This window comes from Triticum dicoccoides, chromosome 5A (assembly GCF_002162155.2).
Source record: "Triticum dicoccoides isolate Atlit2015 ecotype Zavitan chromosome 5A, WEW_v2.0, whole genome shotgun sequence".
Taxonomy (NCBI): domain Eukaryota; kingdom Viridiplantae; phylum Streptophyta; class Magnoliopsida; order Poales; family Poaceae; genus Triticum; species Triticum dicoccoides.
The window spans coordinates 438261970-438334058 of record NC_041388.1 but is presented as its reverse complement, the minus strand read 5'-3'; the positions used below and the strand labels follow the sequence as shown (position 1 = coordinate 438334058).

The 72089-nt window shown below is 43.0% G+C and overlaps 2 protein-coding genes and 1 long non-coding RNA gene across 7 annotated transcripts; 1 reads left to right on the top strand and 2 right to left on the bottom strand.

The window, feature by feature from the left end:
- Positions 1-20359: 20359 nt before the first annotated feature.
- On the top strand, positions 20360-25642 carry LOC119302162. Of its 2 annotated transcripts, XM_037579188.1 has the most exons (5): positions 20360-20549; positions 20990-21087; positions 23828-24715; positions 24807-24974; positions 25069-25642. In XM_037579188.1, the coding sequence occupies exons 1-5, from the start codon at positions 20501-20503 to the stop codon at positions 25432-25434; spliced, it is 1569 nt and encodes a 522-aa protein (XP_037435085.1). In that variant the 5' UTR covers positions 20360-20500; the 3' UTR covers positions 25435-25642. The 2 variants fall into 2 exon arrangements, with proteins under 2 accessions (XP_037435085.1, XP_037435086.1); XM_037579189.1 differs by lacking the exons at positions 20360-20549; positions 20990-21087 and adding an exon at positions 21116-23226.
- A 3935-nt stretch (positions 25643-29577) lies between these two features.
- Positions 29578-33133, bottom strand: LOC119302160 (fasciclin-like arabinogalactan protein 2). The gene is made up of 2 exons (XM_037579187.1): positions 32629-33133; positions 29578-30743 (listed from the first exon to the last, which is right to left on the bottom strand). Exons 1-2 carry the CDS (start codon positions 32971-32973, stop codon positions 29835-29837), a joined length of 1254 nt encoding a protein of 417 aa, XP_037435084.1. The 5' UTR covers positions 32974-33133; the 3' UTR covers positions 29578-29834.
- Positions 33134-33968: 835 nt separating this feature from the next.
- LOC119302159 lies at positions 33969-36044 on the bottom strand. 4 transcript variants are annotated; one of them, XR_005147382.1, is made up of 6 exons: positions 35591-36036; positions 35408-35508; positions 34651-34794; positions 34503-34560; positions 34264-34410; positions 33969-34159 (listed from the first exon to the last, which is right to left on the bottom strand). It is a non-coding gene; the product is annotated as an uncharacterized LOC119302159 (long non-coding RNA). The 4 variants fall into 4 exon arrangements; XR_005147380.1 differs by having other exon boundaries at positions 34651-35508; positions 35591-36044; XR_005147379.1 differs by lacking the exon at positions 35591-36036 and having other exon boundaries at positions 34651-35572.
- Positions 36045-72089: the final 36045 nt, after the last annotated feature.

Genomic DNA, 72089 nt, shown 5'->3' with positions numbered 1-72089 from the left:
CAAGTGGTATCAGAGCTTTGGTCTCCATTTGCCTTGATTTTCATAGCTTTTGGAAATCATAGCCTTGGTTTCACAACCTAGGAGAGTATGGCGTCTAGTGAGGGAAATTACCACCGTAGAGGTCCTTACTTTGATGGTACTAATTTTTCTAGTTGGAATCATAAGATGAAAATGCATATTCTTGGACATAACCCCGCCGTTTGGGCTATTGTGTGTGTTGTCTTGCAAGGTGAATTCTTTGATGGGAGAGAACCAAATCATGAAGCTACCGCGGAAGAGTTGAAGATGTTGCAATACAATGCTCAAGCTTGTGATATCCTCTTCAACGGGTTGTGCCCTGAAGAATTCAACAAAATCAACCGTCTTGAGAATTCAAAGGAAATTTGGGATACTTTGATTGATATGCACGAAGGTACCGACTCTGTCAAGGAATCCAAGTTGGATGTGCTTCAAAGTCAACTTGACAAGTTCAAAATGAAGGATGGTGAAGGTGTCACTGAAATGTACTCTAGGCTTGCTCTTATCACAAATGAGATTGCCGGCTTAGGAAGTGAAGAGATGACCGACACATTCATCATCAAGAAGATCCTAAGAGCCTTGGATGGAAAATACGATACCGTATGCACATTGATCCAAATGATGCCAAATTACAAAGATCTCAAGCTAACGAAAGTCATTGGAAGAATTGTTCCTCATGAGATGTCACTCAAGGATAAGGAGGAGCTCCATAACAAGTCAAGTGGTTCTTACAAAGCCTCATGTGAAGCTCCCACATCATCAAGTGAGAAACAAACCTTCAATGAAGAATTGAGCCTAATGGTGAACTTCAACAAGTTCTACAAGAATAGAAGCAAAGAGAGAAGTTCCAAGTCAAGGTCCTGCAATGACAAAAGATCTTCTAGTCGAGAGCGAAACTACTACAATTGTGGAAGACCCAGACACTACTCCAATGAGTGTACGGCTCCCCACGAGAGAAGAGAAGATTCTCCCAAAAGAAGAAGTAGAAGAGAAGAATCACCATCGAGGGAGAGAAGGAGTAGGGATGATCCTTATGAATGAAGACCCTCCCGGAGAAGCAAGGATTCGGAAAGGAAGGACAAGTCATCAAGGAGCTACACAAAACGAAGACATCAAGCTCATGTTGGTGAATGGGTATCCGGCTCCGACTCCGACAATGACTCCGAGAGAAGCTATCACTCTGACTCCGAATATACTCAAGATGAAGGTGTTGCCGGTCTAGCACTTGTGTCAACCAACTCCTATTACATATTTGATTCACCAAATGAAGGAATTGGAAGATGCTTCATGGCTAAAGGCCTAAAGGTATCACACCCCGAGTATGTTGATTTCAATAGTAATGAAGATGACTTGTTAGGTGATGATGATTTACTTTTTGACAACTCTAGTGATGAATACTATGATGAAACGTCAATTAATCATGCTAATCAAGATGAAACGAATGACAATGATAAGGAGAAGATTGAGTCTCTAACTAAAGAACTAAACACTCTTAAGTTAGCTCATGAAACTATCTTAGGAGATCATCGAGAACTTTTAAGGACTCATGAGAAATTACGATTTGAGAAGCTCAATCTTGAGCAAGAGCATGAGTTCTTAAAGGCAATCAATGATGATCTTCGCAAGAAAAGTTCTTCTTACATTGCCAAGCGTTTACTCTTATCCACTTACATGCCTCAAGTCAAGTCTAGTAACAAGAACAAGAAGGATTCTTCTTCTAGTAGTAACAATAATCATGCTAAATCCAATATTGTTGCTTCTAGTAGTTCTCTTGATTCCACTAATGATTCTCTTAGCCAAGTTACACTTGATCAAGAAAATAGCTTATTGAAGGGAATCATAGAGAAAGGTGTTTACAAGAGGAAATTGTACGCAAGCAAGGAAGGCACCGGAAGAATCAGGGTATTGGTTTTGAACGAAAGTTCAATGCCAATGGAGTTGAGTGGGAAGAAGATCAATACCCCAAGACAAAGTTTGTTCCTCAACAAGAGAAGTATGATCCTACTTCTTTCAAGGGGACACAAGCTCAAGATGATCTTCCACCACAAGACCACAAGGAAAAGGCAAGGACAAACTTCAAGAGGAAATTGATGCATTTGAAGAAGCTCCTAAGGCCTTGGTCAAGTGGGTTCCCAAGACTACATCAAGCTCCACTTCATCAAGTACAACTACAACTCCGAGGATTCCCATCAAGATGGTATGGATCCCGAAGAAGAAGAACTAGAGAGTTCTTGAGGGTGACTCCGCCAACATACTTCACTCTTATCATTTTGGCAAGAACAAGTGCAATCAACTTCCACATCTTGCACTAGTTCAAGGAGTCACAAACCCTCTTGTTGGTAAGACAAGGGACAAGGTAACCTAATGCTCTCATAGACATCATCTTGTGTGTGCATCACTCTATGTCTATGGATATCCTTGTTTGTTCCTTGTGAGACTAACTCGTGTAGGTATTGAAAGTGCAACTCACTCCAAAGGATAGCTCCGAATGATCTACGTCAACTTAGAGCATCCACATCTTCAACACCTACATGAAGTCATTGTAGGTGTCAAAACCGACGGATCTCGGGTAGGGGGTCCCGAACTGTGAGTCTAGGCCGGATGGTAACAGGAGGCAAGGGACACAATGTTTTACCCAGGTTCGGGCCCTCTTGATGAAGGTAAAACCCTACGTCCTGCTTGATTGATATTGATGATATGGGCAGTACAAGAGTAGATCTACCATGAGATCAGAGAGGCTAAACCCTAGAAGCTAGCCTATGGTATGATTCTTGTATGTGATCTATCGACTAGCCTGGCCCTAGTTTATATAATGCACCAGAGGCCTAGGATAACAAGAGTCCTAGCCGAATACGATGGTGGGGGAGGAGTCCTTGTCTTGATCACCAAGTCTTGTTGAATCTTCCTTGTATGCGGCAGCTGTCCGGACTGGCCCATGAGTATACGGCTATGGGGGTCCTCGGCCCAATCCAACTGATCGGGAGACGACGTGATGAGTACCCCCTAGTCCAGGACACCGTCAGTAGCCCCCTGAACCGGTCTTCAAGTTAGGGACGCTCCTCAATTCTTCCGAACTACTCTTCATCTTCGGTCGTCGGTCTTGAAAACTGGTTCAACAAATCTTCTCATCTTCGATCTTGAGGATCACCGAAATGCATTCGACGAGTTTATACGTCGGGTATCCGAGGAGCCCCTTTAGGTTTCCGGCCTTTATCAATGCCTTGTTATTTTTATGCCACACCTCGGGTTTGAAGTTGTTCCCGGGAGGCGGTGTCCTCTTGCGTCCGAGCTCCAACGCCGGACTGCATTCGAGGTATCTTTTGCAGACGAGCACCAACGTCGGACCGCTTCCGGGCTCCAACGCCGAAATGTATCCGAGCTCCAACGCCGGACTATATCCAAGCTCCAATGTCGGACTATGTCCAAGCTCCAACGCCGGACTGTCATAAATCACCTTGGTTCAAAAAAGTTGAAGGAATTTAGCCGAGCTTAATGCCGGAAATGCCCTCTATGGATCCAGCCATTAGCGCCCGAGCTTTATGCCGGACTGCTTCTGAGGTGGTGCACCACCCCGACTGTGGGTTGATTTTTTGTCAATATTTTTGATTGGTGCAATTTATTCTCTACCGAGATATATAGCCAGTAGCCCTCAAGGTGTGCATCGGTCTAAAACCCGAGATGCACCTGAAGGATGACGTAAGACCGCTGATCCCAGTAGCCGCTGAGACTCAGGTTGATTTGCAAAATCGGCCTGAGGATCAAGTCCTAGCTCGGCAGAATACTTCGGGACACAAAAAGCGGCGTGCTCAGTCCTCGAGACCCAGGTTGGGTGCGGTCGACCAACCTGAGGATCAAAATCTCCTCGGAAACTATATTGCACATAAAATTTTCTGCATTGGACAGGCAATGCAGTAGCCCCCGAGACACTGGTCGGGTGGCAACACCAGATCAGGGGATCGATGTGCCCCTTTAATATTTGTAAATAATAAGCCCGAAGCCCAGTAGCCCCCGAGCCTTAATGCGGGCACGGGTGGCCGAATTAAGGATCAATATCCATAGTAAAATCACAAATTGTGTGTAATGACTCTATGTATCCAAGTACTTTACGTCATTAATGCTCGGATCCGCATTGTACAAAACTTTGTTGACCGACCATCGGCTTCCACCTCCTCGGCCAGTAGCCGAGGAGTGTTTGTCCTACTTTATAAAGCCTTTATAAGGGCAAAGATTTACGACAAACAAGGCAATCTGGCCATACGGTTTTATAAACAAAGGTACGCAGAGAGATATGTTATATTACTGTTTAACATAAGAAATGTCTTTCAAAGAAAATAGTCCCGCTATCGGTTCCTTTCTTTGGGTTGTCATGCTAAGCATGATCATGCAGCCTCAGCTCTAGTGTAAGAGCAAAATATCGAGGATTTAGTTTGGGAGGCCAATTAATAGCCCCCGCTAGTGTTCGGCGATAGTCGAGGTCAAGCCGTAAACACTTCGGCCATTGTTATGAATGGCCCGTCATTTAACACAGTCATCGGATCGTGTGACAGTCAGTTTTCGGCTTTCTCCACTGAGGTGCTTAACCGTGTGAGCTGGAAGCACAATCGCAGTGGTTCTCCCTTTGCACGCCTAGCCGAACAAAGCGGAACGTAGGAAGCAGGTGCAGGAGCCGGGCAACTCAACTATTGACCGAAGACACAATTCGAAACTGATGCATATATAGCAATATCCGAGAATATTTTTGCCGAATCTCTAAAGGTGTTCGGCGTTGCACTGCGAGACTTGTGCTGAAAACACACAAATAGTTTAAAAGTGTCATAAGCTTGGAAAACCAAAAAACATCAGTAAAAACTTGACGTCCGAACAAGATCAAGTGTTCAGTGCCAATCCGAAAATTGGGGAAAAAACTGTGCTTCTGTCGTGCATTAATATTACACATCCGATCTCAAGACTTCAAGCGGGTTAGGCTACGGCTGCAGCCTCCTATCCTGAAGGTGGAGTGCTTCTCGTTAGACCAGTTTAGCGAACTAAACTCGAGCGGTCGCTAGAGAGAAAATGGGTTATCTGGCTATTGACCACAAACTCACGTCGAAAAAGGAGCGATAGAAAAAGACTTTGCAACGACCAAGAAGAAAACACATTTACTATAAAATAGCTCATATAAATTTTAAGATCCCCCAAGTGACTTGGGTAAAAGATTTTATGTATAATGATTGTATGTACCGAAGTACTTATATCATATCTTTGTTCAACCGAACTTTAAACGCGTCTTAACCAACCGTCGACTTCTCCCTCTTCGGTCAGGGACCGAAAAGTGTTATGTACTCCACCTGTCGAGAGTATCGACAGTGTTTCCGATAACCAGGAAACCGGGCCATAAGGCTGTAACAGACAAAGCGCGCTTAGGGAACTTATGCTATATTACAGACGAAGTGTAAGAAGCATCTTCGAAGAAAATAGTACCCCCACGATACCTTTCTTTGGTGCTCATTATTACTGTGAGACTTGTGCAATAGATTTTTTGTACTCATGAGTTCCGTTGTGTGCCGACCATGATTGAAAACAATAAGAGCGCTAGCTTTCGGCTTCACCCAGTCTAAGGTCAGAGCTCGGAGGACCCGGTCGTGACAATCGCAGAGGTGCTCCCTTTACTCCCTAGCCGAACAATCGGGAACGTAGGGGTAAGCACAGGAGCCAGGCAACCCAGCTTGCAAATCGCTTAAGTCAATATGGTGCATATTGTGGCGTAATACACGAACAAGGAACGAAGCCATACAAGTATAATCATATGCAAGAGGAAAAGCTTCATAAAGGAAGCCCCCAAATAAACGGGGTATTTTTTGACTGGGAATAAATGGGGTATTTGAATATGTGTGTCACAAACAAAGTTTGGACAAGGAAATTTTTTACAAGCAACTTTTTTCAAAAAAGTATAATGCTTGGTCGAACCGAACACAAGTTAAAAATTAAAACTTTGAGCATGAAAGCGACTTAGCTGGTTAATGTGTTCGGCATTGATGACGCGGTCCGAGCTTGATGCGGGACGAGGTTCCATCCCCCAAGCCGGTCCCAAGGTGGTGGAGCGGAGAGCTCGACACGCCGAAGTGGTGACATAGCACGGTCAATGCGGACCGGCAGAATGATGCCGAAGTCCCCGGATCATTTTCCTGTGCACAAAAAATAGTGCAAATCGGAGATAATAGTAATAATAATTAAAAAAATCGTTGCATAATAAATAATTTATGAAAAGTGAGTAATAAAAGAAATATGGCCTAGCGCCGAAGTCAATGTCGATGCAGGGCATCGGCGTGATGCGGTAAAGGCGTGGCAAAGCCTGAATTCACAGGTCGATTCGAGTTCCGGATGCGGCGTTCGCTGGACTATGTACGGAAACTGACCGAACCACCACGCGATCATCGTTAATGCGGCCATCATTTGATAGACCTGTGTACAGATGATGGACAAACCAGAGTAATAATTCCTTGGGAAAAATAAACCCAAACAAGCAAAAAAAATACTAGGATTAATAGCACCTGGTTTATTTATTGTAGCAATCCGAAGAAAGGTGATTCCCAAAATTGGGACTCGATCCGCACACCCATTGCCTGATGCGCGATAAAGCGACGGTATGGTGATGCCGGCCAAGGTTGGCTCGTAGAGGCAAAGCCCTCGGTCCAACTATCATGATGGAGCTAGTCGGCTAGTGACGCCGAAGTCTCCGGAGTAGGTTGATGAAGAGATGGCGAAGCCCCGGGTCCAGCCGAGATGTCGAAGCCTCGATGTCAGCCGATGAGTCGAAGTAGGTCGGCGTGATGGACACCAGCTTGAAGAAGCAATAGTGCGGCCCTGCCGATGCAGGTCGTGACGTGGTCGATGCCGGCTTGATGAAGTGACCGTGCGGCGATGCCGGTATGCCCGCTTCGTGTAATCCGTGGGGCGGCAATGTTGGTGATGATTTATCCTTCGCGATGTCGGACTCTTGTTCGGTTTGCCGAGATGATGATCCGAAGAAGTTGAGCTCGGCTCAATAAAGTGATGACGTGTCTAGCGCAGGTCGGCAGCCTTGGAGCAATATCGCCGGACTGGTTTGACACCAGCATGATGATGAAGGCGGCCTCACGGGAGGCTTAAAAATTTACGGGCGTGTGTTTAAAAACAACGCACAATACCCTAGAAGAGAATTCCTCTAAAAAGGTTGTCCAATGTCACGTTCATAAAGAAACATGAATTCGGGTCGGATCCGTATTCGCGCAGAAAATGGATCTGAAAATTGATCCACTCATCGGAAGGTTTCCGGAGTTTGGACCGTCGGATCGAGCTGAAATTTGGAGGGGTGGTAGATATGGGAATTCCGCAGTAGATGAACGGTTGGATCTTCCAAGGGACCTCCGAGCTAGGCTCTGGAGACCACGCCCTAAACTCATCCAGATTCCCGTCCAGATTTGATAGGGCTCCGGTATATCTTAGATTGTCGGAGATTCCTCCATCGGAACTCGACAAAATTTTGCATGGCTATTGTAAACTCAATTCCACACAATTCCACCAAAGGGATCATCAAAGCAATACTCTAAGAGGCCTAGGATAACAAGAGTCCTAGCCGAATACGCCGGTGGGGGAGGAGTCCTTGTCTTGATCACCAAGTCTTGTTGAATCTTCCTTGTACACGGCACCTGTCCGGACTGGCCCATGAGTATACGGCCATGGGAGTCCTCGGCCCAATCCAACCGATCGGGAGACGACGTGATGAGTACTCCCTAGTCCAGGACACCGTCAATCATCATCGACAAAACCCAAGGTTAGTTCATCCCATCTAGGGGGAGCTTTGCTCTAACAATTGAGTTAAAGCAACTCTAATGGTGTGAACACAACAACGCTTTATGTAAAAGTGGTAACCCCACTTGTGATTAAACAATGAGTATGACATATGATCAAATGTTCTCATTTGACTCCTAAGTCAATATACTCATATATAGGTGACCTAGTCATCGCTAATTGCTTGATAGATGCTAGAATTGTTTATGCATGCTTTGCCACATATTTCATTTGTCATTTTGTTGTGTGAGCATGTTGGTTGCATAATTTACTCATTCGAGGACATCCACTTGTTGTTTTGATTGATTGGTTTCCTTTTTTTGGCCAAGTGGATGGACAAGAATGCCTAAGAACCTTCTCTGGCTATCTATGCTTTTATCGTCTCAAACTCTATTCATGCTGCATCACAAAGTTTGATCAAGTTAGATTCGGACCACTATGTGTGAGGAGCACTCGGAGTCCCCGATTCGTCACAGACTTAAACTTCCAAAACTTCTTTGTGTGTTTCGGTCTGACCGGTTCATCCATTTTTGTCATACCGAGATCACTAAGTCGATCTAGGTTTTCAATCTCGATGCAACCGATTCGAACTTTTCGGTCACACCGAGTTTCAGTAACTGCTTGCAATTATGAATCTTGGTGCCACCGAGTTGTTCCACTCGGTCACACCGACAGGGTCAGGCTATATATATCCACGGGTCAAATTTTGGAAAACTCTCCGAACCTCCTCGCCCGCGCTTAGCCTGCTCTGCCTCCCTGGGTCTCTGGATCATCCTCCTCGTCGCCAGCCGCCTCTTGTCGCTGGTCTCCGCCGTTGTCAACGGGATCGTCTCCTCCGTTGCCGCCGTAGCAAGTTCATCGCCGAACTAGGGTATGGACTTGAACTTTGTGTTGTTCTAACTCCGATTCCCTAGCACATTGCTTTGCCATGTATCTTGCCACAATTGAGATCGTTCTATCCATCGAAAACACTTCGTAGTTTAGTCGTGAATTGAAAATTTAGGGTTAGATTTCCGCCGAAACCATCTCGGACCGACCGAGTTGATGAGATCGGTTCCACCGATTTTGCTCAGGTCATTGCACATGTGATTCTCATTCTAACCAAGAATTGCAAATCGATCTGACCGAATTCAGCACTTTGTGAAACCCTACCAGTCTCGGTGCCACTGAACTGTGACTCGGTCTGACCGACTTCACTAGTTTAGGTTCCAAAAGCTGCTTCGGTATCACCGAGTTTGCAAATCGGTAGATCCGAAATGCTTTCTATGGAAAACTAAAACTAAGTTTTTAATTCATTCTTTTGCAAAAACCTCTATACTTTGTGATGCTCATCCACTCTACCTCATCTATAATCTATTCACAGGGTCTGTTGTTAGTGTTTGCATCATGTCAGATCAGAGTGACAGTCAGAACAAGTCAGAGGAGCAGGTTCACTTGAGTGAGGGCACTAGTCCCTCTAGCAGCTCAGATGATGGCAGCAGGAGCACACCCAGCAATCTGCCAAAGGCTGCCACAAGGGCCAGCAAGAAAAGAACCTCGGAGTCAGAGGATGAGGACTATGTGCCTGAGGAGGAAGAAACCACCTCAAAGAGGAAAGTCGTGAAGAAGGAATATGGCACAGCTGCTGCCACCAAGTCAGGGATGAAGCAAAAGGTTCCTGCCAAGAGAGCTCCAATGTCTAAAGCCAGAGCATCCACTTAGGAGACTTTGGGATCTGCACCCAAAGAGCAGGTTGCGGCAGAAAAGAAAAGGAAAGAGAGGGTCAAGAAGACCACTGCCAGAGTGCTTTGGAGATCTTCAATCATGAAAGACTCTGAAGAAGAGGAAGAGGAAGAGGATGCTGCACCAGCATCCAAAGCTCAAAAGCTTATGGGAGATGTCATAAGATCAGGGGTTGCTCCATCTAAGCCCAAAGGAACTCCTAAGACAACTGCTCCAAAACCCAAAACTCCACCCAAGAGGATCACCAAGAACATCCCAGCAGCAGAGAAGAACAAGGCCCCAATGCCTGAAGCTGCAATGGAAGAAGAAGATGATTTTGTTGTCTTGAGGAAATTGAAGCCAAAATTCCAGACCACAATGATGCTCATCCAGTTGCATAGAACATGAAAGTCAGGAAGGACTTTGTTCTAAGGCTCTGGAGAGAGTCTGATCCATATGCCACCAGGAGAAGGACTGTTGTGGACTATGGGTTCCATACAAAGGAACAGCAGGACTTCTATGAGACCATCTTGCTTGACAAGAAGCCCATAGTGTGTGACATGATATGGGTCGATTGGTCATTCATTGAGGAAAACGAGGATCACTTCCCTGGTGTATATGACAGCTTCAAGGCTTGTGGAGTTGATGAGTTTGTGGCTCAGAAGCTCACAAAATGGAATGATGAGCTCATCATGAAGTTCTACTCCACAGCTCACTTCTACCCAGATGGAAGGATTGTCTGGATGTCTGAAGGTACTAGGTACCAGTCCACAGTTGCAGAATGGGCTAAGTTGATCAATGCCCCAGAAGAGAGTGAAGATGACTTGGATGTCTATGCTAACAAGAAGAAGGATCACAACACCATGGCACACATATACAAGGAGATCCCAGATGCTGCTCTTGAGACACACAAGTTTGGATCTGTACATTACCTTCTGTTAGGCTTGCCAACCATCAACTGGATCCCCAGGCACACTCTCTTGCCAAAGTCAGGTGATCACAAGATGATCAGAGGCCATGCAATTAACTTGCTTCACATCTTTGATGTTCCACAGAAGTTCAAAGTCACAAGCCTAATAGTGGAAACCATAAAGAGGACAGATGTAGATCAGAAGAGGAGTTGTGGGTATGCCCCACGGATCCAGGAGCTGATCAACTCCAAGATGGGTACTGGCACATATCTGTTGGACAAGGAGCACCTGCCCATCTACCCAGACTTTGAGGACAACACTGTGGTGATGGGTGAAAATGAACCATCTTCTGTGCATGCACAAGACAAGAAGGAGAAGGCAAAGGCTGAAAAGGCTGCAAGAATGCCAAATACTGAAGAAGCGTCTCAGTATCTTCTGAAGAGCAAGCAAGATCATCTTGGCTACTTGATTGCCTCCACTCTGAGGATTGAGAAGGGACTGGCCACCCTGACTCAAAACCAGGAGAGCTTGGAGAGGATCATGGAGCAGAAGTTCTATGACTTAGATGTGAAGGTCACTGATATCCAGTCAGTCGTTGAGAAACTTCAGGATGAAGTGGAGGAGAAGAAGGGAAAGACAACCACTAATGCTTTTGCTAGAGTGCCCAGAGGTCAGAGGTCTGCTGCAGTGCCTATTCCAGACACCAGAGCTACTTCATCTGCACCAGCTACAGCTTCAGTGCCACCGGCTCTAGCACCTACTCCACCAGCTCCATCTACATCGACTGATGCCTTCGTTCTTGGAGTTCTGTCTACACCACCACCTGAAGATCAAGCCTGAGTGTCGATCTAGCACTATGCATTTTTTATGAACTTTTTGGTAACTTGTTGTCAAAGGGGGAGAAAATGTATAGATCATAGGCTTTAAGAGAGAGTGTTGCTTTTTATTCTCTCTTCTTGTTTGGTGGTTAAACTTCGTTTATTTGCTTGGTTGAGATACTTTATACTTTGTGCTTGCTTGGATGATCATGTGTTTGATCATATGCTACCTTAATGCTTGTTGGATGACATTATACTTTTATATGATCATTCACTTTGCTTGGTGATGAGTGCATGTATTTTAATTATTATCATTTTGAGCGCTCCACCAAGATGTATGTGACATGGAAGAGTAACCCATGATCCTAACTCCTTGTGCATTTGCAGTCCAAAGAAAATCTTAAACTATGCACAAATTTAGGGAGAGCTCTTGCTTTTCACATACTTCTCAAAGTGACAATGTTTTTCACTCTTATTATGATTTGTCAAAACTTTGATCTATATGTTGTCATCAATTACTAAAAAGGGGGAGATTGAAAGTGCAACTATCCCTAGGTGGTTTTGGTAATTCCTAACAACATATAGCTCACTGAGCTAATGCTATTTCAAGATTAATATCTCAGGAAAGCTCAATGATTGGCATGGCATGGATGAGAAAAGTGGACCCCTCAAAATGCTAAGGACAAAGGATTGGCTCAAGCTCAAAATCTCAAGACTCTACATTTTCTATTTTAGTGATCCAAGATCACATTGATTCTATAGGAAAAGCCAATACTATCAAGGAGGGATGAGGTGTTGCCTAATGAGGTTCTTGCTTAAAATGCTTAGTGATATGCTCCAAAACCCTCAACTACTTTCTCACATCCACATATGACCTAAACCAAAAGTCAAACTCGGCCCCACCGATTCTTTCTATCCGGCGCCACCGAGTTTCAAATGTCATAGCCACTGCCACAAACCCTAGGCAAATCGGTCTCACTGATAGCGATCTCGGTATCACCGAGATGGGGTTGTAATCTCTCTGTTTCCCTTCATAACATTTCGGTCTCACCGAGATGAGCGATCGGTCCCACCGAGATTGCAATGTAAACTCCTATTTTCCCTTCATAACGTTTCGGTCTCACCGAAATGAGCAATCGGTCCCACCGAGTTTAGCTGACCAACTCTCTGGTTAGCTTATTACCAAAATCGGTCTCACCGAGTTTGTGTAATCGGTCTCACCGAGATTACGTTATGCCCTAACCCTAATCATATTTGTCCTACCGAGTTGCATGTCGGTCACACCGAAAACCCTAACGGTCACTAGCTTTGCTGAATCGGTCCGACCGAGTTTAACCATTCGGTCCCACCGAGTTTGGAAAGTTATGTGTAACGGTTAGATTTTGTGTGGAGGCTATATATACCCCTCCACCTCCTCTTCACCCATGGAGAGAGCCATCGGAACAAACCTACACTTCCCAACCTATATTTTCTGAGAGAGAACCACCTACACTTGTGTTGAGACCAAGATATTCCATTCCTACCATATGAATCTTGATCTCTAGACTTCCCCAAGTTGCTTTCCACTCAAATCTTCTTTCCACCAAATCCATATCCTGTGAGAGAGAGTTGAGTGTTGGGGAGACTACCATTTGAAGCACAAGAGCAAGGAGTTCATCATCAACACACCATTTGTTACTTCTTGGAGAGTGGTGTCTCCTAGATTGGCTAGGTGTCACTTGGGAGCCTCCAACAAGATTGTGGAGTTGAACCAAGGAGTTTGTAAGGGCAAGGAGATCGCCTACTTCGTGAAGATCTACCGCTAGTGAGGCAAGTCCTTCGTGGCCGATGGCCATGGTGGGATAGACAAGGTCGCTTCTTCGTGGACCCTTCGTGGGTGGAGCCCTCCGTGGACTCGCGCAACCGTTACCCTTCGTGGGTTGAAGTCTCCATCAACGTGGATGTACGATAGCACCACCTATTGGAACCACGACAAAACATCTGTGTCTCCAATTGCGTTTGAATCCTCCGAACCCTCCCCTTTACATTCTTGCAAGTTGCATGCTTTACTTTCCGTTGCTCATATACTCTTTGCATGCTTGCTTGAATTGTGTTAAGATTGCTTGACTTGTTCAAAGTTGCTAAAATCTGCCAAGAACTAAAATTGGGAAAAGACTAGATTTTTATTTGGTCAACTAGTCTAATCACCCCCCTCCCTCTAGACATACTTTCGATCCTACACTTTCTTTGGACATGTTATTTTGAGAAGACATGATTACTTGGTTAGTATGCTTGAAGTATTATTATTTTTATGTCAATATTAAACTTTTGTATTAAATCTTATGGATCTGAATATTCTTGCCACAATAAAGAGAACTACATGGATAAATATGTTAGGTAGCATTCCACATCAAAAATTTTGTTTTTATCATTTACCTACTCGAGGACGAGCAGGAATTAAGCTTGGGGATGCTGATACGTCTCCAACGTATCTATAATTTTTTATTGTTCCATGCTATTATATTATCAACCTTGGATGTTTTATATGCATTTATATGCTATTTTATATGATTTTTGGGACTAACCTATTAACCCAGAGCCTAGTGCCAGTTTCTGTTTTTCCCTTGTTTCGGTGTTTCGCGAAAAAGAAATATCAAACGGAGTCCAAACGGATTGAAACCTTCGGAAAAGTTATTTTTGGAAAGAAAGCAATACGGGAGACTTGGAGTGCACGTCAGCGGATCAACGAGGAGAGCACGAGGCAGGGGGCGCGCCCTCCATCCTCGTGGGCCCCTCGTGGCTCCCCTGATGTATTTCTTCCTCCTATATATATCCATATACCCTAAAAACTTCGGGGAGCACAATAGATCGGGAGTTCCGCCGCCAGAAGCCTCCGTAGCCACCGAAAACCAATCTAGACCCGTTCTGGCACCCTGTCGGAGGGGGAATCCCTCTTCGGTGGCCATCTTCATCATCCCGATGCACTCCATGACGAGGAGGGAGTAGTTCTCCCTCGGGGTTGAAGGTATGTACCAGTAGCTATGTGTTTGATCTCTCTCTCTCTCTCATGTTCTTGAGGTGGTACGATCTTGATGTATCGCGAGCTTTGCTATTATAGTTGGATCTTATGATGTTTCTCCCCCTCTACTCTCTTGTAATGGATTGAGTTTTCCCTTTGAAGTTATCTTATCGGATTGAGTATTTAAGGATTTGAGAACACTTGATGTATGTCTTGCATGGGATACCCGTGGTGACAATGGGGTATTCTATTGATCCACTTGATGTATGTTTTGGTGACCAACTTGCGGGTTCCGCCCATGAACCTATGCATAGGGGTTGGCACACGTTTTCATCTTGACTCTCCGGTAGAAACTTTGGGGCACTCTTTGAGGTTCTATGTGTTGGTTGAATAGATGAATCTGAGATTGTGTGATGCATATTGTATAATCATACCCACGGATAGTTGAGGTGACATTGGAGTATCTAGGTGACATTAGGGGTTTGGTTGATTTTTGTCTTAAGGTGTTATTCTAGTACGAACTCTAGGGCTGTTTGTGACACTTATAGGAATATCCCAACGGATTGATTGGAAAGAATAACTTTGGGGTGGTTTCGTACCCTACCATAATCTTTTCATTTGTTCTCCGCTATTAGTGACTTTGGAGTGACCCTTTGTTGCATGTTGAGGGACAGTTATGTGATCCAATTATGTTATTATTGTTGAGAGGACTTGCACTAGTGAAAGTATGAACCCTAGGCCTTGTTTCAACGCATTGCAATACCGTTTGTGCTCACTTTTATCATTAGTTACCTTGCTGTTTTTATATTTTCATATTACAAAAACTTATATCTACCATCCATATTGCACTTGTATCACCATCTGTTCGCCGAACTAGTGCACCTATACAATTTACCATTATATTGGGTGTGTTGGGGACACAAGAGACTCTTTATTATTTGGTTGCAGGGTTGCTTGAGAGAGACCATCTTCATCCTACGTCTCCTACGGATTGATAAACCTTAGGTCATCCACTTGAGGGAAATTTGCTACTGTCCTACAAACCTATGCACTTGGAGGCCCAACAACGTCTACAAGAAGAAGGTTGTATAGTAGACATCAATCTACTGTAGTTGGAATTGGTATTTTATCGCTCTCTTGTAAAAAATGAAAATTATTCTCGTGAGCGCATACTTTCTGGTTTTTTTCAGCAAGATCAAACAACAATCATCCAAGAAGATCCTAAAGGCTTTACTTGGCACAAACACTAATTAAAACATAAAAAACACAATCATAACAGAGGATAGATGATTTATTTATCACTAAACAGGAACAAAAAGCAAGAAACAAAAATAAAATTAGGTTGCCTCCCAACAAGCGCTGTCGTTTAACGCCCCTAGCTAGGCATAAAAACAAGAATAGATCTAGGTATTGCCATGATAATGATAGAGAAAATCGCGAAAGCTCATCTCATACTCCCTACGTTCAGCAGCAAGTTTTCTTTGTGGCAAGCAAAAGTAATCAAAAGGGCTAAATTTAATGGGACAAAAGTCTCGAAGATCAAGCTCGGGAGGTATTGGTTCCTCCTTTGGCCCCTCATATTGAACAACCAATTCATCATTATGAGCATTCTTTTGGCAAAAAGTCATGAGCCTTTGTTCAAGGGAAAAACCTAGCCCATTGTTCTAGATAGCAAAATTATCATTAAGTTCAGAAATCCTGTCAACTATAATATCGGTAGGAACCTTTTTTCTAAGGTTTTCATTAAAAGCAACATGATCTAATGATCATAAGCGCATTATGTCCTCTTGATAAAAAAGGATTGCTTCTGTGGGAGGACTGATGGCATCCACCCTATAGTGCGCAAAAAATTCATTGGCCTCTTTTATTATAAATCTGAACTCATGAGCTAAAAAGATGGTAGCTGCTCTCTTAACAGAAGAATACTCAATATTAGAAAATTCTAGAAAAATCCTCTATTTGCAAGGATGCATGTGAATAAATTGTTTTTCAAGTTCAACCACGAGCAAAGATATAGCATCCGCAGTACTACTAGTTTTATGAAGAATAGACCCGCTTATGGTGGGCAAAGCACCGGTACAAGTAAAGAAATCTTGAATAGCTCCTTTTCCAATAATATTACCACTACCAATCGAAACTTTTTAGTGTGTAAAATAGTAGGTTCTTCATGAAGATAATCAAAAGCATCAACGTCTCCCCCATCATTACTACTATCCTTTTCAATGATAACCTCCCCAGTTTCAGACATGATAGCAACAAAATGCACTAGCACAAACACAAAAAAGGCAAGTGGAAAGAAGCGGACAGAAAAAGGGCGAATGAAACGGCAAGGGTGAAGTGGGGGAGAGGAAAACAAGAGGCAAATGGAAAATAATGTAATGCGAGGGATAAGAGTTTGTGATGGGTACTTGGTATGTCTTAACTTGGCGTAGATCTCCCCAGCAACGGTGCCATAAATCCTTCTTGCTACCTCTTGAGCATGCATTGGTTTTCCCTTGAAGAGGAAAGGGTGATGCAGCAAAGTAGCGTAAGTATTTCCCTCGGTTTTTGAGAACCAAGGTATCAATCCAGTAGGAGACTACACACAAATCGCCTAGTACATGCACAAACAAATAAGAACATTGCAACCAACGCGACAAAGGGGTTGTCAATCCCTTCACGGACACTTGCAAAAGTGAGATCTGATAAAGATAATAAGATAAATATTTTTGGTATTTTTTATACTCATAGATTGGAAAGTAAAGATTGCAAAATAAACAGCGACGGAAATAGCTAGTTGACGGGACATTAATATGATGTAAAGTAGACCCGGGGGCCATAGGTTTCACTAGTGGCTTCTCTCAAGATAGCATATCTTAAGGTGGGTGAACAAATTACTGCCGAGCAATTGATAGAAAAGCGCATAGTTATGAGAATATCTAGGCATGATCATAAACATAGGCCTCACGTCCGTGTCAAGTAGACCGAAACGATTTTGCATCTACTACTATTACTCAGCATGCATCTAGAGTAAGTTCATAAGAATAGAGTAACGCATTAGGCAAGAAGACATGATGTAGAGGGATAAACTCAAGCAATATGATATAAACCCCATCTTGTTATCCTCGATGGCAACAAAACAATACGTGTCGGTTCCCTTTCTGTCACTGGGGTCAAGCACCGCAAGATTGAACCCAAAGCTAAGCACTTCTCCCATTGCAAGAAAGATCAATCTAGTAGGCCAAACCAAACTGATAATTCAAAGAGACTTGCAAATATATCAAATCATGCATATAAGAATTCAGAGAAGAATCAAATATTGTTCATAGATAAACTTGATCATAAACCCACAATTCATCGAATCTCAGCAAACACACCGCAAAAAGATTACATCGAATAGATCTCCAAGAACATCGAGGAGAACTTTGTATTAAAGATCAAAGAGAGAGAAGCCATCTAGCTAATAACTATGGACCCGAAGGTCTGTGGTAAACTACACACACATCATCGGAAAGGCTATGGTATTGATGTAGAAGCCCTCCGTGATCGAATCCCCCTCCGGCATGATCGCCGGAAAAGGTCCCCAGATGGGATCTCACGGGTACAAAAGGTTACGGCGGTGGAAAAGTGGTTTCGTGGCTCTCTTGGATGTTTTAAGGGTATAAGAGTATATATAGGCAAATGAAGTAGGTCGGTGGAGCTACGAGGGGCCCACGAGGGTGGGGGCGCGCCTACCCCCCTGGGCGCGCCCTCCTACCTCATGGCCGCCTCGTGGCTTCCTTGACCTCCACTCCAAGTCTCCTAGATTGCGTTTGTTCCAAAAAAGATCCTAGAGAAGGTTTCATTCCGTTTGGATTCTGTTTGATACTCCTTTTCTAGGAAACACTGAAATAGGCAAAAACAGCAATTTGCACTGGGCCTTCGGTTAATAGGTTAGTCCCAAAAATAATATAAAAGTGCATACTAAAGCCCATTAAACATCCAAAACAGATAATAAAATATCATGAAACAATAAAAAGTTATAAATACGTTCGAGACGTATCACTGACCCAACCGGACGTGGTCTGAGACGAGATACGCGCGGCTACTATCAGGGTGTCGGCACGCCGGAAGGTCTTGCTGGATTAGTTTTACCATTGTCAAAATGTCTTGTGCACCGGGATTCCGAGTCTGATCGGAAGGTCCCGCGATGGAGGATTGTCTCCACGGATCATGAGCTTGTCATGGGCTAAGTTGGGACACCCCTGCGGGGTTTAAACTCTCGAGAGTCGTGCCCGCGGTTATGTGGCAGATGGGAATTTGTTAATATCCGATTGTAGAGGACTTGAAGTAAACTCAATTAAAATACACCAACCGAGTTGCGTGACCATGACTGTCTCTTTTCGGGGAAGTTCGAGAAGAGAACACGGTTGGGTTGTGTTTGAACGTAAGTGGTTCAGGATCACTTTTTAGTCATTACTAGTTGGCGACCGTTTGCGTAGATTCTCATCTTACTCTTGTATTCGTAAGTTAGCCACCATGCAATGCTTAGTCGCTGTTGCAACCTCACCACTTACCCTTTCCTACCCATTAAGCTTTGCTAGTCTTGATACCCATGGTAATGGGATTGCTGAGTCCTCGTGGCTCATAGTTTACTACAACAACAATAGTGTGCAGGGATAGGTAATGCGATGATCATGATGTGAGAGCGATGTTTGCATGTTTTGGAGTTTTTCTTCTTCTTCGTCGATCTTGGGTTAGGTTCCTGGTCGGCAGCCTAGGCTAGCAGGGGTGAATGTCGTTTGATCTTCTGTTTTTGTTTCATCTGTAGTTGGATGTTGTTCTTATGTATGATGTATTGTTGTATTCTTGTGGCATTGTATGCCTTTTGTATGTATCCCGACTATTATGTCATGGTACGATGTAATGATGTGCACCTTGCAAAAGCGTGTCAATATGCGGTTTTATCCTTGGTGGGACCTTTGAGTCACTTTAGTATAGAGTCGCATATTGGGCGTGATAAGAAGACGAGGCAGATCGGCTGCGCCGCTGATGGGAGGCGGGAACCTTAGTCTCATGTTCGCTTTGGAGAAGGAGATGACATCCCGACTGTCTACTACAACAAAGTTGTCTGACTCCGATAAGAGAGGGGCGATGATAGCGGCGCGCCATTGGCTTGCTCCGGTGATTGTAGTCACGACGATCTATGGACATGGATATAATTTATCTTACTTATGATGATATTTTTTTGTGCTGTCATGATGTTTTAATTTTTTTTAGGGGTGTCATGATGTTTAAGGAAAAAGCTATCGTTCACTCGAGAACCTCCGCCATCTTGTACGTGAGACGCGTGTCCTATGTGGGCCCACTCAGCACTATATATCTCTACAATGATCGGCGGATATAACAAATCGATGTCGTTGCAGCCGGGTCTGGCGCGAGAGCCGCTGCTTCCGTGCTGGGCTGTCTGCGCTCGTGGTGCGCTCGAGCTCCGCACGGCCGCCGCCGACCTCCTCATCGGATCTGTCTGCCCCAGCTCCTACAGCAGTGCTCACCTCACTGGATCTGGTTGAACAAGCTCCTGCAACAATGCCCACAAAGTCGGTCGGCATGTCGCCAAGCTCCTCTAACGGAGGCGGCAAGGCATCACAGGCGGTTTTGTTTCTGCAGCAAAGGGCATGTTTCAATTGCAACAAGCCTCTTCGTTGCAAAAGGGCCCTGTTTCAGAAAAAAAACTCCCTAAATTATTATTTGCAACAAAGCCTTTATTATGAAAAATTTCTGTAACAAGACATATGTTGCATAATTTTTTTGCAACAAGATCTCTTGTTGTGGAAATTTTCTGCAACATCACCCTTGTTGCAAAAGTGGCGGTTGCTCACGTGGGCGCATCGGACGGCTATTTGACGTGTCCATCCAATGGTCAGCGAGGCGGCGGATATTTTTTCATTATCCGCCGGCCGACGCGTAGCGCTACCCGATGTTTAATGTGTTAAAAAAACATGATGAAATATGTTTTTTTCCTGAAGGGCAACTTAAAAAGAAAAAAACATCTCCTGGTAGGCCCATGCGAGAGAGTTTCTCAGGGTTTCGCTTTGCCTGCCCAGTCAGGGGACAGGAGGAGAGGCCCGGGGTCACACGCGGATTCCTTTTCCCAAGAAAAAATCCCGAACGAACTGGGTGCAAATAAACCCAAAAAATAGAGGGCTCAAGAGTCAGAAGAGGCAGGGCGGAAAAAGAGGGGATTTTCCGTGTCGACCCACCGGCTGCTATCACTCCGCCGTCTTATGATGTCGCCGGAGCAGGATCCTCGTCGCCGGCAAATCCAAGGCCGCCGTAAGCCACTGCTTCTTCGTCTCTGTTGTTTTATCTTCATATGCCCTGTCTGGCACATACTGTAGGTCTCAAATTCAGGCTACTAAGTATTACTCCACCGCCTTATGCAACAAATTAGCCCCCTTTATGTTCCAGTTGTTCATACAAAAAATATTGACTTGGTAGGAAGGCGTGCAAAGACAGTTTGCCCAAGCATATCCATCTCAGATCTCACTGTATTGTGTGTGTCGCTGTCTTGTTCTATTGGAAATTTTACAAGAAAGCTTTTCCTTCTTATAAAATTGGAACTAGTTTTTCTTTCTTACAATGTCATTGGTGTTCTTGCACAAAGCTGCACAACGGGTCATACTTATATTAGATCAATATATATGTGTGTTGATGTGCTTGCTGTGTTCCTTCGTTTGCCGTTGTCTACTTACCATAACGATGACCTGCTGCAGATGTATCAGTTGGTTCAGTTGCTAAACTAAAGCGCTCGCAAGTGGATGTTTCTCAAACTGGCAAAAGATTAACATATTCAGGCTCAAGCCTTCCGGAGGTATGTCAAGAAACGCTGATAACGGAATACTATAACGATATTAGATTTATATATCACTATGCTACCTGAATGTATGAGTGAACTGCAATCGGCTGCAATCCTTGGTAGCTGTGATTCTGTTCCAACTTACAATGGTTGCACTTTTAATTCTCCAGCACACAACTTTGTTTCTAGTATCTGATTCCTTTATATCTTTATTATGTGCATACTTTGTAAAACTATTTTTCCTGGAACCAGCAACATCTTGTGTCTCATTTACCCTGATTACTACGGTGAAAACACCTTTGAAGCCATTGCAGCTTGTCCTTAGCCTAGCTGCCTAGGGCTACTAGCACATCCAAGGAAAGTGGTTTGAACCTGGGTTGCTTGGTAGCACGGCCATGTGTTTTACCATTAAGCTACCCAGTGATTCCACCAGCTACTAAATATAATATAATTGATGTAATGTGTGTACTACATATAATATATATTTGATATATATTTGTGCTAACTGAAACAAGAAACTCGTCCTATACTCTGATATTACCAATTTATCATAGTTCTGGATCAAAAAAGCTGGGTAATGTTCAATATACTAGGATGAGCTAGAAGACAATGCTCAACATGAGTTATTGTAATAAACTTCAATCTAGGATAAGTATCTAAACTTCGCTGCAATGCAGCAACTAGTTCTACAATCTTAGTCTTCTCCAGCATCTGCAACTTCGCTTTGAAGATGCCAAACCTCGGATGTCTTATGCAAGTGTGCTTTAACCATGTGTTGTACTTGCATATGAATTGCACATTTCCTCCACTTCCTGTAGTTTTCTCTACAATGTCCCCATGACTCCTCAAAGGCTTCGTCTGTAGATCATTGGCTGCCACTTGCTAAAACAATATATGGAGCAGCTTCAGAGATGGCAAAAGGCCGGGCCAAGCAGATTTTATCTTTTCTTGTATCTCCGCCTTCTTCTCCCAAACCACCCTCTTCTCCGATGCACGCAAGATGTAGAGGAAGGTAACTGGAGGAATGAGAGGACAAGAGTCTTGGGTCATGCACTAGTGTCTGATGCAGATCTATGACAGACTTGTGACGTGCATTTTTTTCCTGTTCCTTTTTTCTCATTATCACCCCGAAGAAAGACGATGCCTCCTCTGCCCTGGATTTTAGGCCGGTAAGCCTAATGCGCAGTATCATGAATATTTTTGGTAAATTGCTCGCCTCTCGGCTCGCCCCAGAGTTGCATTCTTTAGTTTCGGCGGGGCGGAGTGCGTTCGTTAGAAGATCCATTCATGACAATTTTCTTTTCGTCAAGAGTGTTCTGAAAGAAGTCACACCAAGAAGAAACCTTTGCTTTCGCAAAGCTCGACTTTGCCGTGGCTTTAGACTTGGTCCGTTGGGATTATCCTATCGGAGTTCTCAATGCTTTTGGTTTTAGCTCCAAATTGAAGGACTTGATTTCCCTAGTTCTTGCCACCTCCTATTCTCGAGTACTGCTAAATGGTGATCCAAGAAGGCTTTTTATGCACAGGAAAGGTCTGAGACAGGGGATCCCTTAACCCCAATGCTTTTTATTCTTGCTCTGGAACCTCTTCAAAAGATCTTTTTTTTTCACTCTGCTATGGAAAATGGCCTTCTTTTCCCTGGTCATGCAAAGAGCTGCTAAGAGGAGGACCAGTTTTTATGCTGATGATGCAGCGCTGTTTATAAATCCTGTTGATGGTCTCAGGTCTTCTAAATTTCTATGGGGCTCTGTCTGGGCTGAAAGTGAATCTCGGCAAGTGTGTTGCTTATTATCCCATAAGATGTGAGAACCTTGATACCAGTGACATCTTATCTGCTTTTGGAGGACGGGTGGGCTCCCTGCCTTGCAAGTATTTGGTCCTCCCCCTACCTACCAGATTGCGTAGGCGAGTTGAATTAGAGCCCTAGTAGATAAGATTGCTGACAGGCTAAAGCCCTGGAAGGGAAAGCTCCTGGACAAAATGGGTCGCCTCACTCTGGTAGTCTGGTTAACTCGGTGCTTATTACTTCACCATTTTCACACCTTCCAAGTGGCATATCAAAAAGATTGACAAAATCCGTAGAAGCTTTCTTTGGTGCGGTGATGAGGAATTGAGGATGCTAAAGGAGGGAAGTGTTTGGTCAACTGGACTAAGGTATGCTCGCCTATAAGATGTGGATGTTTAGGTGCTGAAAAACCTGGTTTTCATCAGAAGGGGCGTTGCGCCTGCGATGGCTGTTTTTTTGCCTGTGAACGTTTAGTTTCCAAAGGCTTATGCTCTTAGTTTGCGTGTTCCACTGCACAAGGCCATGCATGCCAGATGACATGCTCCTACCCTGTCCCAGCCTTGTCTGAAGCTACAACTGTTCTTCTTACGTGAAAATGTTTAACCACGACCTGGACACGTATGCACACCATGCCTGATGCTGTGTCTGACACTGCACAAAGGTTTTGGTCTTATTACCTTGTACTTCCTCTGTTTCAAAATACTTGAGGTTTTTCCTTGTTCCAAGTCAAACATTTTTAAGTTTGACCAGGTTTTACTGAAAAATATACCAACATCTACAACACCAAGCTAATATTATATGTATTCGATGTAGTAAGATATTAATATATTTTTCTATATACATGATCAAACTTAATGAAGTGTGACTTAGCACAGTTCTAGAAAAAAGTATTTTGGAACGGATAGAGTACTTAATAATACTTTTTGCCTCTGCAATTCAAAATTTGAATTTGTGCACTTGTGCATGCAGGATATCTGGCGTCATATATGCTCCTTTTTGCCACTGAAAGATGCTGCGCGTGCTGCGAGCGTGTCTCACTCCTTTAAACGTTTCTGGAGGTGCCGGCCCAACCTCACCTTCAGTAAGAAAACAATGGGCTACAAGAAAAATGCACGTAGGCGGAGAATAACAACAAGAGATTACAACAGTAGAGTTGACCATATTCTGAGAAACCACTTAGGCACTGGTGTGAAGACACTCAGGCTTAAATTGTATGGTATTTACAATGCCAACACCAGAAATTGTCTTGATAGTTGGCTCCAGATTGCTGTTAAACCAGGCATAGAAGAACTCAGCCTCATACTTTCAAATATCGACCATTTATCAAACGAAGCAATCTACGAGTTTCCATGCTCACTTTTATCTAATGGCAGTGAAAACACCATTCGTGAGCTAGACCTTTTAGGTTGCGCCTTCCGCCCCACGGTAGGAATCGGTTGCACGGGAAGCCTGACGAGTCTATGTCTGTCTTGTGTGAATATTGAGAGTGATGAGTTGGGGTTCCTTCTTTCCAATTCTCTGGCTTTGGAGCGATTGGAACTCAATGATTGCAGTGAGATATTTTCTATAAAGATACCTTCCCTGCTGCAGCGCCTCAGCTACGTGATGGTGTCCGGTTGTTCCATGCTGCAAGTGATTGAAAGCGAGGCTCCAAATATCTCCAGTTTTCACTTTTTCCATGATGATGATGTTTTTCATGATGACGATGTTGATCAACAAGTACAGCTATTTCTTGGAGAATCACTGCAGATGAAGGAAATCTTCATATCACATTCCTGCGTTCTTCATTATGCTCTCGTCGTGCTCACATCCAGTATGCCGAATCTTGAAACTCTTACTATGCATTCGTATTACGAGGTACATACTCTAGAGCTTGAGGTGTCTATGGACATATGCGTATCTCATTATATAGCAAAGGGATTGATGTTAGATATTTTTATTTATGCAGATGGTCAGTACACCAACGCTAGCAAGCAAATTCCTCCACCTCAAGTATTTGAATATTTCTGTATTTGGATGGAAGTTTGCCTCGGCACCTCGGTATGCGGACTATGATCTTTTCTTGCTGGTTTCTTGTCTCGACGCATCTCCTTGCTTGGAGACTTTTAACCTAGATGTAAGTAACTATTGGCTTGCTGAGATATTTCTTAGTGACTGCTGTATTGTTTAGAGCAATAATAAATTCACGGGTGTTGGTTTTTCATCTGCAGGTACCAATGAGACGCCGGGAGCATGACTCAATTTTTGAAGACCCCCCCTCACAATTGGGGCGGATTCCAGGACAATGCTATGCCAATCTTAGGCATGTGAAGATCACTAAATTCCGCTCCACAAAGTTATTGGTTAAGCTCACATGTCATATTCTTGACAGCACACCCTCGTTCGAGTGCCTCACACTGGACATAACTGATGGTGGGCCGACTTGTTCCGAGATTGACAGATGCTTTGTGGGTAAAGAAACTTTTATGGAAGCCCCTAAAGCGCTTGCGGCTATCCAGACTTACGTCGAGGGAAAAGTTCCCTCCACGGCTAAGTTGAATGTCGTGGAGCCTTGCAGCCGATGCCCTGCCCTTTGACTTGCAAGGGAGCTAAGTTGGGGCGTTCCTGATGAAGAATGCAGCGATGAGTGACAACATGTCCCTTGTATAAGGTTGTGTTGAGACTAGTTGTGTCCTTGGTTTTAGGCTTTTTGTTATTATAGTATATAAGGTTGTGTTGAGACTAGTTGTACAGCTGAGATATGGTAGTTTTGCCCCTTGCGCTGGTTTGTTGTTATGGATGTTGAACATGGAACTTGTGTCTGGTTTGGTTTCGTTTTAAAATCCGCTGTTGATTGAAAAAACATACGCACGCACACAGATCAAGCATGTACCCTGAGTTTGGGGAGGAATGAGAATATGCAGCAGGCCAAACACTTAATGAAACCTCAGTCAAATAAATAAATGTTTCGCTCTGAACATAATTCCAGTGGTTATGGAGATACTTAATCATGCGGGGGTTTTAGTGGTTTAATTTGATTTCTGTAGTGTTCATGCATAGGCAAACTTAGGGCAACTCCAACAGGCCAACGCATTTCATCCGACTGCATCCGTGTTCTGTACGTGCGGACAAAAACCACGGCCTAGCGTAGTGCGCAAACGGACTAATGTCCATTTTGCTGTCCATACCCATTTCATAATTCAAATTTGGGCTGGGTTAGCCACGAGATGGGTCAGCCCACGCGCATAGGTGGCCACAGCCTCATTTTCTCTTTTTTTTTTCTTTTTATGTTTCCTATTTTCGTTTTTGCTTTATTTTCAGATTTTTTTATACTTTAAAATATTTTAAATATATATTAAAAAAACACTCTACAAAAAACATTTGAAAAATGTTGCCAATCATTTGAAAAATGTTAAATGTGCATAGGGAAAAAATTATAACATATATGAAAAATGTATACAAGTATTTGAAAAAGTGTTGAAAAAGTATTTAAAAAATGTTAATTAAGCATTTGAAAACTGTTAAATGTGTACAAAAAATGTTGACCATGTACTAGAAAATGATGATGTTTTTTACATTGTACATAAAAATGTCAATTAAGCATTTGGAAAATGTTAAATGTGTATATAAAAATGTTGACCATGTATTAAACAACTTTAATCTTTTATTTGAATTTTTTTAATAAAGCATTTTAAAAGAATGCTAAAAATGTATAAAAAATGCTGACAATGTATTCAAAAAATATTAACAAGCATTTGAAACATATTTAAAAAATGTTGACAATTCATTCAAGAAAATTTAAACTTTTATGTAAAAATGTTAAAATGTATTATATATATATACCAAAACATGTATAGAAAAAAAATAAAAAATGAGGGAAAACAAGAAGAAAAGCAGATGAAAATGAGAAAGAAATAAAACAAAATCAAAGAAAAATGAAGATAAAAGAAAGAAAAAACATTGAAAATCGAGAAAGAAACAAAGCAAACCGAAGCAAAACAAAGAAAAGGGAAAGAAAAAAAATGAAATGAGAATCGTGAAAAGTAATAAAGAAAACCGAAGAAAAAGAAAGAAAGAAAGGGAAAAAATGGTGAAATGGAGAAAGGAACGAAGAAAACCCGATGGAAAACAAGGGAAAACAAAGAAACAAAAAGACCCAGAAAACCCAATGGAAAACCCGCTCTTTCCCCTTAAGTAAGTCACGCCCTACAATTCTTCACTAACCCGATGCTAACACACTGACTGGCAACATTGCCTGTCATATCGTAGACCCATGACACACCATCTCCACTCTCCCAAATCTCACGTCCGCCCTTTCCTCTTCCAAACCCCATGCCCACCTTAGTCGTGGCCGACGCACCCACCCCTACCGAAGTCCTCGCCGTGTCTTCCCGTGTCGTGGCCGCCGTGAAGCGGAAGAAAGAGCTCACCTCGGAGCAGAGAGTGGCCGAGACGGCGAAGCAGAGGGTCAAGACAAAAGAAGATATTGTCGTCACCGCTCAGGCACGGGCCACCGTTGCGGACACTGAGGTCATCGTCGCTAAGGCTGAGCAAACCTCCTTCTTTATGCTAGGGATTGTCCACAAGCTAACCTTTCTCGCATCCGCCATTGTGGCGACCAGCACGGGCTCGGCGGCAGCCCGACCGCCCAGGCTTTCGGAGTCGCCCTCCATGTCAACATCACTGCCGACATATGGGTACCTTCCTGGACATGACCAAGCAACGTCCTGCTTCTCCACCTTACCTCGAGACCCCTTGTAAAAAATCTTTGATTTCGTGTCGATCATCCCCATGGTGCCTCCCCTTGATCTCAATGTCGCACATGTGGCCGGCGAGTCCACTTCGATGCAAAGGAAGCACTCATGGGTGGTCTTCCCGGCCAACTTTCCCGATGCCCGCGACCTATTTGATGGAATGCCGGCCCTGACGCCGGACGACCCGAGGTACTAAGATGATGTCATTGCGACATGATCAATGAGGGTGTCCAAGGGGATGGTGGCCAAGAGACCGAATGCCAATAGAGTGTCAGCATCGAGGAAGAACCATTGTTTGAGAATGAGCTAGCTCAAATAGCCCGGCCATAATTCATAAAAGAGGCGTCAAATTAAAGCATGAGGACCGGAGCATACACGGAGGATGAGGACAAGTTGCGTTGCGCGAGCCTTGGATGAAAATTGGACAGGACCCCAAAATTGACACCAGGCAAAAAAGGTGGAACATTTTCGAACAAGGGCCAGCAATTCTTCCATGAACATAGGAAGTTTGAGCCCTACAAATTTGAGAGTGCCTCGCTTCAGAAGAGGTGGAGCTTTACCCAAGCGGAGTGCAACAAATTTTGTGGCTCCTATGGTCATGTCGTTGCCCATCCCGTGAGTGGCATTGGCATCAAGGACTTGGTATATTTTTTGTTTCCTTGTTCATATGAGTATATATCATCCTTCCATACATATGAATGTACCTTGTTGGTTTCATCTATATATGTAGATGTTTCAAGCTTTGGATATCTTACCACATGGAATATGTGGTAAGCTATCAAAAAAACGAACACATCAAAGCTTTTTACCTTCAAGGCCGAACATGGGGCAGGCCATTTATCTTAACTCATTGTTGGATGACAAAGAAAGATTGTGGAAAGCGGTAAGACCAATATGCGTCCCAAAAAAGGTGGGGTGGTCATCGGTCATCGACCCAAGTGAGAGGAGACCGAGGGGGAAGACCAACTTCAAGTTAAATTCAAAGCATGATGATTCAACACCCGTCTTGCAAGAAATATTAAAAGGGTTCATAACTCAAAAGGAGGTGTCAAGTAGAAGAGGAAAGAGAGAGAAGAAAGGAAGCGTGGAAAGAGGAGGCAATGAAGAACTTCTTTGAAATACAAAAGAAGAAGCTCGAGTTCAATGATGCCAATGACCGGTCAAGAGCCAAGAAAGTGGAGGTCAAGCAAAAGGAGGTAGACCTCGCGCTAATTTCCAAAGAGCTCCAACACTTGTAGTCGTCGCTAGAAAGAGGAGGCATTCTCCAATGTCTGTAGACTACCTAGCGATGACTACAAGAATTGGAGCAAGTCGAAGACGTGCCGCTATCATTGTCCCTCCTCCCTCACGGAGTCGCACAAACTTTATTATAGTAGATAATAGGAAAGTCGTCATGCTAAGACCATATATGATCAATGCATCAGAACAACAACCGTCGTTGACGCTGACGAAGAGACACGTAGATCAAATGGGTCCAACCTGTAGACACACAGATAAAGACAAATGAAGATCGGATCCACGGAAGACAAACGCTGACCGATTCCCATAAGATTAGCCGAACCCATAAGATTAGCCGAAGACAAACTTTCGCAGACCCTCTGATGACGTTAGAAGCACCACTAAAATAGACGAGAAAAGCCTTATTTCATCTTCAGAGCCACTGTCACACAAACCCTAATAAAACTCAAAAAATCACCTAAAAACCGAAGCCCGCCCACGTCTCCGTGGCATGGCCCTAAACCATAAGAGATGAGGTAGACCGGCCGTGGTGCCAGCGTGAGGCGCCAGAAACCCTAAGGATGCCCTTGTAGAAGCAAAGGGGTACAACATCGTGCCCTTTATTACAAGCTGAACAAGCAAAGTTAAATCAATCGATCACATGGGAAGCTCCACTTCTCCATGAAAGTTGACGAGTCGCTAGGGAAAGTTCGGCATTCGAACAGCTTAAAAGGCAAAAGTAGAGTGGTAGAACTAGAAAATTGTACGTCACTCTAAGCTCCAGGATGTCTGTCATATGTAGTATTATAAACACAAACACACATTCCAGTACCATTGACCACTATCATTACAAAATGATCATCACAACAAAAACCAAGGAAATTCCTGTCTTTTCCCTTCTTTTTCTTCAGGACATGCGGTAATAAATATGAATGAAATGGCCCTTCTTATTTTTCGCGCTAAATAACAAGGGCCACGAATCTTGGGAGAACTCAGCACAAAAACACACTAGTTCACACACCTTATTAAGCTGCCAATGCCAGCGCCGAGGCCACGGCCACGGCGGCCGTCACCCACCCGGCCACCGCGGACGGCGCGGCGCCGTCCTTGTCAGCGGTGGCGTCGTCGGATGAGGAGTCGTCGGGCGAGTCCGCGGCGGAGTCATCGTCGTCGTCGTCGTCCGAGGGCGAGGCGGCCGCGGAGGGCTTCTTCTTGGTGGTCTTCTTCTTCTTGGGGGCCTCGGGCGCCGGCGCGGGGGCGATGTCCTTGGCGATCTTGTACAGCTCCTTGGGCTGCAGGAACTTGGAGATGGCGTAGACGGCGAGCGGGTCGTCGTCCTTGATGGTGTAGGTAACCGAGGCCGAGTTCACCTTGGTGTCCAGCTCGGCGGTCTCGCCGTCCTTCTCGACGTCGAAGCTGTAGTCCTTCTTGGCGACGTTGGAGGTGGCGAGCGTGCTGACCTTGCCGCTGTTGGAGGTGAGCAGCTGCAGCGAGTAGTAGTCCGGCACGGCGTGGTAGAGCAGGATGGCCGTCCGGCCCTTGGCCGTCAGGTTCTTGTACTTGGGCATGAAGGAGGCGACGGCGGAGTCGACGGGGCAGAAGAGGGTGAGCCCGTTGTCCTTGGTGGCGTTGATGGTGCTGTAGGCGTCGGCGTCGGCGGCCAGCAGGCCGGCGAAGCTCTTGCAGTACTTCTTGGAGAGCAGCTCGGTGATGTTGACGGGCGCCGGCGCCGCCACGGGCGCCTCGGCCTCCGGTGAGGCCAGCACCTTGCTGATCTGGAGCACCGCCAGGTCGTAGGGGATCTCCTTGACGGACTTGACGAAGGCGGAGGAGGGCGCGCTGTCCTCCGCGTCCTCCGCCGTGAACGTCACTTTGCCGCCCCGGTGCTGCGTGATGTTCACGTACCCGGACATGCCGGGGGCCGCGCCGGACTCCTGCACCACGACCATTAACCCATCTCAGTTAATCGCGGCGAACTAGTAGAAAGGTTTCGTACTAACAAGATCATAATTAAGCATTTGCAGCTGAATTGATGGGAATTCATGTACAGTAGATACTCCTAGCTGATGCTGCACGAACCAAATTATTAAGCTCACCTACTTCATGCCCATGTTTTCAGACAGAGAAACAGTAGCCAGTAGGAAAGGATTGTCCACGTTGAGGGTGACCCATTCAATTCGGCGCTTAGAGCATGGTTAACAGTATAGCCAACTGCTGGCTATAAGCCATTGCCATGTCATCTATAGCCCATCTTATAGCCAATATGTACAATAGTTGATTAGAAGAGTGTACTACTTTTTTATTATATGGCCCACCTTTCACTCTCACAAAGTGTCTAGGAGCACGTGCTAGAGCTGGCTCTTCACCAAGAGCCCGCTTCCCTTCTCTCTCTTCTTCTCTTTCCTCCAACTAAGCAAAAATATGCTAGTTTATTTCTTATAGCCAGCTGACTCAGCTCTATTGTACTTGCTCTTAATAGCAACCAATTACTTTTGGAGTTAGTGAATTCCGTGACAAATGTGTACACTAGTACTGCTCCAATTAGTAGGCCATCTTCATGGCAAATGTGCAGTAATCCCGAAATTATTACAAACGTGGAGTACACTGTTTTGGCCTCAATCAGAAAGACAAATTGAAGCAACTAACCAGTGGGTTGTTGACTCGACAGCAAGTTGGCAACACACTCCATACTACAAGAATCTAAACAAAGAGGCAATCTTATCTATCACTCCAAGGCTTAAACTAGTTTAAAAACGGCGAGATCCAGCCTGGGGAGTTCCAATTCCCATCATTTTCAAATGACCCGCTAGCCGAGGGATTCGATGGGTCGATGATTGACCATAAAATCGGCAGAAAGAAAGGCCACTTGACGACTCACGGCGACCGTTGTGCACTACGCTACACTACACTCACTCGACAGCTTCATAATCACGCAGGCCAATAATTTAGAGACTGGCCGGGCATGTGCATGTGCACCCACATCAGTGCATAAAACCATTGCCGGCCCGGCCTAGCCTCGAAAGCGACGTGTGTCATGTCAGTATCGAACCAAAATTAGTTAGTGGGTCGTATTTTTCAGCGAAGCGACATTGTCATTTGTTGATAGTGGTACAAAGACGCCATTAATTCCACATTTGGGTGGCCCCTATTTGCTTGGTAGAGTACCATATCTCTAGCTTTAAACTTTGATTAGTGGCTTGGGCAGGGCATCCAGCACCATGGATGGGAGCTTTCGCTATTCTATGATTCTATCCGGAACCCCATCCACCACCAACTGCTACTGCATCACGAAGAAGGAAGAACAATAATGAAGCGGCGCTACGGCTTTTCTGCAAACATCAAAGGAGCAGCTGGGAAAATGGCCCGGAAATGGATTCAAGATGTGTTTATGTTGAGGATAAAACAGCATACGATGAATACTGCTATTTCAAGAATAGACGTTTATCTTTTCTTTCTACAGTAGTACAATAGAAAATGTTTTTTAGGAGGAGATGCAATCAGTTAGTTAGAGCTAAGTGCAGCTTTAAAACCTGAAAAGGTAGAACTGTCCAGAGTCCAACGATGCTAATACAGTGACTCTAAGCTGAGGTTCAAAGCTTAAAAAACTGTCTAATGGACGGTGCCGACAAAGTTACTCCCTTAATTTCATGCTCACCGACAGGAGGATAGCGTGTCCCCACATGTCAGCGTCTCCGTCTCGGACCCGAGACTAGCAGCTATCTACCGGCGACTCTTCTAGTAAGAGCAGGGACTAGCAGCTGGCCGGCGGCGAGCGAGGAGGAGGGTGGTCGGTGGCAATAACTTGGTACGGTACGGTACCTGGAACATGGTGGAGCATGCGGTGACGCCGTGGGCGAGCTGGTGGAGCTTCTTGCCGCCGTAGTAGTCGACGAGGACGTGAATCTGGAGCATGTGGCGGATGGTCTGCAGCGTGCGGCCCCCGCCGGCGAGGCCGCCCATGTCGCCGTTGGCCACGACGAGCACGGTGATGGTGCGGCGCTTGTTGATGTCCTGCGCCAGCCGCGTCTGCGTCAGCAGCTTGTTGAACTGCGAGTACTCCGGGTACTCGGCCAGGATCTTGGTGATGTTGTACCCCTCCGCCGCCGCCGCCGCCAGGGCCAGCACCGCCAGCGCCACCAGCAACGTCCGCCGCCGCGCCTCCATTATCCTCTCCTCGTCGGTGAGGCAGCCGGCGTCTAGAGCTTGGCCGCTAGTGCTGGTGGCGGCTCAGCTCAGCTCGGGATGGAGTGGGGCGGACTGGTGGAGGGCGTTGAGCTGAGCAGAGCGGAGCACCACTGAGTGATGGTGTAATGATGGCCCAGTGCTGGCTGGGCTATGTAGTAGGAGTAGCTGTGTGCGCGTAGCGGCAGCGGGGTCTGGCAGGCAGGGACGGGAGTCGGTGGCGCGAGTGCCCCTGGAGCTGCGGGGTAATTACGGGGATGCCCTCGCGGGGTGGCGGTTGTCCTGGGGGGGAAATATCAAGTGATACGGGCCATCACATGATACCCTGCTACGGGACTCTGTGGTGCCTTGGATCTACATACAAGGGACAGGATCAGCTCAGTTATTATTTACACATGCCCCCTTGGTACATTTGCATGTGCCCCCCTCGAAAACAGCCCATCTTCGTGAAACAACAACAGAGCTATGCATGTGTTCCCTACATCCACATCGTCAGTTTCTACCAACAAGGTACGAACACTATACCAGCTGATCTTATCTGAATCAAAACAAGACGCTTGAGTTAACCAAACTTAAAGCACATCATTTAGGCCTTGTTCTGTTACTTTACATGTGATCAATCAACACAAAAGTGAATGTTGCCCAGCTGAACAAATAAAGCGTAGTACATGCTAAAATTCAGTACATTTAAAGTAAGCTCTCATCAGTACAGCAAGCAACAAGTTGAAACATTCATATCTTGCGCCTTCAGGTTCCCATCAATTTTATTTCATAATGATTATATTGGCATGTGATCAGCGTGAACCCATTTTCCATTCCTGTATTCACATCTGAAATTTTTGATGATCAAAATATTTAGCAGAAATCTTGACAAAAAATACATCTCAATAAACAATAGTACAAGCTAGCAAATTGTGAGGGATGGCAAATTGCCAAAAATCATTCATAGCATCAAAAGATCGCTGGATCAGAAGCAGTTCACCAAATAAAGGTGCATCATATGCTGCCATCTTGATATAGGAATTAACATGACCTTAATATACATATATTTACAAGCGTATTATTTAGTTCACTAATTTATATAATTAAACCAAACAGCTTCACTACAGATCACTTGGTGACTTCATATTCTCCTTGTACGCCATCCTATGCTGGCAGAAATGCACATCTACATGATAACATCAAGAATTACAACAACCTAATAAACCCTCTCAAAAGATCGTACAACATTAAATATGTGAAACCATAAACACTTCTGTGATGCCAAATAACCTGCATGTCTGTTGCGCCATCTAATTCTCCTGATCATGTGTAGAACATCTCACCGTGTGTAGAACATCTCGCCAGTCTCCCATTTATCAACGACCATGCCAATTGCCGGCTCAAGCTTTTGTCACACTCAGCCACGTATACTGAACCCTGCAAAATTACATTAGAACTATCATTTGTAAGTTAAATTTGGCACTTCTATACTGAAAATCAAACAATACTTGCACGGATCGGTATGCTACTTGTTTTCCTTGGTGTACTTTAACTATCTCCACCACATGAAGCCGACTGATTTGCATCCTTCCAAATAAGAAAAATAAATAGGAAGGATAAATAAATAAATGATATGGTAAAAAAAGACACAATTATTTGATTCACCAAATTATGTACCATGAAACTGCTATTGGCGTCATCTTCAAGTGCAATTGGAGTAGTCGATCCTACACTCTGACCAGTGCTCTCCGTCGGCTCCATTAATGACTTTTTGGTGCATATGAAATTGGTAAACATTTGTTTTGATTCCTAGTAACACTACTGGAACATGCAAAAAAGTGAAGCTTAACTATGCCGCCAATTGTCTATAACAAGCATCTGACGCTACATACAGCAGCGGCATACACATTTGAAATGGTAAGAACGTGCAACCAAGTGTTACACTTTTGCTATGTAGTTAATCAAGAAAGTAGCAGTCGACAATCACACATGTACTGAGTTCAGAGTGCCGAGTACGAAAGGTCTGTTACTCGCCCTCCATGTCATTGTTCTCTTGTTAGAGAACTAAACAATGCTTACATCTTATTTTACCCATAATATTTGTGGATAGTCAAAGAAGACACTATTTTGATTAGCAGGCCAGTTTATTTGGCCAGCAAGTCAGCTTATTACACTGTGATAAAGTAATTTTGATTCATGAAACTTTCCTAATTCCAGCTGCTGCAAAGTGAGAACAAGTACATAGATTTTCAATACTGGGAGGTCCCAGCCTGACCTAGAGTTCTACTGGGATTTTCTGTTAGTCAAGCATTATTGAGCCTCATTTGGCATGAATTTTAGTCAATTACTCTAAATGCTCACTTATGCTAGGCTGTAGAGGTTTTCAACTACTGTATGTAGGAGACATTCTATGACACTTTGTAAGAAAGATTACGTGTATATGTCCATCTGAATTGAACAGATAATAAGGCCAGTTTCGACATCCAGTTCAATTAGAGAATTGATTTTCCTCTCCCGCAGCGCCGACATCCAGTTCTAAAACCAAAGAATCAAAATCGGGAAAGCGGGCACTAGAAAACGACCAGGTACTGAGACAAAAGGAAGCGCTGCCTCTTACCTGATCGTCGTTGAGTAGGGTCACCGACTCCCGCGACTTGGTCGGATTTAGCTGCGGCGACGAGAGGTTCGTCTCCGCTCCCATGGGGATGCCAACAGCTTCTGTCGGCTCTGAGCAAACTATTCGGCGCACGCGCAATAGCCCTCTAGGTTGCTCTTGATTGGGGCGTCCAGCAGCGGATGGGGCATGCTCCGTGGTGGCCGGCGGCGGTAGGATATGACCTAGGCGGCGGCGGTGGGGAAAATTTCGTATTGAAGAAGAGGAAAACAGAACAGAGCGGTGTGCACTTCAGCTGAATCACGGAATAACCCAGGGTGTCTTTTGCATAAATTGCAATGCGAACTGAGCCTGCCCATCCTGTGCCTTCACTCCAGATCGAACGGCCAACAAGGTCTCGTATCAGGGGATCATGCCACACACGGTATCACCAGATATGCACTGCTGCGCTGGGCGCACCCGGCGCTCGCGAATCTGGGAGGCGTGTGAGGTTGGGAAGGGACAGTATGGGGCTGAAGAAAGAAAAAGGAAGGGCGAGAGGGGCCTCCAACACGTGGCCGTGACCTGGCTTGCTGGGGGTCGATGGATGGATTATGATGAGGCTCTCGGAGCGGCTAGACATTGCACCGGTTGTCCTCGCCCTGCCACTGCTCTCTTTCTGTGCATCGCGTGGGAGTAAATGGTGGCGCATCTCGAGTCGCGTGTCATGTTTGTAGTCGTACTCCTCCTCCTGCATTGCCTCATGCCGTCGCCGACGACCGGCGGTGCGGTGCAACGGGATGAGCCGATTTTTTTACTCAAACATGCCAACTTTATTGATCGAGGATTGGTGTTCATAAGGATGCAATAATGTAGGTCCGGAGGTCGTAGGAGCCAAAGAAGGCCTCTGACGGCAAGACCTAGAGCATGTTTAGCAAGACTATGTGCCTCGTGATTTGTATTTCTACTTTCAAAATGAAAAGAACAAGTTTGAAATTGTGGTTTCATAGCAAGTATTTCCTTGACGATGATGCCACGGTGGCCTCCGGTTCCCCTCTTTATGCCATTCACTACCTACTTGCCGAGTAGATGAAAACGTAGTGGCAATTCGGGTTAGGAAGTGCACCGGCCTCCGGAGATCGATGGCCCATGTGGTGTTTGCTCTGGTCCCATTGGAGCGCTATATTCGTGCTTGTTCCCCATTCTCTTTCTCAGTTCATGGCGTGCGGCACCGCCGGCTTCCTCACTCGACAACAGCGACGGGGACGTGTCCGGAGATCGAGTTGTCGGTGCCGCCCGGCTTCCGTCCGATGGTAGCGGTGTTGATGCCATGACCCCCATGAACTGTTCTTGAGATAATTGCCATGGGTCAAAAAAATATAATTGCCTTGTTTCTCTTTATCTAACAATTGAGACACATTTTTCCATGTCCTAATCAACGAAAACTACTATGGCCCTTTGGCAGATTTTTGATGTTTATTGTCATGGCAATGTTTATGATCTACCATGTTTTTATATGTCTTTTGTATGTAGTTCTGCGTTTGTATTTTGCTGATGCACTTTGTCAACATTTAAGCAAGGGAAATGTCTGCTCCTGTCCGCGCATAACTTTTGCACCAGTTTGTCCGGTTTTTGTTCGAATCAAATAAACTAACTACCGCGGTTAATTTGATACCTACTGGCTTTTTCACTAGTTTTTTATAGGTGATAAGCTTTCTTGTCATATCTTGGGAAGATGCAACAAGTTAACAAACCCTGTTTCACAATCCTTTTTGATTGCTGAAACACCTTTCAAATTCAGATTTTTTTTTTGTTTCTTAAAAACAAGGCAATTTTTTATATTTGTTTGTGCCATATTTTTTATAGGTAGTTTTGCTATAGAAGTTTTGCCATGTTTTGAAATTGTTAATTATAGTCCATGACACAATTAAGAGGGAAGAGTACTAAAAACCGTGTCATTTTTGTCAACTGCCATGGTATTTTATTGTAAAAACGACATGGCATTTTTTATTAAGAGCATGTCACTTTTTATTTATTAACAACATGACAATAGTTTTAATAAGAGCATGGCATTTATATTATTAAAGATCATGGCATTTTTTATTAAAGGCCGTGGCAAATTTTATTATATTTTTCCATGGCAAAATAGTTAATTAGGCCCATGGTAGTTTCATTGTATGTACCATGGAATTTTTTATTTTGTCCATGGTAATTATGAGATTATGGTATTTCTATTTAATTAGTCTATGGTAGTTTTAATTAGGTCATGGTAGTTTTATTATAGATAGCGCCACATTTTTTATAAATTAGGGCATGACAATTTTTGTTAATTGCCATCACATTGTTGTAAAAATAGCATGGCATTTTTATTAAGAGCACGACACTTTTATTATTAAGAGCATCACAATTTTTTATTAAGAGAAAGACATTTATATTATCAAAGATCATGGTAATTTTTCATTAAAATCCCATGACAATTTATTATTATTATTATTATTTCCATGGTAGTTTAATTGTATGTGCCATGGCACTTTTATTAATTTTGGCCATGGTAATTTTAAGATCATGGCATTTTCTATTTAAGTAGTCTATGGTAGGTGTACCTTTATTATAGGTAGCATCACATTTTTATAAATTAGGCCATGGCAATTTCATTTTGTGGGTAGCATGGCACCTTTATTAATTAGAACATTGAGTTCATTTTAGGTAGCATAGCCATTTTATAATTTAGGCCATGGCAATATTTTATTATTTTTACTCCATCGCATTCTCATTAATTTGGCCCTGGTAGTTTCGTTGTATGTTCCATGGCACTTTATTACTTCGGACATGCCAATTTATATGTTTTTGTAGAGCATGCTAGTTTTAATTAGGCCATTGTAGTTAATCATAGGTAGCATGACATTTTAATTAGGCCATTGCAATTTTATTTGTTAGAGAATGATGTGATTGACTTGACCCATTCCGTTAGCATAACACTTGATCGTTTAGTTTGTTGATATTGCTTTTTTCATGACTTATACATGTTCCTATGACTATGAGATTATGCAACTCCCGTTTACCGGAGGAACACTTTGTGTGTTACCAAATGTCACAACGTAACTGGGTGATTATAAAGGTGCTCTACAGGTGTCTCCAAAGGTATTTGTTGGGTTGCCGTATTTCGAGATTAGGATTTGTCACTCCGGTTGTCGGAGAGGTATCTCTGGGCCCTCTCGGTAATGCACATCACTTAAAGCCTTGCAAGCATTGCAACTAATGAGTTAGTTGCGGGATGATGTATTACGGAACGAGTAAAGAAACTTGCCGGTAACGAGATTGAACTAGGTATTGAGATACCAACGATCGAATCTCGGGCAAGTAACATACCAATGACAAAGGGAACAACGTATGTCGTTATGCGGTTTGACCGATAAAGATCTTCGTAGAATATGTGGGAGCCAATATGAGCATCCAGGTTCCGCTATTGGTTATTGGCCGGAGACGTATCTTGGTCATGTCTACATAGTTCTCGAACCCGTAGGGTCCGCACGCTTAAAGTTTCGGTGACGATTGTATTATGAGTTTATGTGATTTGATGTATCGAAGGTAGTTCGGAGTCCCGGATGAGATCGAGGACATGACGAGGAGTCTCTAAATGGTCGAAACGTAAAGATCGATATATTGGACGACTATATTTGGACATCGGAAAGGTTCCGAGTGATTCGGGTATTTTCGGGGGTACCGGGGAGTTACGGGAATACGAGGAAGAAGTAATGGGCCTCATGGGCCAAGTGGTGGAAGAGAGGAGGCAGGGCGCGCGGCCCCCCTAGCCCAAACCGAATTGGACTAGGGGGCCGGCCCCCCTTTCCTCCTTTTCCTCCCTCTCCTTCCTTCTCCTTCTCCTCCTTCCTTTCCTCCTCCTAGTAGGAGTAGGAAAGGGGAGTCCTACTCCTACTAGGAGGAGGACTCCTCCTCCTGGCACGCCCATAGAGGGTCGGTCGACCTCCCCCTTGCTCCTTTATATACGGGGGCAGGGGGCACCTCTAGACACACAAGTTGATCTGTTGGTCTCTCCCAGCCGTGTGTGGTGCCCCCCTCCACCATATTCCACCTCAGTCATATCTTAGCGGTGCTTAGGCGAAGCCCTGCGTCGGTAGCAACATATCACCGTCATCACGCCGTTGTGCTGACGGAACTCTCTCATGAAGCTCTGCTGGATCGGTGTTCGCGGGACGTCATCAAGCTGAACGTGTGCTGAACTCGGAGGTGCCGTGCGTTCGGTACTTGGATCGGTCGGATCGTGAAGACGTACGACTATATCAACCGCGTTGTGCTAACGCTTCCGCTTTCGGTCTACGAGGGTACGTGGACAACACTCTCCCCTCTCGTTGCTGTGCATCACCATAATCTTGCGTGTGCGTAGGAAATTTTTGAAATTACTACGTTCCCCAACAGTGGCATCCGAGCCAGGTTTTATGCATTGATGTAATATGCACGAGTAGAACACAAGTGAGTTGTGGGCAATATAAGTCATACTTCTTACCAGCATGTCACACTTTGGTTCGGCGGTATTGTTGGATGAAGCGGCCCGGACCGACATTACGCGTACGCTTATGCGAGGCTGGTTCTACCGACATGCTTTGCACACAGGTGGCTGGCGGGTGTCAGTTTCTCCAACTTTAGTTGAACCGAGTGTGGCTACGCCCGGTCCTTGCGAAGGTTAAAACAGCACCAACTTGACAAACTATCATTGTGGTTTTGATGCGTAGGTAAGAACGGTTCTTGCTAAGCCCAGTAGCAGCCACGTAGAACTTGCAACAACAAAGTAGAGGACGTCTAAGTTGTTTTTGCAGGGCATGTTGTGATGTGATATGGTCAAGACATGATGAAATATAAGTTGTTGTATGAGATGATCATGTTTTGTTGAAGTTATCGGCAACTGGCAAAAGCCTTATGGTTGTCTCTCTATTGCATAAGATGCAAGCGCCAAATAATTGCTTTACTTTATCTCTATGCGATAGCAATAGTTGCAAGAGCAATAGTTGGCGAGACGACCATGTGACGACACATTGATATAGATCAAGATGATGGAGATCATGGTGTCATGCCGGTGACGATGGAGATCATGACGATGCTTTGGAGATAGAGATCAAAGGCACAAGATGACGATGGCCATATCATGTCACATATTTTGATTGCATGAGATGTTTATCTTTTATACATCTTACTTTGCTTAGTTATGATGGTAGCATTATAAGATGATCTCTCATTAAATTTCAAGATAAAAGTGTTCTCCCTGAGTATGCACCGTTGCCAAAGTTCGTCGTGCCCAGACACCACGTGATGATCGGGTGTGATAAGCTCTAAGTCCATCTACAACGGGTGCAAGCCAGTTTTGCACATGCAGAATACTCAGGTTAAACTTGACGAGCCTAGCATATGCAGATATGGCCTCGGAACACTGAGACCGAAAGGTCGAGCGTGAATCATATAGTAGATATGATCAACATAGTGATGTTCACCATTGAAAACTACTCCATTTCACGTGATGATCGGTTATGGTTTAGTTGATTTGGATCACGTGATCACTTAGATGATTAGAGGGATGTCTATCTAAGTGGGAGTTCTTAAGTAATATGATTAATTGAACTTTAATTTATCATGAACTTAGTCCTGGTAGTATTAGCATATCTATGTTGTAGATCAGTAGCTCGCGATGTTGCTCCCCGTTTAATTTTTATATGTTCCTAGAGAAAACTAAGTTGAAAAAAATGTTAGTAGCAATGATGTGGATTGGATCCGTGATCTGAGGATTATCCTCATTGCTGCACAGAAGAATTATGTCCTTGATGCACCGCTAGGTGACTGACCTATTGCAGGAGCAGATGCAGACGTTATGAACATTTTGCTAGCTCAATATGATGACTACTTGATAGTTTAGTGCACCATGCTTAACAACTTAGAATCAGGAGTTCAAAGACGTTTTGAACGTCATGGATCATATGAGATGTTCCAGGAGTTGAGGTTAATATTTCAAGCAAATACTCGAGTTGAGAGATATGAAGTCTCCAACAAGTTCTATAGCTAAAAGATGGAGGAGAATAGCTCAAGCAGTGAGCATGTGCTCAGATTGTCTGAGTACTACAATCACTTGAATCAAGTGGGAGTTAATCTTCTAGATAAAATAGTGATTGATAGAATTCTCTAGTCACCATCACCAAGTTACTAGAACTTCGTGATGAACTATAATATGCAAGGGATAACGGAAAAAATTCCCAAGCTCTTCGTGATACTGAAATCAACGAAGGTAGAAATCAAGAAAAACATCAAGTGTTGATGGTTGAAAAGACCACTAGTTTCAAGAAAAGGGGCAAAGGAAAGAAGGGGAACTTCAAGAAGAACGGCAAGCAAGTTTCTGCTCAAGTAAAGAAACCCAAGTCTGGACCTAAGCCTGAGACTAAGTGCTTCTACTGCAAAGGGACTGGTCACTAGAAGTGGAACTACCCCAAGTAATTGGCGGATAAGAAGGATGGCAAAGTGAACATAGGTATATTTGATATACATATTATTAACATGTACTTTACTAGTGTTTATACCAACCCCTAAGTATTTGATACTGGTTCAGTTGCTAAGAGTAGTAACTCGAAACGGGAGTTGGAGAATGAACATAGACTAGTTAAGGGTGAAGTGATGATGTGTGTTGGAAGTGGTTCCAAGATTGATATGATCATCATCGCACACTCCCTATACTTTCGGGATTAGTATTGAACCTAAATAAGTGTTATTTGGTGTTTGCATTGAGCATGAATATGATTTGATCATGTTTATTGCAATATGGTTATTCATTTAAGTAAGAGAATAAATTGTTGTTCTGTTTACATGAATAAAACCTTCTATGGTCATACTCCCAATGAAAATGGTTTGTTGGATCTCGATTGTGGTGATACACATTCTCATAATATTGAAGCCAAAAGATGCAAAGTTAATAATGATAGTGCAACTTATTTGTGGCACTGCCATTTAGGTCGTATTGGTGTAAAGCGCATGAAGAAAATCCATGCTGATGGGCTTTTGGAATCACTTGATTATGAATCAGTTGATGCTTGCGAACCGTGCCTCATGGGCAAGATGACTAAGACTCCATTCTCCGGAACAATGGAGCAAGCAACTGACTTATTGGAAATAATACATACTAATGTATGCAGTCCGATGAATGTTGAGGCTCGCGGCGGGTATCGTTATTTTCTGACCTTCACAGATGATTTGAGCAGATATGGGTATATCTACTTGATGAAACACAAGTCTGAAATATTTGAAAAGTTCAAAGAATTTCAGAGTGAAGTGGAGAATCATCGTAACAAAAATAAAAGTTTCTACGATATGATCGCAGAAGTAAAATATTTGAGTTACGAGTTTGGCCTTCAGTTAAAACAATGTGAAATAGTTTCACTACTCACGCCACCTGGAACACCACAGTGTAATGGTGTGTCCGAACGTCGTAACCATGCTTTATTAGATATGGTGCAATATATGATGTCTCTTACCGATTACCACTATCGTTTTGGGGTTATGCATTAGAGACAGCTACATTCACGTTAAATAGGGCACCATCTAAATCCGTTGAGATGACACCGTATGAACTGTGGTTTGGTGAGAAACCTAAGCTGTCGTTTCTTAAAGTTTGGGACTGCGATGCTTATGTGAAAAAGTTTCAACATGATAAGCTCGAACCCAAATCGGAGAAGTAAATCTTCATAGGATACCCAAAAGAAAATGTTGGGTACACCTTCTATCACAGATCCGAAGGCAAGATATTCATTGCTGAGAATGGATCCTTTCTAGAGAAGGAGTTTCTCTCGAAAGAAGTGAGTGGGAGGAAAGTAGAACTTGATAAGGTAACTGTACCTGCTCCCTTATTGGAAAGTAGTTCATCACAGAAATCTGTTCCTGTGACTACTACACCAATTAGTGAGGAAGCTAATGATGATGATCATGTAACTTCAGATCAAGTTACTACCGAACCTCGTAGGTGAACCAGAGTGAGATCCGCACCAGAGTGGTACGGTAATCCTGTTCTGGAGGTCATGTTACTTGACCATGATGAACCTATGAACTATGAGGAAGCGATGATGAGCCCAGATTCCGCGAAATGGCTTGAGGCCATGAAATCTGAGATGAGATCCATGTATAAGAACAAAGTATGGACTTTGATTGACTTGCCCAAATATCGGCGAGCCATTGAGATTAAATGGATCTTCAAGAGGAAGACGGACGCTGATAGTAGTGTTACTATCTACAATGCTAGAATTGTCGCAAAAAGGTTTTTGACAAGTTCAAGGTGTTGACCACGATGAGAATTTCTCACTCGTATCTATGCTTAAGTCTGTCCGAATCATGTTAGCTATTGCCGCATTTTATGAAATCTGGCAAATGGATAAACAAAACTGCATTCCTTAATAGGATTTATTAAAGAAGAGTTGTATATGATGCAACCAGAAGGTTTTGTCGATCCTAAAGGTACTAACAAAATATGCAAGCTCCAGCGATCCATCTATGGACTGGTGCAAGCATCTCAGAGTTAGAATATACGCTTTGATAAGTTGATCAAAGCATATAGTTTTATACAGACTTGTGGTGAAGCCTATATTTACAACAAAGTGAGTGGGAGCACTACAACATTTCTGATAAGTATATGTGAATGACATATTATTGATCGGAGATAATGTAGATTTATTCTGCAAAGCATAAAGGAATATTTGAAATGAGTTTTTCAAAGAAAGACCTCGGTGAAGCTGCTTACATATTGAGCATCAAGATCTATAGAGATAGATCAAGACGCTTGATAAGTTTTTCAATGAGTACATACCTTGACAAGATTTTGAAGTAGTTCAAAATGGAACAGTCAAAGAAGGAGTTCTTGCCTGTGTTACAAAGGTGTGAAGTTGAGTAAGACTCAAAACCCGACCACGGTAGAAGATAGAGAGAGAATGAAAGTCATTCCCTATGCCTCAACCATAGGTTCTATAAAGTATGCCATGCTATGTACCAGACCTATTGTATACCCTGCCCTGAGTTTGGCAAGGGAGTACAATAGTGATCTAGGAGTAGATCACTGGACATTGGTCAAAATTATCCTTAGTGGAATAAGGATATGTTTCTCGATTATGGAGGTGACAAAAGGTTTGTCGTAAAAGGTTACATCGATGCAAGTTTTGACACTGATCCAGATGACTCAAAGTCTCAATCTGGATACATATTGAAAGTGGGAGCAATTAGCTAGAGTAGCTTAGTGCAGAGCATTGTTGACATAGAAATTTGCAAAATACTTACGGATCTGAATGTGGCAGACCCGTTGACTAAATTTCTCTCACAAGCAAAACATGATCACACCTTAGTACTCTTTGGGCGTTAATCACATAGCAATGTGAACTAGATTATTGAATCTAGTAAACCCTTTGGGTGTTGGTCACATGACGATGTGAACTGTGGGTGTTAATCACATTGTGATGTGAACTATTGATGTTAAATCACATGGTGATGTGAACTAGATTATTGACTCTAGTGCAAGTGGGAGACTGAAGGAAATATGCCCTAGAGGAAATAATAAAGTTATTATTTATTTCCTTATTTCATGATAAATGTTTATTATTCATGCTAGAATTGTATTAACCAGAAACATAATACATGTGTGAATACATAGACAAACAGAGTGTCACTAGTATGCCTCTACTTGACTAGCTCGTTGAATCAAAGATGGTTAAGTTTCCTAGCCATAGACATGAGTTGTCATTTGATTAATGAGGTCACATCATTAGAGAATGATGTGATTGACTTGACCCATTCCGTTAGCATAGCACTTGATCGTTTAGTTTGTTGCTATTGCTTTCTTCACGACTTATACATGTTCCTATGACTATGAGATTATGCAACTCCCATTTACCGGAGGAACACATTGTGTGCTACCAAACGTCACAATGTAACTGGGTGATTATAAAGGTGCTCTAAAGGTGTCTCCAAAGGTACTTCTTGGGTTGGCGTATTTCGAGATTAGGATTTGTCACTCCGATTGTCGGAGAGGTATCTCTGGGCCCTCTCGGTAATGCACATCACTTAAAGCCTTGCAGGCATTGCAACTAATGAGCTAGTTGCGGGATGATGTATTACAGAACGAGTAAAGAGACTTGCCGGTAACGAGATTGAACTAGGTATTGAGATACCGACGATCGAATCTCGGGCAAGTAACATACTGATGACAAAGGGAACAACGTATGTTGTTATGCGGTTTGACCGATAAAGATCTTCGTAGAATATGTGGGAGCCAATATGAGCATCCAGGTTCCGCTATTGGTTATTGGCTGGAGACGTATCTCGGTCATGTCTACATAGTTCTCAAACCCGTAGGGTCCGCACGCTTAAAGTTTTGGTGATGATTGTATTATGAGTTTATGTGATTTGATGTACCAAAGGTAGTTCGGAGTCCCGGATGAGATCGGGGACATGACGAGGAGTCTCTAAATGGTCGAGACGTAAAGATCAATATATTGGACGACTATATTCGGACATCGGAAAGGTTCCGAGTGATTCGGGTTTTTTTTAGGGTACCGGGGAGTTACGGGAATACGAGGAATAAGTAATGGGCCTCATGGGCCAAGTGGTGGAAGAGAGGAGGCAGGGCGCGCGGCCCCCCTAGCCCAAACCGAATTGGACTAGGGGGGGCCCCTTTCCTCCTTTTCCTCCCTCTCCTTCCTTCTCCTTCTCCTCCTTCCTTTCCCCCTCCTAGTAGGAGTAGGAAAGGGGAGTCCTACTCCTACTAGGAGGAGGACTCCTCCTCCTAGCGCGCCCATAGAGGGCCGGCCGGCCTCCCCCTTGCTCCTTTATATACGGGGGCAAGGGGCACCTCTAGACACACAAGTTGATCTGTTGATCTCTCCCAGCCGTGTGCGGTGCCCCCCTCCACCATATTCCACCTCGGTCATATCGTAGCGGTGCTTAGGCGAAGCCCTGCGTCGGTAGCAACATCATCACCGTCATCACGCCGTTGTGCTGACGGAACTCTCCCGTGAAGCTCTGCTGGATCGGAGTTCGCGCGACGTCATCGAGCTGAACGTGTGCTGAACTCGGAGGTGCCGTGCGTTCGGTACTTGGATCGGTCGGATCGTGAAGACGTACGACTACATCAACCGCGTTGTGCTAACGCTTCCGCTTTCGGTCTACGAGGGTACGTGGACAACACTCTCCCCTCTCGTTGTTGTGCGTCGCCATGATCTTGCGTGTGCGTACGAAATTTTTGAAATTACTACGTTCCCCAACAGTTAGACCATGTGAAAGATCGTGGATGTCGGCTAGAGGGGGGGTGAATAGGCGCTTTAAAATAATTACGGTTTAGGCTTGAAGAAATGTGGAATAAACCTAGAGGTTAATTTGTCAAACACAAAACCTACAACAACTAGTCTCACCTATGTGCACCAACAACTTATACTAAGCAAGATAAACAACTATGAGATAGCAAGATATATGACAAGAAACAATATGGCTATCACAAAGTAAAGTGCATAAGTAAAGGGCTCGGGTAAGAGATAACCGAGGCATGCGGAGACAACGATGTATCCCGAAGTTCACACCCTTGCGGATGCTAATCTCCGTTTGGAGCGGTGTGGAGGCACAATGCTCCCCAAGAAGCCACTAGGGCCACCGTAATCTCCTGACGCCCTCGCACAATGCAAGATGCCGTGATTCCACTAAGGGACCCTTGAGGGCGGTCATCGAACCCGTACAAATGGCAACCCTTGGGGGCGGTCATCGAACCCGTACACTTTGGCAACCCTTGGGGGCGGTCACCGGTACCCGTCAAATTGCTCGGGGCGATCTCCACAACCTAATTGGAGACCCCGACGCTTACCCGGAGCTTTACACCACAATGATTGAGCTCCGAACACCACCAACCATCTAGGGCGCCCAAGCACCCAAGAGAAACAAGCTCAAAGGTACCAAGCACCCAAGAGTAATAAGCTTCTCAACTTGTAACTTCCACGTATCACGTGGAGAACTCAAACCGATGCACCAAATGCAATGGCAAGGGCACACGGAGTTCCCAAGTCCTTCTCTCTCAAATCCCACCGAAGCAACTAATGCTAGGGAGGAAAATGAGAGGAAGAACAAGAAGGAGAACACCAAGAACTCCAAGATCTAGATCCAAGGGGTTCCCCTCACCTAGAGGAGAAAGTGATTGGTGGAAACGTGGATCTAGATCTCCTCTCTCTTTTCCCTCAAAAACTAGCAAGAATCCATGGAGGGATTGAGAGTTAGCAAGCTCGAAGAAGCTCAACAATGGGGGAAGAACACGAGCTCAAAGGATAAGGTTCATTGGGAAGAAGACCCCCTTTTATAGGTGGGGGAAAATCCAACCATTATGCTCACAGCCCGCACCGAGCGGTACTACCGCTAGGACGGTAGTAGCCCTTTGAAACACAACAGCGAGGAGGCAAAAAAGCCAGAAGAACCGTCGGAGCGGTAGTACCGCTTGACCTCACAATACTACCTCTAGGGGTAGCGGTACTACTGCTAAGGGTAGCGGTACTACTGCTTGCGAGCGGTACTAAAAAATTACATCTGTGCCTACCACCGCTGGACTTGTGACGAGTTTTTGGTCCCGAGCGGAAGTAGCCACGGAAGTAGCCGCGGTAGTACTGCTCCAAGCAGTAGTACCGCTCCCAAGAGCGGTAGTAAAAAATTACATCCGCTCCTGTCCACGGTAGTACCACTGCAGCCTTTTCAGAACACCAAAACTGACACAACTTCTACATACGGACTCCGAATTCGACGAAACCAAGTTTTTTGGAAAGCTAGCGACAGGATAACACAATCTTGATAGAAATAACAATAAGAAGCAAATGAGAAAAGGCCCAAAAGAAAATGGTGAGAACCCTTCCTCGGATAAGACCGGTAAAACCTCCAACACCGAAAACATCATAGAAGACGCATGCAAACTCCGTTTTCGATGAACTCAAGCTTGTCATCAAGATGACCATAAGCTCTAAGACTCACAAAGAGAACCAAACAAGAACCAAGAAACATGATGCAAGGATGCAATGGTTTGAGCTCTCGACGAACGATACGATCAAGCTACTCACTTGAGAGCCCCCCTTGATAGTACGGCTATCGATCCTATAACCCGGTCTCCCAACTACCACCATGAGACCAGTAAAATAGAAAACCTATCAAGGGCAAACCTTTGCCTTGCACATGATCCACTTGAGCTAGATGATGACGATCTTGTCCTCCTCAAGATGGACCACCTTTCCTGATTGCGTTGGGTCGATGGAGACAAGATGATTGCTCCCCATACTCCACTATGGGTGAGCCACTCTTCGGCACATCTTCACAAGTCCATTGAAACCACAATGGATGGCAAGCTTCAAGCACTTGATCTCTTCGTGATTCTCCACTTGAACTTGCACACGGCAATCTTGATGACGATCACCACTTGATGGCATCCTTCCCATGGGTTGTATGATATCATCCTCTTGACGCAAGCCCATGGACACGTACCTAACCCCACATAGACTGTCACATAGACCATGGGTTAGTACACAAAGTGCAATGGACAATGCTTACCATACCATGGGATCACTTGATCCCTCTCGGTACATCTTCTACTCTTTGTGAGTTGATCAACTTGATTCACTCTTGACTTAGTCTTGATCAACCTTGAATCTTTCCAACTCTCTTCGTTTGGATGATGTCTTGAAGGTAAACATGAATGATCACACAATCTTCTTCTTCAAGACATGCTTGCAATAAGCTCAACACTCACATGACCAATCTTTGGATAATTCCTTAATAACACCTTGGTCAACCTATAAACTCCTTGAAACCAACACATGGACTTCAAGAAATGCCTATGAAAAAATCCTTCAAATATGACTCAATGCAACCATTAGTCCATAGAGAATGTCATCAATTACCAAAACCACACATGGGGGCACCGCATGTCCTTTCAATCTCCCCCATTTTGGTAATTGGTGACAATCACTTTCAAGAGAGTTTATATAAGGAATTATGCATCACCATGCAATGCAACAACCAATAATGCATGCGTAGGAGATGCGTATGCTTAGGAACAAACTAAAGCCAGAAGAGACAACTCTCTAAACTTCTCCACAAAACTCTCTGAAACTTCTCCCCCATTGGCATCGATTGCCAAAATGGGCTAAAAGCTTAGAAGGCCAATATAAAATGTGTTCCTCCATAAATTGTGTATTTCTCAATAAGAGAGTGGAATGCAATACACATATCCAATGGTAAATACTTGGAGGAAGACAAACTATATTGAGGCCCAAAGATTGCAAAAGGAAGATATGCCACAAAGACATAATCAAAGAGAGAAACAAGCAATCAAGCAATCAAAAGATACCAATTGAAGCAAGCTATCAAAAGATACCAATTGAACCAACTAGGCCAGTGATCCTACGAGCCACATGGATAAAGGATATTATGATAAGAGCGGAGCAGTGTTCTAAAGAAACTAGAGAAGCTCCCCATGATTTGTGCACATCAAGAATTTTTGTATTTGGATACAAAGTGCACAAAATAGGATCATAGCTCCCCCCCCAAAATCAATAGAAACTTACAACAAGTGCAAGAGAGCATATAGGAAACTAAGCCTAGTACTTTCAACAAACACATGGTTGAGCAACAAGTAAGAGAGGCAACTTAAGAGTGGGCTCAACCAAAAAGATATGTGTGAGTCAAGGCAATGCACTTGAGAAGACTAATGTACAGAAGAGCATTAAGCATCAATAAAGTCTTCAAAGAATGAGGCACACGGTGCAAGGCCTATGATTCCCACACACAACTAGCAAATGGGTTCACAAGCTTACTAATAAGCATATAGAGAACCTATGCTTGTGACAACCCGCGGTGAAGATAGAAGATGAAAGGCGCATCAAGACGAGGGATGCCAATTAAGATGGCAAAAACCTCGTAAAGATAAGCATGAGGAAAATAATCTTCACCACACAAGAGCGCATCAAGATGCAACGATAGAAGACATGCACTCAAGGCAAAAGCTTTCACGGAGCCACCAAAGAAATAACATAAGAAAGACAAGGTGGACATGAAAGAAAGGATATCATCTAGATATGCAACTTCTCTCAAGTGTATAAGATTCTAGGTAGACGAAATCATGATGATATATATATATCTACAAAGAAGGGTGTACACCCGAAATAGTTACAACACGAAGGAACAAGATATCCAAAAGGAAGTCATACATATACCAATAAGATATTTGCTTGAGAGCATAGCACATGGCTAGATATGGTATTATTGTATATAAATGAATTCCAACCACACGAACATCAAAGACATCACGACTAGCAACAAGACATCATTGTTGGGATGCTTTGAGAAAGGAAAGAAGTATCACAAGAAAGAATGGATAACATGCCATGGTACAACCTACACAAGGTTGATGAAAGAAATGTGTGCATGAAGTATATGAAGATACTTGTTACCGAGATAACATTGTAAGGATGTAGTAGATACCAATTGAAGGTACAAAGTAGTTCATTGATCATCCTAGCTTGACTCCAATAAGCACATGGTGACAACACCTTCCTTGTGAGTGAGCCGAGCATCCAATGCATCTCCACTTGTTCCTAGAACAACAACACAAACAAAATGGTACCCAAACTCATTGGGACCAAAGAGTTAGAGAACCAACAACACATAGGACAAACTCCACATAAATATGTGCATATAGATATGAAAATGAATTTCATGCACATCTCATACAATTTGAGACTTGGTGGAGTTCCCCCTATATATTGGGTCAAAGAAAGAAAACATGCCAAAGAAACTACAAGAAGTAAATATGCATGCTCAAGACTTTCAAGAACCGAGACCAAAAGACAAATAAATACCAAGAGAAGAAAAGATACCAAATGAGGATATCCATAAAAGATACATCAAGGAATGAGATATCCATTGATACACTCAAAAAGAAAGATGTCAAACTCCCAAAAGAGAGAATGGTTCCAAACAAACCAAGCCCTCTACAAAGTTTCATGATGGCACAAAGCACCAAAAAGAAATGGCTTGCCTTCCACAAACACACACTTGATAAGGATCACAAGATGAGTGTTTTATAGAGAATAGGATAGCTCCCCCAAGACTAGTGCATTATAGAGAATTTGCATTTGAATACAAAATGCACGAGGTGGGATCACCACTTTCACTATATCTAGAAAACACTAGGCAAGGTCAAGAAATTAACAAGATCCACAAGTGGTATGGAATACAATGGGAGTTGACACAATCCTAGGCAAGAGATAAAGCAAATAAAAGCAAAGGCCAATGTAAAGATGATCAATAATTTCTACCACACATAAGTGAGTACCAATTGTCAAAAGACAAGAAGTATTTGGAAATAATTCCCGGTGGTAGATAACAAGGATATCCGACATCATCTTCACACCAAACAAAAAGCAAATTGCAATTTGTAGAGCTAACATGCCACCTAGGAACAAGATAATTTACAATATCAATTCTAGGTGACAATATCTCAAATGTACACATTTTCTAGGCTAGTAATATACACATAGCATATTACTCCCCCATAATGTGATACTAATTAATGATAAACAAGAGGCAAAATAACGATCCAACACGAGATAATTAATGGACAATATAGAATTTGAATTTCTCATGAGAAGACATACCACATAGCGACTAGATAATCTTGAAATAGCAATACTAGATGGTACTACTCATGTACACACATATATAGGATTGTGAGGTGCACAAAGCACATCACTCCACCATAATGGGATATTCCATTAATCTCTCACAAGAGCCAACTAAGAAAAGAACAAGATGCAAAAGTCTCAATGCATGACACACACGTACATGATGTGCAAACCAACACACACATACTTGATTGCTCAAGATAATCAAGTTGGAAGCACAACATATACAAACACATGCAAAGAACAAAACCAAACATGCAAAGGGGTAAGTAACTATCAATGTAAACACTTTAAGCACGAGTTACCGCATGGAGAAACATTGGATATAAGATAGAAACTTGATAATTTGAATAACTTGGCTTGAGACAATTAGAATGATGAAGTCCCCTTAATTCTTCATAAAGTAGCCAAGTCTCCAATGCCCTCCAACAACACCTATTGATCAAGTTTGAGCTTGTTGGTCCCCAACCAAGTTGGGTCCTAAGAGGCTAGTCACAATAGGCTTGGCTACCCAAATGGTTCTCTTCTTGACACCACTTTAAGTACCAACAACTTTGGCAAACACATTGCCAACCTTATCCTTCCCAAGAGAATAGATATCATCAATAATAATTGGGTTGGATAAGTTACCACTAGTGCATGAAGAGGCGAGGTGGCCTTTCTCACGACATAAGTAGCAACGTCTACTCTTCACTTTTTTCTCACTTGATTTCTCAACTTGAGAAGCATTAGCTTGAGGATTCTTGGGAAGAGGACTTTCTTCAACTTGTGGTTGAGCATGAGATCGAACTTGTGGCCGCTTCCCTTGTTTCTTGTCACTAATGGCCTTCTTCTTCAATGGGCAAGATCTAACATGATGCCCTTCTACTTTGCACTTGAAGCAAACAATCTTGGCCGAATTCTTGACTTGTTCTTGGCCCTTCTTTTTGTTCATCTTGGACTTCTTCTTCTTCTTGGAGTTGAATCCAAGTCCACCTTTGTCATTGGGGGATTTTTGCACATTCAAGATATTGTTTAGTGTGAATTTCCCTTCATGACTCTTTTCCAAGTCTTTCTTCAAAGAAGTGACTTGGGCCTTGAGCTCTTTGATTTCCTCTACATGGTTAGTCTCAACACAAGTACTAGAGGAAGTATAAGCTTCATTGTTAGAGCAAAAAGGCAAGGAAAGAAATTCATCACAAGATGTACCAACATTGTGAGTAGATGAATTACAAGGACTAGCACATGGCAACATAGCATTTTGACTAGAAGTAGTGCTAGTATCCACATGAGGCTCACTAGATGTTACCTTAGCAATCATGGCCTCATGAGCTATCTTTAGCACATTGTGGGATACTAGAAGATCATCATGAGAGCTTAAGAGCTTTTCATGACTTTCTTCCAATTTCCCATAATTGCTAGATAGCAACTCAAGTTGAGCCCGTAGCTCAACATTCTCCTTCAAAATGGATGATTCACAAGTAATAGAGTTAGTAGCACAAGCATCATCATTAACAACAAGAGGAGAGGACAACTTGGAAAGCTCTTTTAAATAAGAAGCTTCAAGTTGAGCATGAGACTCGGTGAGTTTGATGAGCTCACCCTTAATGACCCTTGAGCCATTTTCGAGGTGCTCAAAATCCTCAAGGAGTCTAGCATGAGCAACTTCAAGCTTAGCATTTTTAGTTTCAAAATCATTGGCCACCACAAGAGCTCTATCACGAGATTCCCTCACTCTAGATAATTCTAGAGCAAAAGTCTCCTCAAGAGATTCCTTGGTGGTTTGTTCAAGTTCAAGAGCTTGAGAGAGGTCCGCAATCTCATTAGTGTAATCACGCTCATGACCTTCCATTTTATCAATGGTGACCTCATGCTCCTCAAGAAGAGATTCCAACTCATCAATATATTTCTTGCCCTTAGTAGCAATAGACATGATTTCCATGAAGTTGGAACGAGCAATTTTATTCTTAATAAGAGCTCTAAAAATCATTTCCCCCTTAATTTTTAAGGAGGCAACATCATCATTCTCTTCATCATAATCAACATCATCATCACTCTTGCCATCATCAATATCATCACAAGATATATTGGGATTCAAAGTGGGAGATACCTTTGAAGCCTTGGCCATAAGGCAAAATGCATTAGATGATGATTTAGGATCCCTTGAAGCACCATCCAAGACCACATCTTATTCCATGGAGTGTTGGGTTTCCTCTACATTGTTAGCACAACAACTCGAGGAAATACATGCATTTTCATCATGGCAACAAGATATAGCAAGCATATCATCATGAGAATTAGTCAAGCAATTTCTACATGATATGCAAGGACTATCAACACAACAATGTGAAACATTTGGAGTGCTCGAAGTGCTAAAGTCCAAAGATCAAGCATTGCAATAAGAAAGTGACGAAGGATTATCAACAATGAGCCCACTATCATCATTGCAATGAACACCACTACTCACCATGTCATTACCTTGTGGCAAACCACACGTAGGTGAAGTATAAGAAGTTGAGAACACAACACGGCCGAAGGTGGAGGGAGAACAATCATCCCCACAAAACTTGGGCACGCCATATTTATCTTGAAGCTTTGTCCACAACTCATGAGCATCCCGGAACGGCATGAGTTGAAATATAACTACATTTCTCAAAGCATCGAAAAGCACATTAGAAGCTTGAGCATTGAGATAAGAGTTTTTCTCATCCTCTAAAGATAATCTTAGGGGATCCTTTGGAGGAGAAAAACCCATATCTACAATTCTCTCTAAATTTGGGTCCATGACCCTAAAGAGATCAAGCATGCAAATTACCCAAACATCAAAATTTGTGCCATCGAAACTAAGAGTGTCAGAGAATCCTAATCCCCTAGTCGACATCTTTACTCTCTAGGTGGTTAAGCCTAACAAAGAGAGACGAGGCTCTGATACCAATTGAAAGATCGTGGATGTTGCCTATAGGGGGGTGAATAGGCGCTTTAAAATAATTATGGTTTAGGCTTGAAGAAATGCGCAATAAACCTAGCGGTTAATTTGTCAAACACAAAACCTACAACAACTAGGCTCACCTATGTGCACCAACAACTTATACTAAGAAAGATAAACAACTATGAGATAACGAGATATATGACAAGAAACAATATGGCTATCACAAAGTAAAGTGCATAAGTAAAGGGCTCGGGTAAGAGATAACCGAGGCACGCGGAGACGATGATGTATCCCGAAGTTCACACCCTTGCGGATGCTAATCTCCGTTTGGAGCGGTGTGGAGGCACAATGCTCCCCAAGAAGCCACTAGGGCCACTGTAATCTCCTGACGCCCTCGCACAATGCAAGATGCCGTGATTCCACTAAGGGACCCTTGAGGGCGGTCACCGAACCTGTACGAATGGCAACCCTTGGGGGCGGTCACCAAACCCATACACTTTGGCAACCCTTGGGGGCGGTCACCGATACCCGTCAAATTGCTCGGGGCGATCTCCACAACCTAATTGGAGACCCCGACGCTTGCCCGGAGCTTTACAACACAATGATTGAGCTCCAAACACCACCAACCATCTAGGGTGCCCAAGCACCCAAGAGGAACAAGCTCATAGGTACCAAGCACCCAAGAGTAATAAGCTTCTCAACTTGTAACTTCCACGTATCACGTGGAGAACTCGAACCGATGCACCAAATGCAATGGCAAGGGCACACGGAGTGCCCAAGTCCTTCTCTCTCAAATCCCACCGAAGCAACTAATGCTAGGGAGGAAAATGAGAGGAAGAACAAGAAGGAGAACACCAAGAACTCCAAGATCTAGATCCAAGGGGTTCCCCTCACCTAGAGGAGAAAGTGATTGGTGGAAACGTGGATCTAGATCTCCTCTCTCTTTTCCCTCAAAAACTAGCAAGAATCCATGGAGGGATTGAGAGTTAGCAAGCTCGAAGAAGGTCAACAATGGGGGAAGAACACGAGCTCAAAGGATAAGGTTCATTGGGAAGAAGACCCCCTTTTATAGGTGGGGAAAAATCCAACCGTTATGCTCACAGCCCGCACCGAGCGGTACTAGCGCTCCAAGGAGCGGTACTACCGCTAGGGCGGTAGTAGGCCTTTGAAACACAACAGCGAGGAGGCAAAAAAGCCAGAAGAACTATCGGAGCGGTAGTACTGCTTGACCTCACAGTACTACCGCTAGGGGTAGCGGTACTACTGCTTGCGAGCGGTACTAAAAAATTACATCCGTGCCTACCACCGCTGGACTTGTGACCAGTTTTTGGTCCCGAGAGGAAGTAGCCATGGAAGTAGCCGCGGTAGTACCGCTCCCAAGAGCGGTAGTAAAAAATTACATCCGCTCCTGTCCACGGTAGTACCGCTACAGCCTTTTCAGAACACCAAAACTGACACAACTTCTGCAAACGGACTCCGAATTCGATGAAACCAAGTTTGTTGGAAAGCTAGTGACAAGGGCTAACACAATCTTGATAGAAATACCAATAAGAGGCAAATGATAAAAGGCCCAAAAGAAAATGGTGAGAACCCTTTCTTGGAGAAGACCAGTAAAACCTCCAACACCAAAAACATCATAGAAGACGCATGGAAACTACATTTTCGATGAACTCAAGCTTGTCATCAAGATGACCATAAGTCTAAGAATCAAAAAGAGAACCAAACAAGAGCCAAGAAACATGATGCAAGGATGCAATGGTTTGAGCTCTCGACGAACGATACGATCAAGCTACTCACTTGAGAGCCCCCCTTGATAGTACGGCTATCGATCCTATAACCCAGTCTCCCAACTACCACCATGAGACCGGTAAAATAGAAAACCTATCAAGGGCAAACCTTTGCCTTGAACATGATCCACTTGAGCTATATGATGACGATCTTGTCCTCCTCGAGATGGACCACCTTTCTTGATTGCGTTGGGTCGATGGAGACTAGATGATTGCTCCCCCATACTCCACTATGGGTGAGCCACTCTTTGGCACATCTTCACAAGTACATTGACACCACAATGGACAGCAAGCTTCAAGCACTTGATCTCTTCATGATTCTCCACTTGAACTTGCACACGGCAATCTTGATGACGATCACCACTTGATGTCATCCTTCCCATGGGTTGTATGATATCATCCTCTTGACGCAAGCCCATGGACACGTACCTAACCCCACATAGACTCTCACATAGACCATGGGTTAGTACACAAAGTGCAATGTACAATGCTTACCATACCATGGGATCACTTGATCCCTCTCGGTACATCTTCTACTCTTTGTGAGTTGATCAACTTGATTCACTCTTGACTTAGTCTTGATCAACCTTGAATCTTTCCAACTCTCTTCGTTTGGATGATGTCTTGAAGGTAAACATGAATGATCACACAATCTTCTTCTTCAAGACATGCTTGCAATAAGCTCAACACTCACATGACCAATCTTTGGATAATTCCTTAGTAGCACCTTGGTCAACCCATAAACTCCTTGAAACCAACACATGGACTTCAAGAAATGCCTATGGAAAAATCCTTCAAATATAACTCAATGCAACCATTAGTCCATAGAGAATGTCATCAATTACCAAAACCACACATGGGGGCACCGCATGTCCTTCAGCATGGCATTTTTATCATAAGCAACATGGCAGTTTTATTATTTAGGCAATGGGAAGTTTCATCAATAAACTACCATGGAAATTTATTATTTGTATTTTTTACCCTCAATGTCTTGTAGTGCCATTTCGTAATATATTTTTTGTAATTTGACATGACAAAGTTTATGGTTCTTTTGCTTTTTTTCAAAATCACGGGAAAATGTTTTTTGTGTAATATGTATAGAAATAATTTTCGTTGGCAAATTTTCATTTCAGATCGTGGCAATTTTAGTTTTTTTTTCTTATCCAATAGCAATTTTTCAAGAGAGTGATGATTTGGGCCTTTGGAGTCTGTAAGGCTGTTGGGTTTGCTGCTGGGTTCCCTCAAATTACTGACGACGGCCACCTATTGGCGTCCATGACCAGAATTTCTAGCTAAGAGCATCTCCAATAGTAGGCCTAAAATATGACACTAGAAGTTTTTTTGCACTTTTGGCGGCAAAAAAAGCCTCCAGCAGCTACCATATCATAAAAAAACTGGGCAATTAAGGAACCAAGTGTTGCAAATATACAACAGTTGGGGCGGTTGTCATAAAACGAAATCGATCCGCACACGACCCACCAATCGGTATGTTTCATTCCCGGCCTCCTACCGGCGAACGACATTGCCTGATTTGCAGCTCCAAAGGACATCATCGCCGGACAGTCACCCACCAAGACCCCACCCCTTCGCCCCGCCACCTCGAACGATCGCCAGAGCCCCCTCCATCTCGCAGATTCCGGCCGCTTTTGGCCAACCGCTGCTTGTATGATTGTCGAAGCACTACCGCACCATATGGAGGTCGACTAGCGGTCGCCGGTGCACCGCTGCTGGCCGCTCGGTCGTTGTCATGGAGCCTGATACGTCTCCAACGTATCTACTTTTTTCAAACACTTTTCCCCTTGTTTTGGACTCTAACTTGCATGATTTGAATGGAACTAACCCGGACCGACGCTGTTTTTAGCAGAATTACCATGGTGTTATTTTTGTGCAAAAATAAAAGTTCTCGGAGTGACCTGAAAATCAACAGAGAATTATTTTGGAATATATAAAAAACACTGGAAGAAGAATCCATGTCAGGGGGGCCTCCACCTGTCCACGAGGGTGGGGGCACGCCCCATGCCTTGTGGCCCCCCTGACACTCCACCGACCTCAACCCCGACTCTATATATTCACTTTCAAGGAGAAAAAAACTCAGAGAGAAGGATTCATCACGTTTTACGATACGAAGCTGCTGCCAAGCCCTAAACTCTCTTGGGAGGGCTGATCCGGAGTCCGTTCGGGGCTCCGGAGAGGGGAATCCGTCGCCATCGTCATCATCAACCTTCCTCCATCACCAATTTCATGATGCTCACCGCCGTGCGTGAGTAATTCCATCGCAGGCTTGCTGGATGGTGATGGGTTGGATGAGATTTATCATGTAATCGAGTTAGTTTTGTTAGGGTTTGATCCCTAGTATCCACTATGTTCTGAGATTGATGTTGGTATGACTTTGCTATGCTTAATGCTTGTCACTAGGGCCCGAGTGCCATGATTTCAGATCTGAACCTATTATGTTTTCATCAATATATGAGAGTTCTTGATCGTATCTTGCAAGTCAATAGCCACCTACTATGTGTTATGATCCGGCAACCCCGAAGTGACAATAGTCGGGACCACTCCCGGTGATGACCGTAGTTTGAGGAGTTCATGTATTCACTATGTGTTAATGCTTTGTTCTGGTACTCTATTAAAAGGAGGCCTTAATATCAGTTTCCAATAGGACCCCGCTGCCACGGGAGGGTAGGACAAAAGATGTCATGCAAGTTCTTTTCCATAAGCACGTATGACTATATTCAGAATACATGCCTACATTACATTGATGAACTGGATCTAGTTCTGTGTCACCCTAGGTTATGACTGTTACATGATCGATCACATCCAGCATAATTCTCCATCACCGATCCAATGCCTATGAGCTTTTCATATATTGTTCTTCGTTTATTTACTTTTCCGTTGCTACTGTTACAATCACTATAAAACCCCAGAATATTACTTTTGCTACTGTTACTTTTGCTATCGTTACCAGTACTATCATATTACTTTGCTACTAGATACCTTACTGCAGATATTAAGTTTGCAGGTGTGGTTGAATTGACAACTCAGCTGCTAATACTTAAGAATATTCTTTGGCTCCCCTTGTGTCGCATCAATAAATTTGGGTTGAATACTCTACCCTCGAAAACTGTTGCGATCCCCTATACTTGTGGGTTATCAAGACTATTTTCTGGCGCCGTTGCCAGGGAGCATAGCTCTATTCTTTGAGTCACTTGGGATTTATATCTGTTGGTGATACGTCTCCAACGTATCTATAATTTTTGATTGCTCCATGCTATATTATCTTCTGTTTTGGAAATTATTTGGCTTTATTATTCACTTTTATATTATTTTTGGGACTAACCTATTAACCGGAGGCCCAGCCCAGAATTGCTGTTTTTTTTCCTATTTTAGGGTTTCGAAGAAAATGAATATCAAATAGGGTCCAAACGGAATAAAACCTTCGGGAACGTGATTTTTGGAACGAACAAGATCCAAGAGACTTGGACCCTACGTCAAGCAAGCAACAGGGAGACCACGAGGTAGGGGGGCGCGCCTACCCCCCCCCCCCCAGGCACACCCTCCACCCTCGTGGGCCCCCTGTTGCTCCACCGACGTACTCCTTCCTCCTATATATACCTACGTACCCCCCAAACGATCAGATACGGAGCCAAAACCCTAATTCCACCGCCGTAACTTTCTGTATACACGAGATCCCATCTTGGGGCCTGTTTCGGAGCTCTGCCGGAGGGGGCATCGATCACGGAGGGCTTCTACATCAACACCATAGCCTCTCCGATGAAGTGTGAGTTGTTTACCTCAGACCTTCGGGTCCATAGTTATTAGCTAGATGGCTTCTTCTCTCTTTTTGGATCTCAATACAAAGTTCTCCCCCTCTCTTGTGGAGATCTATTCGATGTAATCTTCTTTTGCGGTGTGTTTGTTGAGACCGATGAATTGTGGGTTTATGATCAAGTTTATATATGAACAATATTTGAATCTTCTCTGAATTCTTTTATGTATGATTGGTTATCTTTGCAAGTCTCTTTGAATTATCAGTTTGGTTTGGCCTACTAGATTGATCTTTCTTGCAATGGGAGAAGTGCTTAGCTTTGGGTTCAATCTTGTGGTGTCATTTCCCAGTGACAGTAGGGGCAGCAAGGCACGTATTGTATTGTTTCCATCGAGGATAACAAGATGGGATTTTCATCATATTGCATGAGTTTATCCCTCTACATCATGTCATCTTGCTTAAAGCGTTACTCTGTTCTTATTAACTTAATACTCTAGATGCATGCTGGATAGCGGTCGATGTGTGGAGTAATAGTAGTAGATGCAGGCAGGAGTCGGTATACTTGTCTCGGACGTGATGCCTATATACATGATCGTACCTAAATATTCTCATAACTATGCTCAATTCTGTCAATTGCTCAACAGTAATTTGTTCACCCACCGTAAAATTATTATGCTCTTGAGAGAAGCCACTAGTGAAACCTATGGCCCCCGGGTCTATCTTCATCATATTAATCTTCCAACAGTTAGTTATTTTCATTGCCTTTTATTTTACTTTACATCTTTATCATAATAATACCAAAATATTATCTTATCATATCTATCAGATCTCACTCTCGTAAGTGACCGTGTAGGGACTGACAACCCCTTATCGCGTTGGTTGCGAGGATTTATTTGTTTTGTGTAGGTGCGAGGGACTGGCGTGTAGCCTCCTACTGGATTGATACCTTGGTTCTCAAAAACTGAGGGAAATACTTACGCTACTTTGTTGTACCACCCTTTCCTCTTCAAGGAAAAACCAACGCAAGTGCTCAAGAGGTAGCAAGAAGGATTTCTTTACATTATTTCCTTTGTTTTTTTACTTCGCTTTTATTTTACTTTGCATCTTTATCACAAAAATACCAAAAATATATCTTATCATATCTATCAGATCTCACTCTCGTAAGTGGCCGTGTAGGGATTGACAACCCCTATTCATGTTGGTTGCGAGGATTTATTTGTTTTGTGCAGGTACGAGGGACTTGCGCGTAGCCTCGTACTGGATTGATACCTTGGTTCTCAAAAACTGAGGGAAATACTTACTCTACTTTGCTGCATCATCCCTTCCTCTTCGGGGAAAACCAATGCAATGCTCAAGAGGTAGCAAATCCCTACTCACTAACATTGATATCTATTGATGGGTATCTCCATAGCCCGTTGATACGCCTAGTTGATGTGAGACTATCTTCTCCTTTTTGTCTTCTCCACAATCACCATTCTATTCCACCTATAGTGCTATATCCATGGCTCACACTCATGTATTGTGTGAAGATTGAAAAAGTTTGAGAACATCAAAAGTATGAAACAATTGTTTGGCTTGTCATCAGGGTTGTGCATGATTTAAATATTTTGTGTTATGAAGATAGAGCATAGCCAGACTATATGACTTTGTAGGGATAGCTTTCTTTGGCCATGTTATTTTGAGAAGACATGATTGCTTTGTTAGTATGCTTGAAGTATTATTATTTTTATGTCAATATTAAGCTTTTGTCTTGAATCTTATGGATCTGAACATTCATGCCACAATAAAGAGAATTACTTAGAGAAATATGTCAGGTAGCATTCCACATCAAAAAATTTGTTTTTATCATTTACCTACTCAAGGACGAGCAGGAATTAAGCTTGGGGATGCTTGATACGTCTCCAATGTATCTATAATTTTTGATTGTTCCATGCTATTATATTATAAACCTTGGATGCTTTATATGCATTTATATACTATTTTATATGATTTTTGGGACTAACCTATTAACCTAGAGCCCAATGCCAGTTTCTGTTTTTTCCTTGTTTTAGAGTATCACAGGAAAGGAAAATCAAACGGAGTCCAATTGACCTGAAACTTCACGGCACTTATTTTTGGAATGGAAGCAATCCAGGAGACTTGGAGTAGACGTCAGGGAAGCTTCGAGGGAGGCACGAGGCAGGGAGGCGCGCCCCCACCCTCGTGGGCACCTCGTGGATCCCCTGACCGACTTCTTTCACCTATATATATCCATATACCCTAAAAACATCATAGAGCAGAATAGATTGGGAGTTCCGCCGCCAGAAGCCTCCGTAGCCACCTGATACATCTCCAACGTATCTATAGTTTTTGATTGCTCCATGCTATATTATCTACTGTTTTGGATGTTTATGGGCTTTATTATACACTTTTATATCATTTTTTGGGACTAACCTATTAACCCAGAGCCCAGTGCCAGTTCCTGTTTTACCTTGTTTTAGGGTTTCGAAGAAAAGGAAAATCAAACGGAGTCCAATTGACCTGAAACTTCACGGAACCTATTTTTGGATCAGAAGAAGCCTAGAAGACTTGGAGTGCACGTCAGGGGACCTTCAAGGAGGCCACGAGGTAGGGGGCACGCCCACCCCCCTAGGGCGCGCCCTCCATCCTCGCGGCCCCCTCATGGCCCCCCTGACGTACTTCTTCCGCCTATATATCTCCTTATACCCTGAAAACATCGGGGAGCACAATAGATCGGGAGTTCCGCCGCCAGAAGCCTCCATAGCCACCGAAAGCCAATCTAGACCTGTTCTGGCACCCTGCCGAAGGGGGAAATCCCTCTCTGGTGGCCATCTTCATCATCCCAGTGCTCTCCATGACGAGGAGGGAGTAGTTCTCCCTCGGGGCTGAGGGTATGTACCAGTAGCTATGTGTTTGATCTCTCTCTCTCTCTCTCTCTCTCGTGTTCTTGAGGTGATACGATCTTGATGTATCACGAGCTTTGCTATTATATTTGGATCCTATGATGTTTCTTCCCCCCCCCTCTACTCTCTTGTAATGAATTGAGTTTCCCCTTTGAAGTTATCTTATCGGACTGAGTCTTTAATGATTTGAGAACACTTGATGTATGTCTTGCCGTGCGTATCTGTGGTGACAATGGGATACCATATGATTCACTTGATGTATGTTTTGGTGATCAACTTGCGGGTTCCGCCCATGAACCTATGCATAGGGGTTGGCACACGTTTTCGTCGTGATTCTCCGGTAGAAACTTTGGGGCACTCTTTGAGGTTCTATGTGTTGGTTGAATAGATGAATCTGAGATTGTGTGACACTTATCGTATAATCATACCCACGGATACTTGAGGTGACATTGGAGTATCTAGGTGACATTAGGGTTTTGGTTGATTTGTGTCTTAAGGTGTTATTCTAGTACGAACTCTAGGGCTGTTTGTGACACTTATAGGAATAGCCCAATGGATTGATTGGAAAGAATAACTTTGAGGTGGTTTCGTATCCTATCATAATCTCTTCATTCGTTCTCCGCTATTAGTGACTTTGGAGTGACTCTTTGTTGCATGTTGAGGGATAGTTATGTGATCCAATTATGCTATTATTGTTGAAAGGACTTGCACTAGTGAAAGTATGAACCCTAGGCCTTGTTTACTATCATTGCAATACCATTTACGCTCACTTTTATCATTAGCTACCTTGCTGTTTTTATATTTTCAGATTACAAAACCCTTTATTTACCATCCATATACCACTTGTATCACCATCTCTTCGCCGAACTAGTGCACCTATACAATTTACCATTGTATTGGGTGTGTTGGGGACACAGGAGACTCTTTGTTATTTGGTTGCAGGGTTGCTTGAGAGAGACCATCTTCATCCTATGCCTCCTACGGATTGATAAACCTTAGGTCATCCACTTGAGGGAAATTTGCTACTGTCCTACAAACCTCTGCACTTGGAGGCCCAACAACGTCTACAAGAAGAAGTTTGTGTAGTAGACATCAAGCTCTTTTCTGGCGCCGTTGCCGGGGAGGTTAGCACTTGAAGGTATATCTTTATATCTTGCAATCGAGTCTTTTAGTTTCTTGTTTTATCACTAGTTTAGTTTATAAATGAAAGCTATAAAAATGGAATTGAGTTTGTCTCATACGCTTCACCTTTTTAATATCTTTCATGAGTATGATGGAAAGGATAACTGTGCTCAAGTGCTAGAAGAAGAAATCTATAAAATGTTTGGCACTAAATATTTGAATGATGAGCATGATTGCCATGTTGTTAGTACGAATTCTTTGAATATCCATGATACTAATGATGATTGCACTAGTTATGATGAAAATGTCTCCTATAAACATGTCAATTTTTGTGGAGTGCATTGGGTTTGTAAGTACACACCAAATAGGGAACATAGATATTGCAAGAGGCATAAGTACTTAGAAACTGAATTGTTGCAAGAAAGTCTTGATGATTGTGCTGAAAAATTCAATATTTTTCGCGCCCCTTGTGAACTTTGCAATGAACATGGTCATTTAAATCTCCAATGTAAATTGTTTCATGACCGAATTGTATCCAAAAATTGTGATAATTTGATTACCCTTGAGCATCATAAAGAGCTTAGTCTTCTTTTGGGGTATGAGGAAATGAAACATATAACTGAGGGTATTCCAAAGTTTAATTTTGATAGATTTCTTGATTTTGATCTAGAGAAAATTTATATGTATTGTGCGGTGAATTGTATTGAAAATCCTTATGTTGCCAACTACATAAAGAAAAGAAAACAAATAGAAGATGAAGAGAATACTAATGAAAGGGAAGAGACTTCCCAATATCCTCCTATTATTTCTTATGATGAATCAGGTAACGAGGAGGAGCCTTTTATTCAACCAATCTCATTAATAAGGAGCTCCAAAAAGAGGATTGAACCCACACATGATGTGGTGAAGAAGAAGAAAAGAAAAAGGAAGAGAGGTAAAAAGATATCTCCCCCAAATAATGCTGCTCCTATTACTATTGTGCCTCATGAAAATATAATTGTGGAAGATAATGATACTTCTTATGATCTTGAAAATCTTTTTGGCACTTGCTTGGAAGAATATGATAATTGCTATACTATTGGTGTTATCCATACTATTAATGATGAGAGTGATTATGCTTATGATATGAAAAGGCCCAAGCTTGGGGATGCTATGTTTGATGAAGATGATGTTTTTGAGAATATATTTGCTGCAATTAATGTTTGTCCCAAGCTTGGGGATGTTACGTTTAATGAAGATGATATTTTTAGTCCCAAGTTTTGATATGCAAATTTATAATGATGATAGCATGCCTCCTACCTATGATGATTATTGTGATGATACTTATGCTATAAAAAGTAGTGATTATATTTATAAAACCTGGCATGATTATGATTACCCCTTTTCTTAACATTACTCTTTTAATGTGGAAACAATTTATAGTATTCAAGTCTCTTATGATACTCCCACTATTCCGATTGAGAAGAAATTTGCTTATGTGGAGAGTAGTAAATTTTCTATGCTTGTAGATCATGAAAAGAATGCTTTAGGTGCTGGTTATATTGTTGAATTAATTCATGATGATACTGAAAATTATTATGAGGGAGGAATATATGCTTGTAGGAATTGCAATAATATCAAGTTTCCTCTCTATGTGCTTAAAGTTTTGAAGTTATGCTTGTTTTACCTTCCTATGCTAGTTGATTCTTGTTCCCACAAGTTGTTTGCTCACAAAATCCCTATGAATAGGAAGTGGGTTAGGCTTAAATGTTCTAGTCATATTCTTCATGATGCTCTCTTTATGTTTCAATTCTTATCCTTTATGTGAGCATCATTGAAATCATCATGCCTAGCTAGGGGCGTTAAACGATAGCGCTTGTTGGGAGGCAACCCAATTTTATTTTAGTTACTTGCTTTTTGTTCCTGTTTAGTAGTAAATAATTTATCTAGCCTCTGTTATGATTGAGTTTTTTTATGTCTTAATTAGTGTTTGTGCCAAGTAGAACCGTTGGGAAGACTTGGGGAAAGTCTTGTTGATCTTGCTGTAAAAAACAGAAACTTTAGTGCTCATGAGAACTGCTGCCATTTCTTATTTGGAGAGTGCTATTTAGTTAATTATTTTTGCAGATGATTAATATATAAATTCCTCAGGTCCATCAATTTATTTGAGAATTTTATGAGTTCCATAAGTATACATTTGATCTAGATTACTACAGACTGTTCTGTTTTTGACAGATTCTATTTTTCATGTGTTGTTTACTTATTTTGATGAATCTATGGCTAGTAAAATAGTTTATGAACCATAGAGAAGTTGGAATACAGTAGGTTTAACACCAATATAAATAAATAATGAGTTCATTACAGTACCTTGAAGTGGTGATTTAATTTCTTGTACTAACGGAGCTTACGAGTTTTCTGTTAAGTTTTGTGTTGTGAAGTTTTCAAGTTTTGGGTAAGGATTCGATGGAATATGGAATAAGGAGTGGCAAGAGTCTAATCTTGGGGATTACCAAGGCACCCCAAGGTAATATTCAAGGATATCCAAGAGCCTAAGCTTGGGGATGCCCCGGTTGGCATCCCCTCTTTTGTCTACTTCCATCGGTAACTTTACTTGGAGCTATATTTTTATTCACCACATGATATGTGTTTTGCTTGGAGCGTCAATTTATTTTGTTAGGATTTTCTTGCTTTTATTTAGAAAATGTTTTGCTCTTTTATTCCAATAAAAGTTGCATTGATAGTCTTTACTATGCCTATGTTACAAGTCCACATGTTGCTGTTTGAAAACAGAAAGTTTACCGCTGTTGCAATAATTCCCTAGAAAATTCAGAATGTGATAAAATGTTGAAACCTTTTGCATATCAAGCTCTGATAAATTTACTACAGTGGGAATTTTCTTTCATAATTTTTGGATCTAGGGAAGTATGGATGTTGCTGCATTCTTTACAGACTGTCCTGTTTAGGAAGATTGCTGTTATGTTTGCATTGTTTGCATATGTTTGCTTCTTTAATGATTCTATTTGAGGATAGGACTATTAAATATGCAGAGGCATTTAGTATGCAATGTTTAATAATAATTTTAGTAATTTGCTACAGTAGAGTATGATAAGGTTTTGTCAATGGTTTATACTAAATTATCTCACGAGTCCTTGTTGAGTTTTGTGTGGATGAAGCTTTTGAGATTTAGGGAGACCGTGATATGAGAGGAATTAAGGAGACACAAAAGCTCAAGCTTGGGGAAGCCCAAGGCATCCCAAGATAATATCTCAAGAATTCTCAAGCGCCTAAGCTTGGGGATGCCCCGGTTGGCATCCCACCTTTCTTGTTCAACAACTATCGGTTAGGTTCGGTTGATCCTAAGTTTTTGTTTCTTCACATGATGTTTGCCATTCTTAGAATGTCATTTTCTTTTGCTTTTCTTTCTGTTTGAATAAAATACCAAGATCTGAAATTATCAAATGTTAGAGAGTCTTCATATAGTTTCATAATTATTCGACTACTCATTGATCTTCACTTATATCTTTCAGAGTAGTTTGTCATTTGCTCTAGTGCTTAACATATATCTTTTTAGAGCACGATGGTGGTATTATAGAAATAGATGAACTCTCATGCTTCACTTATATCATTTTGAGAGTTTTAAATAGCATGGTAATTTGCTTAAAATCCTAATATGCTAGGTATTCAAGAATAATAAAATTCTCTTATGAGTGTATTGAATACTATGAGAAGTTTGATACTTGATAATTGTTTTGAGATATGGAGATGGTGATATTAGAGTCATGCTAGTTGAGTAGTTGTGAATTTAAGAAATACTTGTGTTAAAGCTTGTGATTCCCGTAGCATGCACGTATGGTGAACCGTTATGTGATGAAGTCGGATCATGATTTATTTATTGATTGTCCTCCTTATGAGTGGCGGTCGGGGACGAGCGATGGTCTTTTCCTACCAATCTATCCCCCTAGGAGCATGCGTGTAATACTTTGTTTCAATAACTAATAAATTTTTGCAATAAGTATGTGAGTTCTTTATGACTAATGTTGAGTCCACGGATTATATGCACTCTCACCCTTCCACCTTTGCTAGCCTCTCTAATACCGCACACCTTTCTCCGGTATCATACACCCACCATATACCTTCCTCAAAACAGCCACCATACCTACCTATTATGGCATTTCCATAGCCATTCTGAGATATATTGCCATGCAACTTTCCACCATTCCATTTATGACACGCTTCATCATTGTCATATTGCTTCGCATGATCATGTAGTTGACATAGTATTTGTGGCAAAGCCACCGTTCATAATTCTTTCATACTTGTCACTCATGCATCATTGCATATCCCGGTACACCGTCGGAGGCATACATATAGAGTCATATCTTGTTCTAGGTATCGAGTTGTAATTATTGAGTTGTAAGAAAAATAAAAGTGTGATGATCATCATTATTAGAGCATTGTCCCAAGTGAGGAAAGGATGATGGAGACTATGATTCCCCCACAAGTCGGGATGAGACTCCGGACGAAAAATAAATAAAAGAGGCCAAAGAAGCCCAAATGAAAAAAGAGAAAGAAAAGAGGCCATAAAAAAAGAGAAAAGGCCCAAATAAAAAAATAAAAAAATGACAGAAAAAGAGAGAAGGGACAATGTTACTATCCTTTTACCACACTTGTGCTTCAAAGTAGCACCATGATCTTCATAGTAGAGAGTCTCTCATGTTATCACTTTCATATACTAGTGGGATTTTTTCATTATAGAACTTGGCTTGTATATTCCAATGATGGGCTTCCTCAAAATTGCCCTAGGTCTTCATGAGCAAGCAAGTTGGATGCACACCCACTTACACTACAAAAAAATACACTTCCGTGATGATATGTGTTTGTCACAGTAGGTCACGTTTTCTGTCATGCATGTACATCCATGACATATTTATGACAGAATCAAGATAGTCATACCTGTGCTGTCGTAGAAGTGTTCCATGACATTACCAAAGTTATCATCACGGAAGTGTCCACTTCCATGACGATAAATCGCGCGTCACAGAAGTGATTTCGTCAAGGGAGACCGACACGTGGCATCCACCGTAACGGAACGTCGTTAAGCTATCGGGTCGGGTTTTGGATCCGATAACCCGTTAACAGCCCTGACCAATGGGGATTTTCCACGTGTAAAATCATCATTGGCTGGAGGAAACACGTGTCGGCTCATCGTTGGGACACATGTCAACCCCTCATTGGACGGAAGGCGCCTATGACACGTCAACACGTGGCACGGCCCAACAGAGGCCCATTCCTGTGAAAAGGCCGGCCCGTTTGACTTGGTCAAAAGCTGGCGGGCCGGCCCATGGAAAGCCTGTTAACGGCCTGTTCGAATATAGCCCATTTACAGCCCGCTAACCCAAGTCCCGTTACGCCCTATCTGAATTAGGCCCAGTAGCGTCATCTGGGCCATCCAATATGATTCCAGCCCGTTTTCACTTCTGGCCCATGTATGGCCCATGATGTCTTTCGGCCCATATGAGGCCCTATGTAACTCTTGGCTGACTAACGGCCCGTGGTGAAACTGGCCCGTAATGAATAGTGTATCACTTTACACCCATCAACGGCCCGTGGTGAAACTGGCCCGTAATGAACAGTGTATCACTTTATACCCATTAATGGCCCGTTATTCCCTTGGGCCGTTTCCAGCTCATGTTATCTTTCGGCCTTCTCAGAGCCCATTTATTCTTGGGCTCATTTCCAGCATTCGTTTACTTACGGCCCGTTACTGTCATTTTCTGCTTGTGAGCCAAATTCAGCCCGTGGTTACAATCGACCCGTTTGTGGTCCGTTAATACGTTGGGCCGATTTCATAGCGTCATCAAATACGGCCTATTAACGATGGCCCGTTATGGTCGGCCCATGAACGTACGATTCCAACTCTAGCCTGTTTACGGCCATAATGCGGTCTGTTTGGCCCATATTTGGCCAATCGATTATACGGCGTCTATAAGGCCCATTGATAATACGGCCCACAGAAGGCCCATTGTTTCTACGGCCCGTAGAAGGCCCATTGTTTCTACGGCCCATAGAAGGCCCACTGTTTCTACGGCCAGTAGGAGGCCCAGTGTCACTAAAGTAAATATTAGCCCATGGTTATTGTGGCCTAGTTTTAAAAAATAGGTTATTGCAGCCACTAGCTAACCGCGAAAAAAGAACTGCAATGACTACAAGCAAACAAATAAACAAGACAACAAGGAAATAAATAAGCAAGCAACTAACGCTAGGCTATCATAGCTATTACACATATTACATCCACTGGGCATCAAAGTTCGCCACCAGTGCAAATATAGGGAACAAAGCAGCATATCATATACACTGGTTGTCAAAGTTGGCGACCAGCACAAATAAACGCCGCAGCAAAACAAATCCAGAACTGAAACCACTTCAGAAGATCTCAAGAAACAATATCCTGGGTACCCATAATGCTGGCAAGATGCTTAGCCAGCTTATTAACTTTCTCTTGTTTGGCGCTTAAATCCTCCAGCGCTTGCTATTGCACCAGAAAATATGCATCTGAATTTTGCAAGGACTTCCTCAGTCCTTCGGCTTCCTATCATAGCACATCTGATCGATGTCTTTCAACTTGAAGTTGAGACTTAAGAAGACGAACTGATTCAGGCAGCGAGTTCGAAGAGCTTGTGCCAGCAATAGTGGCCAGTAACTCGAACACTACATCAAGACTGGACTTTTGGGTTCCCTCACTGTCGTCAAGATAATTTTTATCAGCTTTCTTGGAGACCAACAGGGATGTCTCACTATCTTGAACCTTATCTGCATTACTTCCTTTACCATTGGATAACGCAGTACTGTTCTCCAATATTTTGTCCGCATTCTAAAAGAGAAACAAGCAGACACATCACATGTTTACCATGTTGTATATGAAACTCATTTTGGTAAATGAGTTCAGTAGTAAAGTGGACAGGATAACAGCATGAAACAAAAATATATCTTTGTACCATGGTCACTTTATGGTCTATATCATTCTAGTTTTTGTTGCCAAATCAAGATAGAGACACGGTTCAAATAATATTTGTTCAAGACAAAGCAGAATAGACAGAATATAAGTGTGGGTAACTATAGAGCAATAACAACACTTGTAATGTGCATGACATGAGAACATAACTGTTTATTCAATTGAAACTGAAATCAACATAGATCAGGTTACAACAGCAAACCAGTTAAATAAATAGGTTTAAAACATACCTGTTGCGCCATTGGAGTTTCAATTCCATCCTTCAAATTTGAAAATAGTTGGTATGAGTAAATACAGTCATGCAAGAGCAAAGGAG

Bases quoted from the DNA above. Each gene is read 5' to 3' on its own strand.
- LOC119302162 (XM_037579188.1), top strand. From the start codon at position 20,501: ATGATGTCGCCGGAGCAGGATCCTCGTCGCCGGCAAATCCAAGGCCGC. The intron at 20,550-20,989 runs GTAAGCCACTGC...GACCTGCTGCAG, and splicing joins CCGGCAAATCCAAGGCCGCC to ATGTATCAGTTGGTTCAGTT. The intron at 24,716-24,806 runs GTACATACTCTA...TTATTTATGCAG, and splicing joins CTATGCATTCGTATTACGAG to ATGGTCAGTACACCAACGCT.
- LOC119302160 (XM_037579187.1), bottom strand. From the start codon at position 32,973: ATGGAGGCGCGGCGGCGGACGTTGCTGGTGGCGCTGGCGGTGCTGGCC. The intron at 30,744-32,628 runs GTACCGTACCGT...GTCGTGGTGCAG, and splicing joins CATGCTCCACCATGTTCCAG to GAGTCCGGCGCGGCCCCCGG.